We start from the raw sequence: 72,089 nt of genomic DNA, 5'->3' as shown, positions 1-72,089 counted from the left end.
GAAGGTCACCTCCACAAGGGAGGGAGCATTAACTGTGGGTGGAGTGGGGGTGGGGTGGGGTGGGGATGGAGTTTCAACAGCCCCCACAGACTCATAGGTACCCCTAATACATCTCCACCCTGTTTTGCAAACTGATCTACCCTTCTCAAGACAGGTTGGTCCCAGCAAACTTGTGTGTAATGGGAACTACTTAGGACTCTGCCTGTCTCCTGGAGGGTGGGGTGGGGTAGTGTTTGCAGGTATCCGGAAATTTGAGGTAGAACAGAGTAAGAGGCAGGTAGGAACTAGTTCACACAGAGGCTTAAAATGCAACACTGACTTGGAACTACCAAGTAAAATGCAACTACCACTTGGAAGCTCAGAGCTCCGTACTGTAGGAATCAGTTGTGCCAGCCACTGATGCTGATTCTTGTGACAACGGGGACAGGGACATGTTCAGCTTGACACTCCTTCACCTTCTCTTATAGCCCTGTTTGGATGAAGCGTCCTTTTCCTCTCTTCTACACTGATTTTGACTTGCCCGTCTCTTTACCGTTTACGATAGGATTCTTTAACTGATGACAGTGGGGTCCTGTAAACACCCCCTTGCTATAATTAAGGACATTTTTTTGAAGGTCTCTTTGGTCATGAAATTTTGCCCAAAGCTAAGCTAAGGAAGAGTGGGGTCTGATCCTGCAAGTAAGTCATTTCAAACCTCACAATACCCTGATGTGGGGTTATTTAAAAGCATCAGTGAGTGAAGTGCAAACCCTCTTAGAAGACTTCCATTTGACAAGATGACTTGTGTGTCTCCCACCCTGATGACTGTAAAGAACAATATGTTTAAAGGCTAATTTGGGTCTTTCTACCGGCTGGACAAGAGCGTTGGAGGCAGAAATTGGCTTTGGGATTCACTTTTGGTCTAAAAGGTGCCTTCTGGGTGCCTTTATAATAGCATGTCGCCATCTTTTGCATGGAGCACAACCTTTCTGTGAGAGAGAAAGAGAGCACAGAGAAGCTAACCTCCTCACACAGTACACATGTCCCTCAGACACGCTCAGTGGCCGGGCACTGAGAAACAGTGTGCAGACTCTGCTCAGGTAAGCCAGAGCGCGGCGACTGCTACCTGACGGTTCTTCTGTCCAACACCTGTGATGCCCACCTCCCATCACCCATGTGAGCCTTTGATGGGCATTCCTGGTTAGATGGAAACAGTGGGCTTGGGCACTGAAAGACTCAACTGTACTCTGGAAAAGACACTTGCTGTCTGAGTCCTCATTGGAAAGCGGAGAGACAGAGCCACAGAGTCGACCAGGAGTGGGAACAAAGTTGCAATTCAATTGCTTTTCTTTCTTTCTTTTTTTTTTTTACATGTTGTGAAATAATGGCAATAAATTAAATAATCAAAATATTTAACTGTATAAACTGGCTTCTGCCACTAGTGCAGCTTGCTTCTTTTCACAAGGAAGGGTGCTTTACATACCAATAGGTATTTTTAAAATTACCTCAATGTCTATTTAAACACACCACATCAGGAAGGTCTTCTAGGTGTTTTTTTTTTTTTGTTTTTTGTTTTTTTCAGTTAAAATTTTTATTTGCTAATAAAAGAACCATCGAGACTTTGAAGTAAACACTCGTTTATGTTCCCAAAAGAACAGTGCTTCGAGTTTTCATCGCTGCCGGCTGCCCCAGCTCATTTGTTATCCCACACACCTGCACTCAGAACATCAGGATGGGATGGAGAAGCTCCTGGGTTCAAGGATCCCAGAGGATTCACCTCACAACACAGTGTGCTGGACCAAAGCATAGACGGCGTGTGGTGTCAGCTGTGAGAGTGACTGCCAAAGGTGCCAATCTCACACCTACTAAATGTTTGTATCTATTTCAGGCATAAATGGATTTTGTGGCTTTAAAAAAAAAAAAAAGTCCTGTGAACGCAGTGGAGAAGGCAGCACTGAGATGGATCTGGGATTCTAGATCCATCTAGAATGGGGCTGATCTGGGCAGGTTGACGATCACCGTCCAAATCAAATATTGCCAAGAGGAGAATCAGCCAGGAGACACCTCTGGACTTCTCTCCAAAACAGCATTCAGCATTTTAGTTCCTACTGTAAGCTCTCCTCAGGCCTTTCTGCTGCCTTCGACTACCTCAAGAATGCCCATACAATAATAGAAAGAAAAGACATAGAGGGAGGGGGGAGGGGAGGGGGAGAGGGGGGAAAGAAGGAAGGAAAGAAGGAAGGAAGGAAGGAAGGAAGGAAGGAAGGAAGAAAGGAAGGAAGGAAGGAACCTGAGATTTGTGTGACATTTTTCAAGGATTACCAAGTCAATTCCTGAAACAGAAAAATGAAAAGGGAACAGTGGAACATCCTATGCTTGGGCACATTCAATTCAAACAGCTCCCGGGGAGTGCAGATTCTCTCTGCACAGTGAGCAGTGTGCACTCACATGTTGCTGTCTGGCCCACAGCAGTTTAAGGTAATATGGTTGGTCAGCAGGTGTAGACCCCAAACGAGCAGCGTTTTAAGACCGGGAAAGCAAGAGAAGGCCATGCTCTGAAATGAGAAAAGCCTTCTCAGGCTGTTGTTTAACATTCTACATACATGAGACACAGAATGAAGGAATGAGAATTATCGTAAAATCCTGCCAAGGCGAGGCCTGCTTTCTCGAGGCAATCTCAAGCTTTAGTAGTTCAGACAGATTCTCTCGCTGACAATTAATATTAATGGGTAGATTTCACAATGTGGCATTATCACACAGGAGATGGGTGGGCACACCATCTGGGTTTTGGCAGGTATTAGATGTAATCAAAGGGATTACTTGGCTCAGGGAGAAATAGAAACCTTGGGTTTGTTTAGTCTCTTGCCTCTTTTGTTTGGACGCGGCTCTAGGTGTGCCTAACATTTCTCCCTTGTTCCTTATTTGTGGTTGGGAACATCTGGGAAAGGGGACACACAGAGAAACAAAAACAGGACTGAGAGATAGCTTGTGTGTGGAATTGTGGTCCACTTCCCTTTCTCACTTGAAGCTCACCAAATACTTGTTGACTGTCTACTCTAGGCAAGGGGACACACCAGGATCAGTGGGCACAGAGTGCCTGCTATGGGCAAGGGGACACACCAGGGTCAATGGGCACAGATTTGTTTCTGGATACTTCCGTATAGGAGAAGGGCACACCGACTCCACAGGCCTTCTCCGTCATCCTGCAGCCTCCCTACCATTGACTGCCACCATTGTACAAAGGCCTACTTGCTGCTTAGTGGATCAGAATGAAGACTCTACCTTGAATTTCAGAAAATAATCTCATAATTGTATTGCTAATTGTGAGCATTCAAAACACTAGTCAGGGGTACCTACCAAAGACATACAGTTCATTTTCGTTAGAAATAGACAGAACTGTTGGCTGGTTCACATTTTTGGAGACAGGTGAGCAGTCAGCCCTTGAGGTACCTGAGCCCAGGTGATGGATCCCGCGGGCAACATTGAACGTTGCTCTGGCGTAAGTGTGAAGAGGCTTGCTACCACCCAACGCTTTTCCGAACAGGGATCCCCAACTTCTTCACCCAGAATCTACCCCCTGCACCCTAGCACAGGACATTTTGCAGAGGTGGGGGGGGGAGGGGAAGAGCTACAACCCCAGGAAGTAGGTCCTCCTCCTTCCTGACTCCTCACAACCGCACAGGGCTGCCTGTGCTCTGATAAGTCGTTCCTGGGTCTGATAATCTTGTCTCAAGAAACTGTGGTGGGGACAGGTATACTTAAGGCTTGATGACGGTGATCCCTCATCATCTTTAGAGAAGACTTCTCTAAAGATAGATCAATCTTGGGGTAGACCTGTTTGCAAGAACAGCAAGATTTGATAAGGACCTGCTTCCTTTCCACCTATTTTTCCACATGACTGAAGCCCAAGTCCCACATAGGCCGGCCTTTACTCCTTTCCCCAGATGAGCAATTCAGCTAACTTGTAGCACTACACTTCGAGGTGGAGTTTCTTTCTCCTCTCAGCAGCTTTTGTGTATATTTTCAGTAGTAACAGATGTGTTGCATGTTTTGTGTGAGCCTTTAATTTTTTTTTTTACTATTAATAACAAAACTACAAATTCATCTGCTTAGATCGACTTGAACCCATGAAATGGTATGGCCCCTGTAACGGTCACTAGCCTTTGTGATTACTTAAATTCTACTTTAGCTCTTTGGTCACAAGTGGCTAATACAGGACAATCCCATCATCACAGAAAGTTCTGTTGCACTGGCTGGCCGGCAGGTGTGAGAGGCAGAGAGAAGAGTTTTCCTGGGCCCTGCTGACCCTGCCTGCTCGGAGGATCCCGGCCCAGGTGCCCACTAGCTTGCCGGCTCTTGTGAGCAGGACACCTGGGTCCTCTGACCTTACAGTGAGGGATCAGAAAAACCTCCAACAGGGCAGACTTGTTACTGTTACTGTTACTGTTACTACTAAGTGATGACCTGGGAGGGCAGCCTCCCAAGCAGGCGTTTGGGAGCTGAGCCCACTCAGAAGCCAGCTCTCTGCCCTAGAAACTTGCAAGACTGGAATGAATCTTAAGTGCTTGCCCGGTTAAGCACCAACTGCATCCTGGGTTCTCTTGCCTGCCTCATCCTTTGCAGCAGGCCGAACCGCAGGACAAAGGCTCAGGCGGCAGCTACCCAGCTCAGCGCGTCAGGGCGACCACAGCCACCCGGGGCGCCTCCACCCCGGGCGCTGGATGCCGGGCACCCGCCTTTGTCTGCCCCGCTGCCATGGTCCGGGTCTGCATGAAGCGGGCTCCATCGTGTGGCCAGAGTCCGGTACTGCAGTGCCAGTGGCACGGCGGGACCACAAGGATGTTGGTATCATCGCGGTGGCCACTATATTGCCTGTAAAGATGCCTTCTATTATATGTGCGATGTATAGAGGTACTTCTAATAAAGGAAGCTGATCCAAGGCCAGAAGAAAGGGGAGGCGATGAACATACTTGTCTATGTATGGTGAAGAAAAGATATCTACACTCATGATTGAGAATACTTGCTAACTCCTCATGGGACACCTCTGGGACCTCACGAAAGAATAGAATTCCAGCACTGCCAGGTGACCTACAGACACTGTTTAGAACACAAGAGAAGGAGAGTGTTTTCTAATTGGTGCGACCATGGCCACATATACACTTTCCGAACTAAAGCATTTCATAGTTAAAATGAAAGATATATCTGAGGTGTATGTGATGTGAAAGTGTTGGGTCCCTGTCCTCTGGAGACAGAGACAGTCTGACAAGATTAAACCACATTTTAGGTGACAGTTCAGATTAGAGGTTTTTCTAGCTTGAATGACCCTGGGAAGCAGGCAAAGCTTTTGTAGCCTTAGTAAGGGTGGAAAATATGTTTGTGCCCCAATGCCTCCCCTCTGCCATGATTTTTATTTAAAAAGATACTCACCTGGGGAAGACCAAGAGAAAGGAGTGTTTTCTTAAGAAGGCAGGGGTAGAATTGGTTTGCTCAGAAATGATCCTTTTACTCCTCGAAACCCTTCTTTTCTAAAAGGCAACCCTGCCTTCCATCATGGGTGGACAGCACTCCAACAAATTCAGCCCAGAGTCCAGTTAGTAAGAATTGGTTATACTAAGCTATTGTCAGTCCTGAAAGTCTTGGGTCTGTGATATGCTTGCAGAACTGGGCATTTCAAGAGAGAGGACCTTCATGGCCCCCAGGCCTTTTATCTGGCAGAGGCACACATGCTGGCTCAGCACAAATCCTATAGGCAGAGGCCAAAGTGACATCTCTTTGTGGCTACCCTAGGGCAGGGAGGGCACCTAGCGCTGTGTTGGACTGAACCTAGAACCTACTCAGGGGCCATAGAAAATGCTGGGTCAAGAGCAGCTCCCCTGTCTTTGGGCTGCAAGGGATGTCCATGTGGACATCTTAGGAGCCGAATCTATCCTCATCCTAAAGAAGATGGGTGCTCATGCTGAGAGGAAACATCTGGGATCCTGAGAACAGAAGAACCGAAGGCTGGGTAACCTCACTCAGGAGAGAGAATCTGGCAGGACCATAGGCCACAGCCTTGGGTTAGAAAAGGAAGAGTTTATGGTTGCCCATGAACACTCCTGCTCTTCATAGTGACACTCGTTTAGAAGACCGTCCTCCTGCTCGGAGCACGGGGTCTCATTCGGGAAGCACGTGAATGAGGGCTGTTCTACTATGGCTTTGTCCCCAGGTGTGATTCCGGTTCTAGACCTCTGATGAGTCCCAGGAGTCGGGCAGGAGAGTCTGGGCAGAGCATCAGGAACATCCCTCCTCCCCTCGTCCTTGAGAGGGAAAGCCAGGTAGGCATAACCAGGAACCTCACCAGGCATGGAATGAATGAACTGGATTTCCTCTTCAGAACTCAGGGCAGCTGTAATTCTTCCGTGTCGCTGCTCTTCTTCCAAGATCTCGGCTTGAGCGTCTGTCCATGGTTGGGCTTCCAATGGAACACGAGAGGGAGTAATCACGGGAAGCAGTTCACGCCCAGGGAGAGTCTGCCCTGCTAACTGAAGTACACAACTGTCCCTGGAGGCAGGGGAAACAGCTCAGTCATCAGGAGTCCTCATCTAGAGGACTCAAGTTCAGTCTCTAGCGCCTACATTGGGCAGTTCACAATTGCAGGTAACTTCAGTTCCAGGGGAGCAGATGCCCTCTTCTGACCTATGTAAGCACCTACACAAGCATGCACAAACACCACACCCTTTCTATTAAAAACAAAACTTCAGGGAACCCCTGCTGTGTGTGTTGGCCTGCTTGACTTGGAACAACTAAGCCTCCTCCTATAGGAGGAAAACAATTTTGCCACATATATAGGAAGGAAACAAAATTGTCCCTCAAATTCACGAGCACAAAATTGTCCCTCAAATTCACGAGCAATTAATTCAAGAAACCCCTGAATGCCAGTATTCAAGGATGTTGAAGTCTCTTGTAGAAAACAGTATGTGTTTGCATGTGTCCTGTGCATATTCTCCCCAAAACTGTAACTCATGACTTTTAATATCCAAGACAACGCAAAGGCTTTGTACGTAATTATTATGTGGTGACATTTAGGAGAGGAGGACCAGGGGAAAGTCTGGCACAAACACAATTTTAAAACTGTTTTTTAACCCACAGTTGTTTGACTCCAAGGATACAGTGTTCCCTGACAGAGAGGGGCTACACTTGTCCTCTAAGTCACCTGTTTGAGAAAGGCAGCCGGCCCGACCTACAGCAGACCCTGACTTTGTGTCTGTTTTTCAAACGGGGCAGAGAATTCCTGTCACTTGTTTTGCTGGGACCCATGTAAGCTAACAGGGGTCAGTCTTTCTCCACCTTCACACAGCATGTCCACACCGCCGTGTTGGATGGCAACTGCTTGTTGGTCACCTCACCAGTCTTGGTCGTTGCTTCCTTTCCTACGGTTTGTCCAACATGTCAGGAGCCAGAGAGGTCTTCCGGCTCCTTCACTCCCCCCACGACTCCCCCTCTCTCCTAACACCAGCAAGGCCATGATGAAGACTTGTCACAGGCTCCTAGAGGACATCTTTGTCCTTCTTGCCTCATCTTTCCAGTGGGGAAGCCCTTTACACTCTCTATGGGGCAGCCATGACGTTTCCAAGCCTTGGGTTCCCCTTGGGCTGCTGGCTCGTGGGAGGCAGAGGTTGGTGAGAATTAATTGTGAAGAGCATTGAGAGGCACAAATGGAAACCAGTCCCGCGGCGGACAGATTATTACTGTTGGCAATTTGGGTTTTCTGAAATAGCTCTTAGGATCTGACGGTGGCAGCCCAAACCCCAGAGGTGAGCTCAAGGCTGATGGATTTTCAGAACGGCCCCATTTCACTTCAGCCTTCGACTTCCTCTCTCTCCAGGGCCTGAGGCCAGAAAGGCAGAGGGGGTCCTCGGGCTGGGGCGCACCATCTCCTCCAAAGGCTACAGAAGGAGGGCACCGAAGGCTGACCCCTCACGTTCTTGAGAGAGGGTCCCCAGACTTCTCGGAATGATTTCCTTCTCACTTCACTGTCCCCGTCCCTGTCTGAAATGGCAGGTGACTTAAGAGGGAGCGGTGTGCGAATTGATTTGGAGGCGATCAATGGCTCAGGGCGCGGCCTGGCTCGCTGCAGTGCCACTGATCTCCGAATCGATTCACACACCATTCCTCCTCTACACACCTGCCATGTCAGATGGAGAGGGACGCATGAAGTGAGAACAACATTCTGTGTTCATTAGGCCGCCGCCGCCGCCGCCCCCGCCCCCGCCCCCGCCCCCGCCCCCAATCTCCTCTTTCCAGCTCTCCACAAATGCTAGCCCACCATCCTGCCTTCCAAGTTGGGAAAGCCCTCATCGAGGTGGGAGGAATAAGGGTCTTGGAGGCATGGGAGCTGGCTAGGCCTTTGACCTAAGCCAAAGCTAACAACTTCACTTTCTCCAAAGCACGTGGCTTTGCAGGCACGCACCAAGCTCATTTCCTTTCCTCAGAGACCTTTGGGGACCAGCGTTATCATGGGCAAACTTAGTTGGTGGGCCCACCGGGCTAGCTTGGATCTTCTGAATCATGACAAGGGCAGTCCTCGTTTTGCACTCACAGGAGTGCCCACTAACCCAACACATGGAGTGAACGATTAAAGCCATGAGATGCCCCGACAACTTCGAAAAATAAACTCACTGCAGCCCTGACCATCCACTAACAACTTACTGCTGGGAACTCAGAGGTTTACACCAAATGCATCACCGAGCACAGCGCTTCACAGTGAGACTTGCTCACTGTGGTGAAAGACTTCTGGACCTGCATTCGGAGCAGGACCAGTTCAGTAGACAGTGTTCAGGTCCCCACACAACTTTCAGGAGTCGTGATTGGCTGAACATACCCAATGAGAAGGCCATCTCATTCCAATTCGCAGCCTCTGGACGCTGAGCGAGACAGACATGGTAGACAGCACTAAGGACTTGGGAATGGGGCAGTTGTCCTGGCCTGTTTGCCAACAATCACAAGAGTCCTTTCAAGAGAGAGGCAAGAGGAGTTCCTGTAGGCAGGCTCCAAAGGGCTGATGGGCGCTAAGTTCAGAGTGAGAGGCAGCTGAAGGCTGATGGAGCAGCTGGGAGTGAAGGGGCGTCGGCAGCCTCCGGAAGTCATCGGACCTGCCAGCACCTTGGCCAATCCCCTGGCCTCCGAAACTGAGGGATTTTATCACTGTCTGAAGCCACTAAGATGGTGGTAATATGTTGCAATAGCATTGGCAAACTGACATATGGTCTATAAAACATTTTAATCTCTTTCCAGAAGGAAAAAAATTAAATTCCATGTCAAAGAAAATGCTTAATAGATAATCTTAAGAGTTGTGGGATAAAACTTTTAACTTTTTGAGGGAGGAAGATGTACAGGAGGGCAGATGTGATAAGGATTCACAGAAGCCTGCATTGAGCATCTGTAATCTATTGCTTCCCCCCCACCCCCCCAGGGACTTTGGAAGGCACAGGACACATCTGAGTTGGAACTGGACTCTTACTCATTGGTCACCAATCTTGAAGCAGCCATTCCGTAAATCCAAAACCACAAAGCGAAACAAAAAACAGTCTTTGAATGATTTGGAAATGTGCAGGTTAAATTCACTTTCCAAAGTGCGTGCAAATGGCTTAATGCTCAGGGGGAGGGTGGGTCTGTGGCCTCCTGTCTCCAGACATGATCTCTTCCACATTTCGGCCTCTCTCTCTCTCTCAGTGAGGACTGCTTTCATCTGAAAAACTCTCTGGGAGCTGTCTAGATGGCTCTAAAACTAAATAAACTGCAAGGGTTTTTTTTTTTTTTGTAAGTTCTTTTCATCCAGCTTTTGCCTGCCCCCAAGCCACCAGAATCAAGATTCTCCCACAGGCAGAGGACCAAAGTGATTCCTCTCAGCAAGCTCTTTGACTTACAGTCCAGGTTCCGACACGTTCCTCTGCCAACAGCAAATAAGTGAGAACGCTTCCAGTGAGCAGCGGCTCTTCTCGTGTGTAGAGGGGAGTGTCAGCCTGAAAATAGTGGCCAACTGTTTTAACGTTATAAGCAAGAATTTCAGGCCAACGGCAGCCAAGTGGGCTATTCTTAGATGTGTATAGGAGGCTGAGAGGTCCCTGTGTGGGTTGTTGGGAAGGAGCTAGGGATTTAGGACTTTAAAGTGGCTCTTGAAAGTGTTGAGAGACGAACAAGCCCCTGCAGAATTCACCCATCACAGCACGCCGAGCCCACCCAACCTCTGTGAGCCCACCTGCCTCAGTAGCTCAGGGGTAGACATGAATTGATCCTTTCTACTCCTGATCTGTGGCTCCCGTTCTTAGCACCACGTTTGCTCCTGGGTGAGGTCCTAGGTGGTTCCTGTGTTACCTTTGGATCATCACTGGGGCACTCTTTATCCTTCTGAGCCCCAGAGGTCTATAGGGTGCCGGGCCTCTTCCTCCTGCCCCCTTTCTATTTTTACGTGTAGGGATGATCTGCCTGCATGTATGACTGCATACTACATACATGCAGTCCCCACAGAGGCCAGAAGAGGGAATCAGATGCCCCTGGAACTGGAGGAATGATGGTTGTGAGTGGCCATGTGGGTGCTGGGGTTCAAGCCCTGGTCCTTTGCAAGAGCTCTTAACTGCTGAGATGTCTCTCCAGCCGCAGCCTCCCTCTTCATAGACTTCTCATCGCTCTCGCCTGGTTTTATTCACACTCCACTGGCCTCTTTCCTTGTCCTTTACTCATCCGCCCTGCTCAGACAGACATCTAAATGTGGAAGTATGTCTGGGCTGTGTTTTGTTCTTCAGATGCTCTCCTCGTACCATCTTATGCAGCCCAGTGATGTTTAAGCCGTGACTGTACAATTACTCCCACATGTTCCTCTCAGCCTTGACTTTCCTCCTGAGTTCTGACCCACCTCCAAGCCACTCGCTCAGCAGCGCCTCACACACCCACGTTGTTTCAGATCCTTAACATGTTACCAGACTGAATTTCCCAGAAGCCCCTTCCTTGTGCCTTTCCTGTTGAGGTGGGAAACAACAGAGATCTTGGGGGAGATTCTGAAGTCTGAAAGGACAGTGGCAGCCACTTTGTACTCAGCTCTGTCGCTGAGCTGCTGGCTTCCCCTCGTTGGCAATGATGGGACACAACAATCTGTTTGGTCACCAGTCTTGAAGCAGCCCTCCTCCCCCTTGATCTTCCCTCAGTGCCTTAGAATCTGGACTCAGGAACACAAGTTCAGCTCCTTGGCAGAATCTGGGGCAGGGTCCCAAGCTGTTTGCTTCTCCCCTCAAACTCTGAGGGAAGTATGTCTGAAGGGCATCTTAGGCATCACGTGGCCTAAACAGAATTGATCCATGACTCTTCTCTCCAGTGCTGCCCATCTCAGCAAATGGCAGAGGAGAAATCACACGTGAATCCATTAGCTGAGCCTGTTAGCTGTTTCCAGCCTGCTCTGGGATCACACATTCCTTACCACCTCTACGGCTGAAGTCCTGGTCCCAGCCACCATGGCTGCTCTGTCTAGAGTAGTACATCTTGCACACAACGCTTGAGAGAACCTTCCTAGGGCTTGAGCAGAACCATTCCCCCTCTGCCTTTAAATCTTCAATAGCTCCATTATAATCAATGTATCACACCCAAAGCTTCAGGCCCTCCACATCTTGGCCCTTGGTACTCCCTGAACCTCATTCCCCCACAACCTCTTACTTGTCCGTGTTTAGGTACCTAACAGTCTCCAGCAAGCCTGTGCACAGCTAGAGCCTCGGTGCCCCTTGTCCTTCTCTTGGAAGGTGCTCTCTAGGGGATGCTACGCACTGCAAGCCTCTCTTCAGATGTCCACTCCACACGGGTACTCCCAGGGCCTCTCACCTATTACCCTAGGATCCAGTGCGTCTTTCTCCTAGGATCTCGCAGAACTTGAGCTTACCTGATCCACACAGGCTTCTTTTATTTATTTCTAGGATATTCCTTTTGCTCTTGAAGGAAGATTCTTTGGTTCATTGCCGAGTCCTCTTGCACAGTGGGCACATTGTAAAATTTTCTCCACCTCTCACATGCCTCAATGCTCAAACCTTCCACGGTATTCAAGACCCCAATCTATAACTGTGCACAATAAATACCACTGACTATTTCTGTTCTCTCCCCCCCCCACCTTTCCAATGGTCATCTATATGCCTTAGCAATCAAACCATCTTCAGAGTCCTGTCAGGGTTTCATACAAGGCTAGGAACATGAAGTTCATCAGAGGCAAGGTGACAACAGAAGTCACAGTCGATGGCCACCGTCACATGCACATAGTTCTTGGCTTTTTCTTTGCTTTTCCTCCTTGGCCTCTAGAGCGTCCTGAAGAACACTGTGCCAGACACACATCATTCTAGGCTGAGCTGTAGAACTGTGAACCAGGACCTGTTTTTTTTTATCTAGGTTTCTGAAAGGCTCAAATGGAAAAGGGCTTTTTAGGCCACGGATATACAAAAGGATTCCAGTCAGGACTGGTAAAGACCAGAGGATTCTAGGAACTGCCAATGTGCCCAGCTTCCTCCTTGTGACTTCTTGCATCCTCAAAAAGTGTAGAGCAATCAAGAAAGATGGTGGACATGAGCTTCAGGCCTCCACATGCTTGTGTTATATAAACACATGAGAACCTTAGTTCACATAAAACAAGCACGCATACACACAGTGACCACACATATAAACACACAGAAGAAGCTAAAGAGAAAACTGAAAGGAACACACACACACACACACACACACACACACACACACACACACACCTCAAAAGAAGACCAAAGAAGAATTTGTCTTCTAGCTCCAAGACAAGAATATGAAGTCACTGTTATGGCCAAAGCCCTTTAGAAGACCTTCTCTTTGTGAAATAAAGGCAGCAAATAAGTAGAAGGGTGTGGAGATGCCAGTCTTTTTAGAGACTCCTGTGTCCACAAAGCTAAGTCTTTGAGACAAATTGTGGCTCTGATGTCTTGCCTGTGACCCCTGAGCAGGGGCCATTGGAGAGCCACACTGAAGACCCCCTCGGAGAACCTTGGTGGTTTGGGGATGTGAAGTGTCTTTTCACAGAAGATACTTCTGTCTGCCCGAGGCTCGAGATGCCTTCAGGGGCATCATGCCTTCCCAAAGTGTCCACAGACACTTTCTGGAACCATCGGTAACAAAGCATCCAAAATAACAGACATAAGTGGATAACGTAACACACAGCCTCGTGCTGCTGTCCCAGCCACGTTACCGATGGTCTTCATCTAAACACAGCATCTCTTGGGTGTGGCAAGGCAGTGGTTATACCCCTTTTGCAACAGGGGTACCTCCGAAATGACATCATTCCCTTAGCAGTTGGCAGATTAAGTGACACCATCCCTTCTACTCTGTGTCTACAGGGTCACAGGACAGGGGATGAGCTCGTGGGGCTGAGTCTTAGCATTCATCGAGGGGGTCAGCTGCTTAGAAAATCTTTATCTTTTCTTTAACTGCTCAGACATGTACTTGAAGGGCGAATAGGTCACCTGAAAAGTAGAGCCCAAAGTGGTTGATGGGAAAAAAAACAGAATCTGAATGTATATGGGGGACCACAAAAGTCAACATTCTCTGTATTTCTTTATCAGGATTAAAGGACATGGGAGCTCACAATAGACATTAGAGTTGACGTCATGGGTTGAATAATGACCCCTGGTTAATTTCAAGTTCTAATCTCTAATCCATCAGAGTGTGATCCTGTTTTTACATAGGCTTGTTGCTGATGTAATTAGATAAATTCTTTTTTAAAAGAGAGAGATTTATTTGCTCTGTGTGTAGGAGTATTTGCCTGCATGTGTGTATGTCCACCGGATGAATGCCTGGTGCTTTTGAAGGCCGGAGGGAGGGCGTTGCAGATCCTAGAATTGGAATCACAGAATATCGTGAGTCGCCATGTGGGTGTTGGGAACTTAATGTGGATCCTTCGCAAGAGCAACCAGTGCTCTTAATGACTGAGCCAGCTCCCAGACTCTTATTCTCTCTTCTACCAGTTGAGATGGCCTCTCAACTTTATACATCTGCCGTTAGTCTGTGCTGCGAGATTGTTGAGGCCGGAAAGCCTCTTGTATTTAACTTAGCCACCCTAACACTCAGCATGACATGGGGGTCAGTGGTGAGCATTTGTTGAATGAGAGTCCAGATGTTAAATGTTTCCAGAATTTCTATCAGATCTTTTGTTCGATTAAAAGTGTTACTGTTAATCTAGTTGTCCTCCCAAAGGGAAGCGCGTAACAAAGTAACAAATGGAACTCTGGTAAAGAGAGAACAGGAGAAGCAGAAAGATGAGAGAGAAAAGAGTTACATTCCTCAGCTCGAAATTCTAGAGTTGTTAAAAGTAAGTAAATGTAACTTCGTATTCATTTACTCTGTTACTCTCGTGTTGAAAACATGAGAAGTGCACCGGTCATCTGAACATTCCAGGGGGCACTTGCAATTATAAAGCATACAAAAACATCTTCCACTACTACAGAAATTCCACAGACTTGAGGCTTCATCTATTTGGCCAATGACTGCCTCGCCATTTCCTGTGGGACCTTGGACAGTTTCCTTCTCACATCTGGAGTTAGGGACTCCCCCGATGAGTGAAGCGACAAGTGAAGCGGTTGGACTGTGTGTTTTCCAAGTACTACTTTGTGTCTTCAATGCTCTGAGCCCCGAGACGAACTGAGACATCCTGCTGATTTAAACCCACAGCAGATCTGGGTTCAAGTCTCAGTGCTGCTTCTCAATCAGTAAGTTACTCTGCTCTGTAACCTCTGGGTTCTCAAATGTAAAGGGTGGTAGAAATCGAGACTAAAGGACAGAGTGTTTCCGCCCTCCACAATAAAAACAGACCTAAGAGCCAGTCATGACCAACATGCCAACTATACCATGGGGAAATACAGAAGGAAAGCCAAGGCACTGGATCAGCTTCCCAGAAATTCCTCTTCTGGTTGGGGTTAACTATCAGGTTAACACTTGTCTAATCTCACTTAAATATAAACAGGGAACATTTCATTAGAGTGGCATTTTCCATAATGTTTTGAGACTCAGCTCATTTTACGTCTCGACATAGCACTGGCTCTCCAGGCCATAAGATCTGGGGAAAGTTGACTTTTTAAACTCACTTTGTCGGCCCTGAAATTTGATTCTTCCCCTTCATTCCTGGATTTTCTCTTTTCTTCTCAAACATGGGCCTCCTCTGGCTTTGACCAACCCAAGCCCTTCATCTTTCCCGAATTTCTCATCGAAATCGCTTCTAACGCTTCCTCTTTTCCAACATAAATAGTTCTTGCTCCCTCATTGTCCCACCCTACCTCACCTCTGGCTCCAATTAGAGTAATATTTATTTCTTGCTTTTATAAGAATCTCTGTAGCTTCTACTCTTCAGAAATGAGGCAACCCAGACCGTGCTGAAAGCCCTTTATTACAGGAAATCTGCTCTGACAAGATCTAGCTTGACAAGCTTGTGTCCTGGAGATCCTCCGTTCATTTGCGCTGCCACCTCACCTTCTAAGTTACCTCATTGCCTAGCATCTACGGTGTTGTCTGTTGTTATGTATTTGAAAGGGATGAAGGAGTGGGATGTGGGGTGAGTGTCTGTGGCACTGGAATGTAGCGTAGTCTCTTCTAATCTCAACAAAGGATGCTCTGCAATTGCTGGAGAAGAGAAATGAATACACCTGCTTCCCCAGACAATCGTTGATTTCTATATTCTGCTATTGTTTTGTTTTTTACTTCTCTGCGACAGCCAAGAGCAGCCCAAGGACAATCATGGAGACAGATTTGCTAACGGTAGAGGACAGAAACCTTCAGAAAAGCAAATGTGAATCATCCCTGAGATCTTCCAGAATACAGACAGCATTGAAGTCTGGGGTCAAGAGAATGTTCTTAGAAAGGAGCCAGATAACATGGACAGTGTACCTCAGGACGGGCTTCATACCTGTGCCTCCCTTAGTCTAGACAGTCATCACCTTGGGATGACATTTATTTGCCAAATGATTCTAGTGACCATCATGTCATGAAAGTGTGACAAGAGCTACCACAAACATTCCACAGCCACACTAAAACCCAAGTGCCTTCCTTTCTTTTTAATATTTTTGATATTAAAATGTAAGTACATCTTTTCCTTCCTCCAGCTCTTTGTACAAGTCTATCTCTCTCTGTCTCTGTCTCTCTCTCAAGTTCACAGACTCTATTTCTTTCATTGTTATTATATAGATATATATGCATGTGAATTACTAAATATACAAACATAGCCTTCTAGGTCTGTATAATGTAACTTGTATGTATGTTTTCAAGGATGACTACTTAGTAATGGATAACTAATTGGGGGGCTCCTCCCCGGGGAAGACTTTTTCCTCAGAATTCCTTAATTGCCTACAGTTCTTTGTCTAAGGTTGGGGTCTCGTGAGATTTCCCCTTCCATTTTAGCATATCTGTTAATATTGTCCTTGCTCAGGTCTTATTTAGGAAGCCATGTTAATGTGAATTCTGGAATTTCTAGGAGATGGGATCTCACAGCAGACCTCCTGCTCCTCTGGTTCTTATAGCCTTTCTGCCTCCTCTCCAGCTATGACCCCAAATCCCTGGTCCCTGAGATGTTTCTTAGATGAGTGGGTCTGAGTTCTGTTCTCACCATATGCACCTTCAACAAGGAAGTAAAAGGTCTAGAGTTAGGACATGAACTCAGGCAGCCTGGCCCTGAGGCTAAGCTCTTTGATAATAAGCTGGTGTTTCACGAAGGATCACCATGGCTACTACAAGAATACATGTTAGTAACAGGCTCTGGGCCTGGAACACTGTAGTGCCAAATGAATAGTCCCCTTTCTTGTGACAATGGCTAGATATTTATGTTTAAATTAGTGACATTGTTTGGGGGTAATGTATTATGAATCCCTTTAGTTAACACACATTTCAAAATGTTACATACGATGAAATTATTTTTTCCCTTCAACAGCCTATAATAGATGCCAACTTCTGGGTCCTTGCAGTGAACAGGATTCCAAGAAAACAAAGCCCATTGGGTATTGGGGTGGAGGCCTCAGTTGCAGAGAAGACGAGCAAGGAGACATCAGCACACACAGTGGCGTGGACTAGCAATGGGACAGACTCACGTCGTGGGAGAAACGCACAAGAGGTGGTTGTTCTTCGCCGTACACAGCACAGGGAAAGAAGCAAGAGAGACTGTGCTCCTTTTGGCAGAAGCAGAAACTGCCCCAAGGAGATGAGAGAGCTCAGGGCCTGTCTTTCTAGTTGAGCAGTCTGAGGAAGGAAGAAAGAAGAGGTGTCTTAATGCCTGGAATTCATTCATCCATTCATTTATTGGATATGGCTTCAAAGCAGCTTGCTGCTTACAGGTAACTCTGCCACTCCAGCTTGAAATTCGCATGCCCTGTCCCTTTTATGCTCCCCCAGACTATGGCTCTATGCCTATGGCTCTCCCAAGAAGCAGGGGAAGTTCTAGTGGAAGAATGACCATTGGGAAGATGCCCTCAAAAGAGATTTGGGGAGTCTAGCCCTTTCTTCTTGCTCTCCTTTTGTTTCCCAGGGTCTATAAGGCAAACAGCCTTCTCTGCCATGGGTCTCTACCATGATACATTGTTTTGTTCCAGACTCCAGGCAACAGGAAGCTGTCCATAGGTTGAAATTCCCAAAACATGGGACAAAATAAACCTTCCCTCTTTTCAAGTTGATTCTCAGGTATTTTGTTACAGCACTAGAAAACTGACTAATAGATACTGATAAGCTCATTTTCTATCAGAGTATATGCTCCATCAGCTATGGATCAGGGCCAGATTCTCAAATGGACTGAGTCTTACAACAAAACATTTGATCTCCAGTGGTTAAACGGTGTAGATCAGTTAGACACTGGTTCTCTCTCCTTCCTTCCTCCCTCCCTCCTTCCCTTCTTCTTTCCTTCTTCCCTTCCTTCCTTACTACAAAAGAAGAATCTTCCCACTGCCTCTGTCCTAACTTCTGGCCACCACTGGCAATCCTTGGCAATTCTTGGCAATCCTTGGCAATCCTTGGCAATCCTTGGCTTGTACCACCAGATCACCTGTCTCTGCATCCATTGCTCCAGTATCTGCATCCATTGCTCTGTTCTAGGAGGCTTTCCCTGTGATCATTTGTCTCCTAAACTTCCTCTGTGTTTTGTGAACCTGCACCCAAAATTTCCTGATTCTTGCAAGAACACAAATCCTGTTGGACACAGGTCCCACCCAACTTACTATACTCTTGTCTTGAGTAACTACATCTGCAAAACTCTGCTTCCAGACAAACTCATGCTCAGAGGTTCCAGATGGGCATGACATAATTTGGGGGTAGGAGAGGGGCATGGGGGATCATGTATCCCAGTTCAGCAGGCGATACAGGCATACGCTCCGTCCTGTTTGGTTATAAAAGCAGCTGATAGGACCTGCTCACTTTGATGATATTGTCGTCCCATAGAAATTCAGGTGAGTACCACATACACACACACACACACACACACACACACACACACACACACACACACACACATACACACACGTACACACATAGGACTTTTAGAAAAATCATTAAAAAATAAAAACAGGCACCGAACAAGCAACTAACTAATAGAGCACATGCTTAGCATGTGCAAGGCCTTAGCTTCAAGCCCACCACCAAAAACTATGTACATATCACCAGCTATGAGAAGCTTATGAGCTATCATATAACTCTTTTTTTTCAACAGCAATGGCTCGAATGAAGAATAAACTGTAATCGCGCTGAAAAAAAAAAAAAAAGAAATCCAGGTGAGGGGCTGGAGAGATGGCTCAGTGGTTAGGAGCACAGACTGCTCTTCCAGAGGTCTTGAGTTCAAATCCCAGCAACCACATGGTGGCTCACAACCATCTGTAATGAGATCTGATGCCCTTTCCTGATGTGTCTTAAGACAGCTACAGTGTACTCATATAATAAATAAATCTTAAAAAAAAAAAGAAATCCAGATGAAAACAACCCAGTGAGTCTATGCCATCTTTAAAAGGTTTATTTTTATTTTATACACATGGGGTTTTTGCTACATGTACATATGCACACCATGTGCATGCAGCATGCAGTGCCCTCAATCCAGATGAAGACATCGGATTTCCTAGAACTGGAATTACAGAGTTCTGAACCACCATGCGTGAGTGCATGCGTGCGTGCGTGTGTGCTGGGACACAAACTCAGGTCCTCTGCAGGTACAGTAAGTGCCCTATCTCTGAGGCATCTCTCCAGCCCCCATGGATTTTGTTTTAAAGCCTGATTGAGAAGAAAAAAACACAACTAGTGCACATTATTCCTTTTTTGTTTCTTCTTTATAAAAACTTCAATTTTTAGCCACGAACATTAAAAACTTTACAAAGCTATTTTGTTTTTAAACCGTGAACAAGCACATGCTAGACGGGTCCTAACTGTGTAAAGAGTACATACAGAGATGCCCACAGGAATCAGGTAGTGGTAACAGTGATAAACAAAGGTCGAGCTGATACTAGGGAAGGCCCTGTTCTCAGAGCTTCTGCTGTTTTGATCCTCACTTCAGCCCTACAGTGGTCTTATTTTCCCTAATATTACTACTTCCAACAGAGTTGGCTGGTCTGCTACATCTTTATTTAGTGTGGCAATAGTGTCTTCACAAATCAGGGGAAAGGAGCTTCATGTGAATTTTTAATATAACAGTATACTTAATAATATTTAATATAACAAAGTACAAACAAAAGCATACATATACATTTTAAATAAACTATGGGTTTTTTGTGTTATTGCAATTTGGTTTTTGACCAGATCGAGAACTTGACTAAATATAAACTATTTTCTTCGAGAAGGTTCTCAAAGGGGCTGTAGAGATGGCTCAACAGTTAAGATGGCTGGTTGTTCTCCCAGAGGATATGGGTTCGATTCCCAGCACCAATATTCACAATCATCCGTAACTCTGCCCCAGAAGATCCCACACCTTCTTCTACCCTCTAAGGTACCAGGTACAAATGTGTTGTATATTCAGGCAACATGCACACACTTAAAATAAATAATTTCCTGTTAGAAAGGAGGAGGAGGAGAAGGAAGAGAAGGAGGAGGAGGAAGAGAAGGAGGAGGAGGAAGAGAAGGAAGAAGAGGAGGAAGAGAAGGAGGAAGAGGAGGAGGAAGAGAAGGGGAGGAGGAGGAGGAAGAGAAGGAGGAGGAAGAAGAAGAGGAGGAAGAGGAGGAGAAGAGGAGGAGGTGACAACTCTCTGGTCTTGAGGTCATATTTCTGTCCTTTGATTCTTTCAGGTTTCCTCATTTTGTATTCAAGTTGTTGTAGGTAAAAGGTTCAGAGACACTCAGCTCTTCCTGGGGAGTAGGGAACATCACTTCCAAGAGCTGCAGCATGCTTCCCGCTCCCCTCAGTCCCCTCACTGGAGGCAAATAGAAAACAGGAGATTTAGGTGAACATTATCCCAACGAGAACTGTTTAGAATAGAGTGAAAACAACTGAGAGCGAATAACGAGTGGCTGAAATGTTTGAAGAGATTAAATGTGATTTATCACTGAGCAGGTACGTGCAGCCATGGGCTTGTGGCTGCAGATGTGCCCTTCACATCTGTATGGCCTTTGCAGCGACAGAAGACCATTCCCTAGCAGTTGTGGTTGGAGATGGCCCTGACCATGTTTCATACCCTCAAGTAGGCTTTTAATTTTCGTTATTTCAGATTATGATCCATCTTCTTGGGTATTTCTTAAGAGCCGAAGCAAGCCCTGGAGACAAGACGAAATCTATGCATTGTGAAGTCAATCTGGGTTTTCATTTATGGGGACGTGAGAGATTGCGTCACGTGAGATGCTTTTTTCTCCTTGATCTATTGGCTAAGAAGCCCAAGGAACAAAAGGAATATACTCCCATCACCTCAGTTATCAGGGTTAGTTTTAAGTTTCTGTCTTTGCAGCATTTTCTTCTCGTATAGCTGATTTTCTCACCACTCTGCTACAGAATATGAGACAGACACCGGGCAAAAGAGATAAAGCTTCCATAAGAGCCTACTGCTCTCTGGTGTGGAAATTTGGGGTTTATGCTTCTTTGAGTTTTGTTTTCGCACGTCCGTGTCTCTTTCTTTCTTCTACTTTTAACTTAGCAGCCAAGAATTCAAGAGTTAAGGCTGATAAACCCGTGCTAAGATTATCTCACCTACCCAAGTGTGGGAGAAAACCTGAGTCCAGGATAAATTGCTTTTCTCAAAATGGACGTTTCTGGCTTGATTTGGCCCCGGGGAACAAAACTAAAAGGTAGGCGGGGCTTCCCATTCTAACATCTGTATCTTGATCCCCTGGGAGCTCAGATACTTGGGAATCCCCCTAGCACCTTTATTCATGAAGTGAGGACTTTGGCTCCCCCAAAAGCAGAAGGCAAGAGTCAGGCACCAGCATAGACTGCTGGAGAAACTCCAGATGGGCATTTTATGCAAACTACGCCACTCGAAACCTTGCACCTCAACCCTGGAGGGTGAGCGGCCAATTAATACCCGAGGAGTTAAAATCTAATGCATGTACCTTGAATGTTTTAAAAGCGTCATAATTTCCACAGGTAAAGATGTTTTGCTTGTAAAAAAAATGTAAATCTCAACAAGTGTGCTAAGTGTGCAAACTATACATGGTTGTTAGTATGTGAGTCTTGCTGGTTGCAATGCTGTCCGTGGGTGAGCTGGTACACGCAGAATGCACAGTCCTCCACCGGGTTCTAAGATGGTGTTAAGGAGGTCCATGGAATACCGCACGCATGGACGCACACACATGCACACACACACACAGGAACACACGCACGCACAAACACATGCACACGTACACACACACACACGCGCGCACACACACACTCACTCACTCACTGTATCTTCTTGGATTCTTTTGATCCAACCTAACAGCCTATGCTCCCTGAGTCAGAAAGTCTTCCAGTTCCTTTTACTCCCTGAGCTCTTTGGTGTCCCCGCCCCCCATCTTCACAAATCAGGCCTAATAACCAGAAGCCAGTTCTGAAATATTGTTTGTTTAAAATTTTAAATTGCAATTTAACTGCATACGCCATGGGATCGTGGACCCAAAGCCCAAATGGAGAATAATAATTTTTTTTAACACAGAGCGCTGGGTAAGAATGACCTTGTGAAAATGTATTTTGCACATGTTCCATTGCTGGGTTACTGCTGCTATTCTCCCCCCACACTCCTCTCTCTCTTTTATGGAAGCCATCATTTTAGGAGGTGATACAGTAACCCCAGTTAATTCATATGCCACTGCTCAACCGGAGACTGAAAGCTGAAGGCCACGGGGTTGTGTTATAATGGATAAAAGCTTTTTAACAGAAAAGCCGGAAGACCTTGCTTCTAATATGAACTACACCCAGCGCCTCTGTGAGACAGTGAGCAAGTCATTTAACCTGCTTGGGTCTCAGTCCCCTCATCTCTAAAATGGACACAGTGGTGCCACCCAAACAAGTATTCTTACAGAGATAAAGGGCAGGGGTGCAAATAACTCATGGTGGGACCGGATCGTAGGATATTTGCTCTTGTCCATGTTCTAACCACTGCACCATTCTACCCATACATCCCTCAGATGCTGGGCGGACAGGTGTGGTTCAGAGGAGCCCAGTGCAAGGCTTGCATTTATGTCCCGACTCTGCCATTTGTACACTGAGTGACCTCGGGCCAGTGGCACGGGGTCTGGCTCTCACTGACATCTGCAGCGTGGATCTACCACGCACGTCTCTTGGAGGCATAATTCATAAATTAGTTAAGGGGGGCTAAACATGCTTTACAACTTCGTCAGTGCTTCTTGGGGCTAGGTGTTTAATGAGGTCCACGGCCACTGTCTTAGTCCACTTGTGTGGCCATGGTAGACTGACGGTTGGTCATCACCTGAAGTGTATTGCTGAAGTGTATGGGTGTTGGAGGCTAGAAAGTCCGAGGCTGGGGGGTGGGGGGGTCAGCATCTGGGTTTCCAGAGAAACTGCACTGTCCCATGGGGAAAGGGCAAAATATCAGACACAGAAGGCCAGAGAGGAACTCATAACCCCAGTCATTAATCCATTCACGAGTGTGGTACCCACAAATCTCCATGCCTCACAGCACAGCTGCTGCGGGGGGATAAAGGGAGCCCTGAACGAATGTGTATTTTGACATGGGCGTGGCCTGTTGAGGATTCTGAGGCCAACTGACTCATGGGTAATTAGCAAAGCGATCACCAGTGTGGCCAGGTTCAGGGGGAATGGTGCAGCTTTCCATGGGAGTTTGAGTAAGCGAGGCTAAGTTTGCAGCATGCACGAAGGTAAGCATCTGGAGCTTTCTCCTTTTGGGTGTTGAAGTGGAAACTTCTGGTTTCTTTGGAGACTTGGTTGTGTCACATGATGTTTTCCTGGAAACTGTCTTATGAGAGGATGTTTTACTGAGAACGGCTGCTTTGGAAGTTACCTTGTGAAAGGGCCTGTGACGTTTTGCTGGAGTAGACAAGAGGGAGCATGGTCTTTGGAAAGAGTGAAAGCATAACCCAGCAGACAGTGGATGGCACTCTGGCATTGGTTCACCTTGGCACTCTTTTTGCTGGTCTTTGCTGGTCTTTGCTGACCATGCTCTGGCATTGGTTCACCTTGCTTTTACACTGATCACTACTTGTTGTGAGCTCGTAGAGAAGATGCACCAAAAACCTGCTTCTGACTACTTCCACAGACTCGTGCAGGTCGACTGTGCTAACAGGTTTAAATGTGCAGGTCATACGTTGTATGAGTCATATCTGTTCTTCTAAAAGAAAAAAAAAACACCCATGTCATCCAATTAGAACAGATTTTGTTCTTGTTCACTGTAAGGGATACAAAAAAGTTCCTAGTGACATCAGAGGTTCCAGTAGAGGGACAAAGGGAAAGGCCAGAAGCTAGAGTGACAAATGAGTTGGGAAGCAAAGAAATGTCGTGACAGCAATTCCCAGTGAGTACACACTGCCATGGAGAAGATTCTCTAACAAGACTGCCCAGAGATAGACGGCAGTATCTGGAAAGGATGTGTGGACATGGAGAGCTACTTCTAAAGGAGAGTTCTGAGCACTTACAATAGAATTGTAATTGACAAGAAAGGAGCCAGTCAGTCAGACGCAATGGCTTGTGTTATATGAAAGTGAGGCAGAGTTGACCAAGCCAGACTCGGAAGGCAAGCCTATGTGAGCTGCTGCAATAAGACACCAATAACCAGGTGACATCAGGGCTTATTTCTCAAAGTTCTAGAATCTGGAAACCCAAAATGAAGGCCTATAACCTGGGTGCTCTGTGAGGCTCAGAGCCATGGTTCTCGAGGTTTGCCGCCTTCTCTTTGTGTGGTGAGAAGGCACTACTCAAGTTGTTCAGCCCCCAAACTGGGCTTCCTCTTGCTTCCTCCCTGGCTGGGCTTACAAGAGTGGTTCACTTACCCATCTAAACCCGCTGTGAGTTACCTCGATTCTTTGCTTCCTGCCCGTTCCCCAGTCTATCATGTAGCTCCCTCTCCCAGCACTACACAGAATCTACCAAAGGTACCATGATACCTGTGAAGCTCCCATAATGATCAGGGGTCAGTGCGCTTCTTACTGGACTACTCCTGAGTTACAACTCACACACCACACAAGACACCCGTTAAATTACACAAGTAGTACATTCACAGCTTAGCATATTCTCTGTGCAGCCACTTTACCAGGAATATCCTTCCCGTCCCCCTCTGTCCAGCGACCTTACCCACCAAGCATGTCTAATATCATCTCAAAACCTACACGATTCTCTTTCCCATGATTCTTTGCAAATACATCCCTTACATCCCTCTCTCCCCGGACCTTTAACAAACCAATTAAAGCAGACACAGTGCCCATACTTAGTAGCTCCTTTATAAATATTTATTGAGTTACAAGAAGCGTATGATAGAATTTAAGGAAATAGGACTTTGAGGACCCTGCTCACTACATGGCAATAACAGATGAGCCTCTGAATTCTGTGCCCCCCTGAAATAATATCCTCTTCTTAGTGCCTATAGTAAAGTATTTATTATGTCAAAATGTACACAATATTTTCAAACCATTTAAACATATACAATTCAATGTCATGACACACATTTGCAGGGCTGTGTACTCCTCAGCCCCATCTATATCCAAGACTTCCATCATCCCAGCTTACCTAAAAACTAAACAATACCTCCTTTCTTCCCAACCTCACTCTAGACCTTGGTAACCTTGGCCCTACTTTTTGTGTCTTCAAATCTTTTTTTCTAGTCAACTCCTGTAAGTGGGCTCATTTGGTATTGGTCCGTTTGTGTCTGCCTTGCTTTACTAGGTATAATATTTTCAGGTCTGTAGCATTTATCACAATTATGTTCTTTTTGTGCCTTGATAGTGCTACTGTATGCATTCGTCACACGTTGTGTGTTCATGCTTTGGTGGGCAGTTGGGACCCTTTAACTGCCTTTCAGTTACTGTAAATAATGTATTATTATTATCAGTGATACAGAAATAGCCATCTGAGTATCTACTTCCCACCATCTTGTCTTACTTGTGTCTAGGAATGGAATTTGTGTCTAGGAATGGGTTTAGTAAGGTTCCAACTTTCCAATTCAACAGTTATCATCTCCCTCTAAAATATTATAGACATCATAGTGGTTAGAGTTTTGGCAGTTCTCTGTTGGCCAGCGATGGTGAAGATCTTTTGGTGGACTTTTGTGTCTCTTCTTCAAAAACTAACCTGTCAATGTCTTCGTCCATTTTGGAATTGGTTTGCCCCTTTTCTAATTTTTAAGTGTAGTGTAGCTTTCTTTTCAAACAAGTATCAAGGAAGCACACGAACAGTCTACCTGACGTTGTTAAGAACCAGAGACCCAGTCTGAAAGTTTCTGTACGATTTTACACCACTCTCTCTACGACACTTTTATATATGTAGTGTTGGAATTTTCTAAGGTCACAATGAATTCCCTCATTAGCATAGTTGGACTTTTGGGGTGTCCCAGAGTGCCCCCCCAGAACAATCTGTGGTTCTTGATTACCCACCAGAAATCTATGGTAAGACCCTCTTGCTGAAGACACCTCATGTATGGGTCAATGGACGTGAAAAAAAATATAGCTGACATTAACCTGGAAGCTTCCTTCCTGCTGGCTGGATCTCACACTTTCAAAAGTCATCACGAGTGAGACACAGCAATGTCTGGCACAGCATGACATGACCACCCGTGCAATAGTGTCATAACAGTTACAAAAGTAACCAATCACTTCCTGGCCACATTTCAGGTCTACTCCACAGAAGAAACAAATGCCTGATACTGTCAGTCCTGCTGGGGAGTGCACAGGCTAAAGGGGTCGACCTAATGTCATTTTACTAAAGGACATGGCATCAAACTGCCCTCTAAATTTGTATCTCTATACCCATAGATTAGGGCAGCACTCAGACCTTATCAGAGAAGTTTCTTCATATATGGGATTATAGTTACTGTAAAAGCTCACAACTGGCCAGGTTCAGAGAATACGTGTCTATGAGACATCTACAGCATAACCTTTCCTAATGAGGCTCAGGGACTGTCATAGAAGAATGACTTGAAAGATTATAAGAGCCAGGTGTTGGAGTTGTCTGAGATGAAAGTGTCTTCTGGACACGACAGGTCCACTACTCTTACGCAATTACAGCTGTGTATGCACAAGATAAGAGCAGTCAATTACCCAGCATGGATGGGTGAGGGGGTCACAAGTCCCCACTCTTAGTTGGGAAGCTGTTCTCTATGTGAAGCATGAGAAAAATCTAAGAATAATTAAGAAATAGGTCATCAATTCACTTAAGAGTCACTATAACTTGTGACAATAGAAATTAGTCCTTACTGTGGGTTGGATTCCACCCCTTCATCCTTACCCCACATTGATGGCTGCTGAGGGAAAGCCAAGGGTGTGGTCCCTGGTTGGTCAACTGTACCTCAGTGCATGCCCCACATCTACGAATATATGGGCAGCACAAATTAGACTTGATGGGTTAGTTAGTTAAAAATATTCAGGAGTACATGAAGTTTGGAGGGAGTGGTGCAGTAGACCTTGAAGGATTTGGAGGGAAATGAGGGATACATACATTGTATGTATGTATGTATGTATGTATGTATGTATGTAGTTTTCAAAGAATTAATGAAAATATTATATTTTAAAAAATTGGTTGGACCTAGGGCCAGCAAAGTCACTCAATAGGTAAAGATACTGGACCCATGTCTGAGGACCTGAATCATAACATGAAAGGAGAGGGGGTTGGGGATTTAGCTCAGCGGTAGAGCGCTTGCCTAGCGAGCGCAAGGCCCTGGGTTCGGTCCCCAGCTCCAAAAAAAAAAAAAAAAAGAAAAAGAAAAAAGAAAGGAGAGAGCCAACTTCTGACTTCTGTAAGTTGTCCTCTGGCCTCCACACACAGGCTGGGACACACACACACACACACACACCACATGCAATGGATAAATGTAAACACTTATTTAAAAGTTGGGGCATACTTCAGGCAACAGCATGGGGTACTAAACTGTGTGTGGTATTAGGATATCCTAGACTAATCAAGAAGTAGATGAACTCTGAGTTCTCTCAGGATTCAATATAACTTGAAACAATAGAAATTGCTCTGTACCATCTCTTGTCCCCACCCTACGCATTGGTGTATAGTCCTAATTCCCAGGATCTTAGATGGCAATAGGATATCCTCCTTTCTTTAGACGATCTAATATAAACGGGTTCTTGGGGCACCGTCCACAACACAATGAGTATCCTTATCCAAAAGGAGAGATTTGAACATGAATGTGGAAGGAAATGCCCGCGGAAAGAAAAAGGCAGTGCACATCACCATGTCCTGCATGGCTTGGTTCTGGAAAAATGACTGGGATGATAAAAAAAAAAAGGACAGATGGACAGATGGACAGACATATGCACAGAAAAGCTAGTGAGAGGTGGGCTGCATTCAGTCTGATGGGAAAAACCAACTACGAAACCTGGAAGCTCAGCATGTTTCTTGCAAATATCCAAATTGAGGAGAAGGTTTATTGTATAGACGGAACAAGAAGGCAGGTTCTGGTAATGAGGTCTCTGTAAGGAGGCCTTCTCAAGTTTCAGTCATCTGGAGAAAGCTGTGGGGCAGGGGTGGGTCCCTGTTTCTTTGCACACTGGTCAATCATCCATAAACCCTTTTACTTGGACCGGAGGAAAGCTTTGGTCTTCCCATGAATGAGGCATCAGGGTCCTTGACATGGCTGTACCCAAGTTGACAATATCCATTCATCAGGACTCCATCTGTACCTTACACATTCACCTGGGGGTGTTTTCTGCTTCCTCACAGTGTAGAGAGCTGCTGCTGTCTTCACACTGTGCACACCCACAGAGACGCCCATCCTAACATCCACCAGCTAAATGTGACGGTCTATGAAAGTCTACCACTACAGGGTGCGGTGGCACAGGGCTCCTACCAGGTGCAAATGCTACACTCACTGTGCCTCAGTTGGACGCACTGTAGTGCTTCCTCAGAAAGGGCTCTGGATCTGGAAATCACTGAGAGAAGACTGAGAAGAAGACAGGATGAGAAGGATAGAAAATATCCTTCAGGGTTTCTTTTCTTCCTTTCTCCTTTCCTTTCTTTCTTTCTTTCTTCCTTTCTTTCTTTCTTCCCTTTCCTTTCTTTCTTTCTTTCTTTCTCTCTTTCTTTCCTTTCTTTCTTCCTTTCTCTCTTTCTTTCTTTCTTTCTCTTTCTTCCCTTCCCTTTCTTTCTTTCTTTCTTTCCTTTCTTTCTTCCTTTCACCCTTTCTTTCTTTCTTTCTTTCTTTCTTTCTTTCCTTTTTGTGTTTATTCATTGATTCAGGATTTACCTAAGTAGCTCAGGCTGTTTGAAACTCACTTTGTAGGCCAAGCTAGTCTTGAACTCACGAATATCCACCTGCTTCTATCTACTGATTGCTGGGATTAAAGGTGTGGGCCACCACACCAGGCTGTATTTCTTTCAAGAATTGATACTCTTGGGCTAGAGAGATGACTCAGTGGTTAAGAGCACTGACTGCTCTTCCATAGGTCCTGAGTTCAAATCCCAGCAACCCATGGTGGCTCACAACCATCTATAACAGGGTCTGATGCTCTCTGAAGATACACTAATATATATAAAATAAATAAGTAAATAAAAAAAAGAATTGATACTCCCCAGGAAGAAAAGTGGCCTGTGATGATCATTTGTATTACTAGAACAATTAGTATTTTCCATATTCTGTTAAATTAGTTTAAAGGTGAGTGAAGTTCTTGGAGTCCTTTAACTCAGTTCTGTAATTGCTCAGAGATGTCAAAAGCAATATACCTTTAACAAAACAAACCAGATGTGGGCACGAAGACCTGGAGGGGGTCAAGCTGTGGAGACAGCCTGATTCCTCTTAGGTCTGTCATTTCAGTACCATCTCTTAGCTCCTCCTCAGCTTGCTTGCTGGCTTCTACCCCTCTATTTTCCCATTCTCTGTGTCATGGCAAAATGCTTACACAGGGTCAAATTCCACCCAGCATGGGTCCCACAGCCATATGAACCACCATCTGCAGCAACTACAAGAAGTAGGTGAAGTTATAGGATGCTTTCTTCCAAGGGAGCTGCGGAGAGGGAATACGTCACAAGCGTCCCGAAGACCCACACTTGATCAACACTTGACCAGAGTGAAGCCGTGAGTCCTGGGGCTGTGCCTTTAGTCAAAGGCAGCCATTATCCTGGGATGATTAACTCTAGTGTCGTCACCGAGAACAGGTTCTTCTCTGTGTGTTAGATAGAAAAAGAAAGAAAGAAAGAAGGAAGGAAGGAAGGAAGGAAGGAAGGAAAGAAAGAAAGAAAGGAAGGAAGAAAGAAAGAGGAGGGGAGGGGGGAAGTCAGGGGGAGGGAAGGGAAGGGAAAGGAAAGGAAGGAAAGGAAGGAAGGAAGGGAAGAAAGAAAGAAAGAAAGAAAGAAAGAAAGAAAGAAAGAAAGAAAGAAAATAAAACCTGCCTCCTGAACATGCAATTTGTCAGTCCTTTAACCTCACAGGATGATTCTCTTCTCTGCACTGAGTCGGGGCCTCACGGGGTAGGGTTTAGTTAGAAGAAGTGTCTCCTGAGAACCTACATGGTTTCCACACACAGGCGGGGCTCGTGATCTGAAAAGCTTTTCAATGAGAGCAGCTTCACCATGACTTCTCTGTAGGTGGATTTCTCTTGTCCTTCTGCTGAATAAATTTATCATGAATGGCCTTTACCAAAGCATAATGCATAATGCTGGCTGTGCCTGTACTCCGTGTGTGTGTGGGGTGTGTGTGTGTGTGTGTGTGTGTGTGTGTGTGTGTGGTGTGTGTGTGTGTGGTGTGTGTGTGTGTGGTGTGTGTGTGTGTGTGTGTGTGTGGTGTGTGTGTGTGTGTGTGTGTGTGTGTGTGTGTGTGTGTGTGTGTAATGTAAGGTACACTTATGGCCATAGAGCATTTGTGGAGGAAAAAAGACAAGTTTATGGAGTCCATCCCGTTCTTTGGGCTGCCACATTTGCATGCCAAGCGCCTTTGCCCACTGACCCATCTCACCAGCCTACACTTGCAGTTTTCAGAAAGCTACACACCCATTCCTCTCGAGAAGATCCAAGCAGTGTTTAAAAGGCAAAGTTCTATAATCGCACAATGATGGTATAGATGGGGCTTGGGCAAACGTGTGCCAGGTATATTCAGTGATGCCTGATCTTCTCCGGTCCTATCCAGACGGCAGGTGCTGAAAGCACGTCCCAGTCAGGTTACTCTCAGGGCTCATCTGCCGGAGACTCCTTTGGCTTGGCAAAGTGGTTGATGGGCTCCCCACATTAGCCTGACTTCTTGTCCTCTCCTTGCCAGAGCAGTCACAGGAGAGGCTTCCTATCCTAAAGAAACCTCAACTTCATTGGGAGAGGAACAGAGGCAGGAAGGGAAAGAAAGAGTAAAAGAGAAACGGGCAAGAAAGGGGTCTTGAGTGGGCTAACCTTTGAAGGGAAACAGAAGCATTTACTACATCAAGTTTTCATATCACCATCAAAAGGAGGGCACAAGTGGACTCCCTCCCCGAAGGTCAACCTCACTTTCCCCTTGTCAGGATCTTTCTCCTCATGGTCCCGAGAAGCATCTGAGCACTGGAAGCCGCCATGACTGAAGAGTGAGGCAGAGAGATCTGCTAATACACGAGGAAGGTGGGGAGGCATCAAATCCAGTCAGGTTCACTTCTCAAAGACCTAACATTTTGCTTGTTATTCTTGGAAGGCCCCCATTACAAGAGCAACTCATTTTTGTTAGATGAAGAGAAGGCACGAAGTCAGGAAAACATGGTCTCACCACTGAGGCAACCACTGTCAACACTTTTATTGGGGTAGATTACTCCCCTCACACTAAGAGCACATACACCTGTTTCACTTTATGGACGTGGGATTATACTTCTCTTCTTGTGCCGACACCTGTTTTTTTTTTTTTTCCCCTATGTGGGAAGATACGATTTATATTTTAGACACATTAACAAAAATAGCTCTGATGTGTGGACTTTTCTAAGTCTGTCTATGTTAATTACTCCCGGTGACCCACCTCGTAGAACAAAATAAGTCGATTTCCGTGGATGACATGCTCTGCCATCACATCCGGGGAGCTTTGTTGAGAAAAGAAGAAAAGACATTGGATATGGAAATGTGTTTACTCTTCCTAGTAGTGTCTCAAGACTCCTGGACCCTATTACAGCTGATATTGGGACCTAAGAGCAGGAAGAAAAGATATTTATGTTTAGTGAGCACCATTTCCCCAACCCCTGGAAAAAAGCAGGTATGCTCACCATAAAGGAGTTGCAGCTCACTGAAGAGTGTATCCCACCTTTTGGAGTTAGGAATAAGGAATGGCATTTTCACAGGCCAGGAGTTTTTACTGGAAAAATATATATATATATATATATCCAGGTTTTCAATAGTAAAAATGCTTCAATCTTTGAGTAGCAAAAAATACAGGTACCCTAAACTTTTTCTGCAACTGACACCTGCTTAGCACGTATGACAGTCAAGAGCTCTCCATTAGAGACATCTGACTGGAGTTCCAAGGAACTTGGAGACTTTTTTAGATAGGCCTGGAGCAGGCCCACCGTTGCATCTGAGCTCCTACTTGGGAAAGGAGACTCACAGCGACCCGGTGCCTCCCTTTGTGTATGGATCCGTCATTACGGCTCTTGAGATAACTGCCTCATTAGTAGGAATTAGAAGCAACAGTCTTTGTGGAGTAGCAGTAGCCTACTCCAGACCCAGCGGCGGCCTCTGTAATCTGCGTGAAGGTGTGGGTGGGAAGGGACACAAGTCAGGGTATTGTCTATACACATTGGGTTGAAGACGGCTCTGGTCTGATGTATCAGTGTGGAATCAGTTGTGTTTTCAACGCTGTCTTTTAAATCTTATAGAAATGGAATCCTCTGGGCTGGGGTTTTCTTTCCCTCTGCTACTTAAATTAGATAATTTCTCTATCCATATCCTTTTACAACTACTTGGTGGGAGTTCAACTTCATGCCTTCATTTCGTGATCTTCTTCTGCCTCTGAGAACAGAAGTCACGGGGTACAGCACAGTGTTGCTGTGTTCTGGGAACCGAGGCCCAGAACGGACTTGAAACACCTCTTATGCTTGCTATTGAAAAGTCGTTGACCCTGGGAACTCTCCCTCCCCATGCTCAACGGAGCAAGGGCAAGTCCTTCCACCCAGGCCATCTTTGGGAACATCTGCTGTGATCTAGAAACGGAAACAACTCAGGTCACAAGGACAGACCAGATTTAGCAAACCAGCCCTTGCCTTTCATCAGCACAAGCAGAAGCCAAGCCTGTGCCTCATTCCGGAAAAAGACGCATCTCTGGCCACCTCCTGGATGCCTGCTGATCCTGTGGACGGCAGTGGAGATTGCCAACCTGTCTTCCGTCATCCCACAGCGCTCCTAGGGCAGATGCCATGCAGGTTCTTCCCTTAAGTATTTTCACTATAAATCAAATACTTAACATGAGTCGTTTGCCCAGAGTCCTAGTAGCATTAGCTATTATTGTTCAATGGAGGAAAATTAGGTTTAATTAGAATAGATGAAGAAGTACGCACAGTGGTCATTTTACCAACAAGCTCCGCACGGATTCAGTTTCTGTTAGTGGCCATAATCCAAGCCACTCCCTGGTGTGAAGTGTGGCCTTTCCCCAGCATTTGTACAGCAGGCTTCACTGCCCTCATTCAGTCCGTAAATACACATTGAGCGTTGATCACATACGGGACCCTATGTCACATGTGGAGGACATACCCTGGAAACATCAGCAGACCCTGATCCCTAGAAGGGTTTGTGCAATGGACCGTGAAAATTATTGACTACGGGTAAGGGGGAAGAGGAACAGATTCCTCACTGTCTTCCCATTTAAAAATGTCTTCTGGTGCTGGCCATGGTTCAGCAGGCAGAGGCACCGCCACCAAACCAAGTGACCTAAGTTCAATCCTCGGGCTCCACAGATGGGAGAGAATGAACTTTCTCCCACATGGTGTCCTCTGCACATGAGAGCATGCATGAGCGAGCTATCTGTCTCTCTCTCTCTCTCTCTCTCTCTCTCTCTCTCTCTCTCTCTCACACACACACACACACACACACACACACACACACACACACACAGAGTAAGTAAATAAGTACATAAAATCATAAATAAATGTAATGTTTAAAAGCTAAAGGCAAACTGGCCATCTTACCAGGTATGGTGGCATTACTGGACTCCCAGTACTTGTAAGATCAAGGCCAGAAAGCATGCATCACACATGTATGAACACGGCTCAGCGCTAGGCTCTCTAGTTAATAACATGTGCATATCATCTCTTGGCAGGACCTTGGTACACACCAGACATACAGGAACTGCAGCCCCCAAACCCATGCTGACTGTAGGATTAGGTTTTGAGGCACACTTCCCGTATAACTCCTTTGGCAGATAGAGGTCGAAGGTTGGTTTTCCTTAAGAGCTGATACTCTGAAAGACGTTGCTGGGAGGAGCTGTACAGCGACCAGTTTAAGATACTGCCATGTGTTAGAAGGGACTGCATTGTGTGAACAAAGAAAGAGATAGACTTCTTAACAATGGTGTAATTGGCAGGAGCCACTCTTCTGGTTGGCTATGAAAGGCAGTAAAATGTGGGTTGCTACCAAGAGGCAGACGCATTCTCCCACGTGGAGACAACGCCACCCCAAGAAGTTTGCAAGGAAGCTCACTCTGGGGACTTTGGTCTCTCTCTAGTTGCCATGACATCCATTAAAATTAGAACTTACACTTTGGGTTGTTGAGCGGCACCGCTTGAAGATATCAGAATTATAAGGGTCGCACCCACAGAGGTCAGTCCCTTCAGACTGGAATGTGTAAGGCAGTCGGTCTGTTAAGGCAAGGCCTCCTCCCTCAAGCCCTCACGACCCCAGGAGCTTCCCTCTGTGAGAGCACTCGAATCTGGACCACCACTGGATCACCTCTGTTTCTGAAGCTGAACCTTTTAGGAAGAGCCTCTGGCCTACTGTGCCCTGTGGTAAAGCACATGCTGTGACTACACCCTGAATAAGACACTTCCAGTGTGTCATGGGAGCAGAAGAGCTCCAAATCTCTGAGCAGGCGGGGCAAAAGCAGAAATAGGAAACGGACTATTTATTGTTCGGAGGCTCTCTTCTTTCCTTTAAAGTGAGAACATTGTTCCAGTGCTCAGAACCATTTGTGAGAGCAACATGACGTCTTTTAAATTAGGTATTAAAAAAACATAGATGGTAAGGAATTATTTTTGTGAGTGTGGTAGAAAACTATTTAAATGTTTCCGTGTACTGAGTGAGGCAAGAGTAGAGTGAGGGGTTAGAGAAACGGATCGGGAGTTAAGAGCGCATTTTGCTCTTGCCAAAGACATGGGTTTGGTTGCCAGCACCTATGTGACCATCCATAAATTCAGGGGATCCCACCCCCTTTTCTGACCTCTGAGGACACCAAGAATTCTCGGGCACACGTGTGGGCAAAACACTCCTTAAATAGATGAACCTGACTTGCTTTAAGAATAGGATGATTCAAAAGGAGATGAGGTGAAAGGTCAAGTGGAAGCTCCCAGGTCACCTAAATGAGGCCTGAGAAAGACAAGGGGCACCACCACTGCAGTTTCCCAGGATAGAACCCCCCACTCCCACCCCCCGAGAGTACTCACGGGACTGAACCAATCCAGATGAGAGGAAGCGAGGTTGATGTACTCACCAAATCCTGTCTGACTCTTCATTCCACGACCCTTAGTATCAGCCCTCTTATTTCAACCTGGGTTCCCATAATCCTGTGAGCATGATGACCACAGTCTTAGGTAAGTGCCAGCCAAACTCTCACTATGATTCGTAGCAAGATTTGAGGGCTACTATGGGAGCGGGAGCAAGTGTTCTGTCTGCTCTTCCGACTCTCGACTCTCGTTAAAGACTGTGAGTTAAACAATACCCAGCTGAGTTACTAGTTCCCTTGAAACCAACACTACACCCCTCCAGGCTTTCCAGCTGCAAACACCTTCAGGAATAGCTTAGAGAGGGGAGAGAGGGTCACAATCTTTGAGGTGCTCCCAATAAATGAAGAGAGGCAGAGGGGAAGAAAGCCAAGCTGTTTTGAATAGACCTAGCACTTCCCACTAAGCCACAAAACTTCCCACCATTAATCTCAAAATAAGTGCTCCCTGCCCTTAGGTGTGTGAGGGAGCTGTACACAGAGAAACCACAGCTACCGCTGTTCTTCTATCAAAGTATCAAAGTGAAAATGAATTTTGAAACAATGTCCCAAGCGAATTAGGCCTTCAGCTACTTAACAAGATGCTTTGCAAGGACTCCCACTTATTACTTTTATAATTCAGTCGGGTCCTGGTGATACAGAGCTACCCTGGTCATATCTTCATTGTTCTAAAGGGTGAACATGCCATGGCTAATGCATTCCTATTGTAGTTTGAGCCTGGTGTTGTGAGAGATTTTCCTGTGCAGAAAGGGTGGCCAACCCATTGTTGGGCAACGTAGCAGAGTAAAAATAAGTAAGATTACATCTCGACACCATTTCTTTTCCAGATCAGGCTAAATGACCAAAACACTAAAAGGCCCCCTATCTGGTGTAAACTGAGTGCCCCTGCCTGCCAATTCTGATCGTTCTAGCTGTAAGTCACACTCTGAAGTGCTTTTGATAAATGTCTAGGTATAGCCACATCTCATGTGTCTGCTAAGAACAGACATGTTTTCATACTGGAGAGGCCCCATGCCTCTTTAAAGTGACTTTCTTCTTTCAGGGCTGTTTTAGAGGCAAAATCGAGAGCTTGAAACTAAACTGTACATTTTTAATCTCAATATTAGTACCCAGATTTGGGGAAGTGCGTGTTGGAGGGCAAGTCGGAGCACTTCAAAGTGCGCCCCCAGGAAGCTACCTGTTCATCTACCTGTAAACAGAGAAAGCCCATTTCACAGCTGAAATTAAAAAGAAAAGAAAACCAACAAAGTAGGAAAGTCAAAGCCACCTTGTCTGCTCGTTTCTGTGTACTGGGCTATGGCGACGGCCCTGCGGACTTGGGGGAAAGCCCCTCTAGCCATAGAGAATTCCGTCCACCGGCTGATGCTCGATTCTCCTATTAGGACATAATCCCTTTAGTTTCAGCTTTGATCCCTGTTAAAATGTAAATACCTCTGGGTGGTTCGATACATAAACTGTTATCAGCCCTTCGCAGTCCGCAGTCCGGAGGAGCAGCGAGTAGCCCAGCCTACTGCACTGCTGGGTGAGAGGGTAACCCTGGGAACCCAGGAAGGATGAAGGGTGAAGGGCGGGCAGGGAAGGAGGAGCCAAGGACCGGAAGCCAAGGTCTTCTTCTGAATGCCACGCGGCAGCAGGACCTGAAACCAAGAGCCATACACTGAAGCACAGATGTATGTAGAAATTCGCCCACCAGAAGGAAGCACTTGTGAACAATGGACAAGCTACCATTCTACTGAGGGACGAGAACTCGGATGTGGAGGGAAGCCCGCTCAGCAGTAAAATATAATGGGTAATCCTCGGGGCTCGGCGTTTCTGCTCTAACTTTAACTAAGGGGAAAAGTTTAGCCTTGTTAAAGCTATTATCTGCTCCTAAATTGCACAGTATATAAAATGTAGATGTGATCACACCACTCTAAAATTACTATAACAATACGCCATTCTGTTTTCTTCCCCTTGACATTTACGAAATTCATTTGGAAGAGAGGGCCCTACCTCACAGAGATTAGTGATAAATCATGTATTTTTAATGAATATCAATAGGAGAAACCCCATGACATAGCCCACCATCTAATTTGATTAAACTGTGCTTAAGGCAACACCACCTCTCCGGCTGGGGAATCGCTCCGTAATGACTTTGCGAGCATTATTGTAGGCTGTTTTAATGATTTAATGAACTGCCTCTATATTTAGTTCAATAGCCTTAAAATGATTAGTGTTTAAGAAAAATTAGCTCACTTTGATTTGATTCTATTTGATGGTAAGTTTAAATAACCTAACCCTTCAAAACACAGTGGAAAGAAAAAAAAAAAAAAAACTAGAATCCCAGCCAGCTAACTGCTAGAAAACATTATGACCACCATTAATAACCATTCATTTACGTTTAGCCGCAGTATCTGGGCCCGGCGTGCTCATCCCCGGATCTGAGCTGAAGGAACGAGGGCGGAGGCTGCATTCCATCCCCCCTCTCCACGACAGGAGAGGGACATGGGAGAGACAAAGCAAGAGTCTTCAGTTTTGTACGTTGGGCTATAAGGAATTTTCACTAGCCCAACTCCAGAGCAAGTATCTATCTACGTTTGGGAGAACGTCTAGGTTTCTAAGGGAGGAGGGGGAGAAATTGGTGTGGGGTTTTGTGCCAAGCTGCCCCGCTGTGATGTGGGCAGCCAGCATGGTGAGGGGAGAGTGGGGTGGTCAGGATGCTCCCAAAGACATCCGTGATGAGAGACGTGGAGGACGGAGGCGAGAGAGCGGAGGCAGATGGCATTTTTAACAAGGGTAAGTGATCTGAGAGTTGGTGTGACACAGCAGGGACCTCGGCCGACTCCTAACACAAAACAAAAAATGTTAGCAGGAAAACACATGTCGATTCTGCCGTATCCCTGAGGTGACCACTGAATACCCACACCCAGAAACACAGAGAGTAACTGTAGCATCAAGAAACTTGATACCAAGCTTCACCTAAAACCGTCATGGCCTTTCAGGTGGCTGTGTTAAGCCATCCTGGCCTTTCAGGTGTTAAGGATCCAGCATTAGGAAGCCAGGGGCACGCACGTGTGACTCCAGCACTGAGGGTCAGTCATGGACGACAGAAACGTCAAGGCCAGCCTGGGATGTAGAGCGAGACTCTGTCTTTAAGAAAAGAAAGGGTCGGGCAGGGATAAGGATGAAAGGTAGAAAGGAGGCAGTTAGGCAGAGAGAGAGAACGGAAGAGAGGGAGGGAAGGAGGGAGGGAGGGGGAAATGAAGGGGAAAGGGAAGAAACTATGATTATAGGAAAACTACAAATTGGAGGCTCTGACCTTGAACTTTGGGATACTACACAGCACCCTATCAACTGCAGGCACTGGTCATCCTCATTTTCACCAGAGACCCATTTGGAACTGGATCTGTTCGGCATTTGCTTGTCCGGCTCTGCTACATGAGCTCGGCCTCCCATCTGTGCCACGTGACGTACCAGGCATATTCTGGAGGGGAATTAGGGCCATGCAAATGGAGGACAGACAAGATTGTTGAGTATCCGCTACTCTCCTAATGGTGGCTCCCCCAGCCTTCATTACTCAGAGCTGCTGCACTGGACGCCCCAGCCTTGAGGGCAAGAACTACCCATCACCACTCCATGACTTTGAGAAGAGCAGGGACCGTTGTCCGCTGCTGACAAAGCCCTGTGTTTCTTAGTGAGTTTGCTGAAGACACTTTCTCTCTTTTCTCAAGCTGTCTGTCTTCATCTACCCTTCATCGACTCCTCTATGCCCCTCCCTACACCTGAATCTGTACATGCAGACACAGCCTACGGATGTGTGTGTGTGTGTGTGTGTGTGTGTGTGTGTGTGTGTCTGTGTGTGTGATGCACACCTGTACAGCATACACACGAGTCACCTTTCATGGCCATTTATGAGCTGTGTGTGAACCAGGTTCTGTGCCACCATGAGGAACACAGGAAAGAACGAAATGGACACCTATGTACTGGAGGGAGTTCAGTGTCCTCAGGGGAAGAAACTGCCCCAAATAATCACACATGACATCACAGACTCCAATTCCCAGTGTCTTGGCGTGAATCTTTACAAACTAACATTTTTTTTTCAGAGTTCTCACTGTAAAGTGTCAACCTCTCCTCTGTGTCATCATCCACAGCACAGAGCCATGCCTTCGAGGCCCCACCAGGCCACACCAGGCCACACCAGGCCACACCAGGCTCTACCAGACCCCACCAGGCCACACCACACATACCCATTCTAACCCTTTAACATTAGGGCATGACATTACCATCCTCAAAGTTCACACTGAGAGCCATGCAGTTGAGCTATGGAAACATCTCATGATGTTTTAAATAACTCTAGATCCTTGTAGTGGGCCACTTTCACAGCTACACTGGTCCACATGAGATCCACAGGCTGCCGTTTGGACGTGCCTGCTAGGCCTTTCCTTCTTTCCAGTCACCATAGTGAACACAGTAAACACACCAGAGCCAGTTCCAACAGATTCATTTGTGACTTAATGCCAAGAAATAAAGGTAACACCCACTCCCCCCAAGACCCCACGGACACTGGAGCCTCCACCCCTTCCCATTGGGACAGCACACTTCTTGGTGGCAGGGTGGTAGAGACTTCCGTGTGGAAGGAGTGAAGGATGCTATCTGGAAGATGGCAAGCTAACGGGGCATAGCCCGTGTCAAAGACTTAGTGCAGCTCAGATCCATCCACCGTCACCCATGGTCACCGAGCGATGCAGCTGGAGCGTCCTTGTTCTTGTGGAAAACAGTGCTGATTTTTTTATACAGAGCCGTCTGAAGTTTAAAAGTTAAAAAAAAAAAGCAAAACAAACAAACAAAACAACGACCGCTTGCAGGCTAACCCAAACACAGTCCACGGTAGTAATCAGTGCCCCAGACATCACTCACAGCCCTGGTGGACTGGGCCAGGCACCCCTCCAAATGGAAGGTCAATGGTGGCATTGAACCTCAGGGTCAATCTCCTCAGGCACTGGCCAGTGCTGCTCTGGTCACTAAAGTAAGCATAGTGCGTCACCAAGGCAAACCTAGACGACTAATGACTTTCGACTAATAACTTTCTGTAACCCAGTCATATCTCTAACTCGATTGGAAAAAAAAATGAAGAAAAAGAAAAGCCCCCCGGCTGTACTCAGGCAATATCCAGCTGGAATTAAAAATCACTTGACCCACATTTGGCTCCTCTGACTCTATTTTTTGAGCACCGTGTTCTTGAACCAGCTGCCGCTGCCTGAGAATTCTGACCCCACTTGGTATCTGCTTCTGCCCTGCCTCCGGGAGCTTCCTGTAATCCACAAGTCCAGTTGGTCGCCTTAGTGGGAAGTGGGAAGTTTTTTTAGCAGAAGACAGCCCTTGAGATTTAGAGCTTCTATGGGAAAGCGACAGACCACGGTTTTCTTAGGGCGAGGGATCCCACGAATTTTCCACTTTAAATTCCATCCTTCCCTGGCAAGTGGAAAACCCGAAAACTGGGGTAAAAGGATAGATCATCGGTTTTTGGACCCAAAAGGGAAAAAAAAAATCTCAACAGGTTTTTGTATGTGCAAAGCCACTTGAAATTGAGTATGTGTCAACACAGATTTAATTAACTCCCAGCCAAGACCTATTGGAAATGATCCCAGAAAGTTGGGACAAAGAAGAAGGTGTTAATTTCTCGGCAGGAGAGAAAGTGCCTTTTAACCGCACTGGATTACAGTTAGGGCCTGGTGATGGGGCTGTGCCCCTGCAGATGATCTGCTTCAGGTGGGCTGAAAACAGCTAGCTATAGAAATCAATAAGTCAGTCCCCACTAGTGAGGGGGGAAAGATGCAGGATGCTGTCCCCACAGTGGCTACCACAAACACTCTCCATTTATGACTACACAGGATATCCCTGAATCCAGGATTCCAAATAGGACAGTGCTAAGGCGTCCTCGAAGCTTGACATTCCGGTTAAACCCCAGTTGCAAAAATGTAAGATCACACATTGATATGGTTGCCTTTCTATGAGACAAGGCCAGGGGGTTGTCAGGATATCGGGAACCCCCAAATCCAACTCTCAGTGGCAAACCCTGAATCAGGGGGCATCCCTTGGAGAGCCACACAGACATACAAAGACTAAATACCAAATATAAGCCCAAGCCCTCAGCACAAATTTGAAATCGCCTCTAAATACTGGTAGATACTTGAATGGATAGGCAGCTAGACAGACAAGCACCATCTGAAACAATTTAAATGATCTATAAATTTTCAAGAAGTAGGATTGAGTAACTATAAGCCAATTATAAAATGCTTTATTAGGCAAAAGCACGGAACATAGATGGGAAGTCTGAAGAGTGGGACATTCCCTTTATTTATTGGTGTTCAAGTTGGAGAATTGCTGAAGTCTGGGACTGTGACCTTCTGTTTGCCAGAGAAGAGAGCAGGGTGACTCACAAAGCTGTGTGGTAGACAAGATTAAGTATGCTTTTAACAGTTCACTTCTCCATGCTGAGTTCCAGGCTCATCAAACAACCTTCTTGGGACAATCCTGGCTCTCCAGTCTCCCCGGGATTGACTGGACAGCAAGCAGAAGCACCTCGGTGATCAGAACACATAGAAAGGATGACAGTGCCTTCGTGAGTAAGCCACCATTTGCTTGCTAATAACTCTGATCCTATTACCCTCGGTTCTGATAGTTAAATGCTTCCCACGTGCCAACCTCTGTTCTCAGTCTTTGGAGATATTAAAACACGCCCCGTGTCTTTTTATTTTTGGTTCTTTTTTTCGGAGCTGGGGACCGAACCCAGGGCCTTGCGCTTCCTAGGTAAGCGCTCTACCACTGAGCTAAATCCCCAGCCTCCCCCCCCCCCCGTGTCTTTTTAAGACCTGCCAATCCACTTGGTAAAATAGAACTCGATACACAAGCAATTAGAAAAATAACATACGATAAATAATAATTGAGAATCTGATGGGGGAGAAATGGAGAGCACCTGCTCCGGAGCTGAGTGAGAAGCGTGTCCCTTGGGCACCAGGGCCGTGCCCCCCGTAGCGGTGCTGTTTAACTTTACCCCTACTTCAACATCAATAAAGCAATCATGGGGGTTTGATCTAATTTAACTCCGCCCATAGCCAGCTGAAGCAGGAGCAACCACCCGCTCCTGATGAATGGGGGGAGGCTTCTTAGAGTCTTACAGCCAGGTCTCTGGTTCTGAGGGCAAAGGTGCTTCTAGAATATCCAGCTGAGGAAGAGAGAGTGAGTGGGAAAACATTGAGACCCTTCACTGAGGAGACGGGGTGAGCTGCTCTCTGGTGCTAGGGGAAGCTCTGTGGAAGTGACAGAACACATTAATCCTTCAGGCTGTCGGAAGAAGGTAAAGAGAAGGGGTTACATAAGCACACGTCACACCCTCTGCCCAGAGGTTTCTGGGACGTCTTGAGTGAGACTCAAGTATTAGTTTCTACCAGAAATGGGTCTGAATGCCCTTGGATAGGTCTCTAGAAACCTTTATTACCACAGGAACCCATCGGTCCTTCATCTATCATAAGTGCCAACCCCATTTGGAATGCATGTGTTCATCAGCACTGTGGGCGGGGGCGCCTTCTCAAGAATGGATGTTGGAAAGGCTTTTCTGTGCTGACCAGGATTACATTCAACGACCAAAGCAGAGGCAAGGGTGCTTGATCTTCCCTCAGATCACCCGCTGTGCATCGGTTTAAAGCACGTCCCACAGCACCTGCACACTTGGCCGAGTTACTCGACAGCTCCTTGACCAAGCTTCCTCATGCAGAAAACCAGGACAACGACAGCACCTGCTTGATAGAGCTGTCTCGAGCATTGAGTTCACTGAAGCTGTAAAGGGTTTAGAACACGCTCAGCATCTTGTCAGTAGCACTGCTTCTGGAGTGAGCCAAAGTCAACTTTGCTGTGACAGGAACGGGGCTGGGTGTGGGAGGCTGAGGAGATGGCTGCCGACACATCCACTGGAGCTGGAGAGGATCTGCGGAAAGGCCTCCTTTGAAACCTAAACTCCGTTCCGTGTGCTTTTGTAATGGCGTTCTTCAACGGAAGGAGGGACAGAGTTATTTTTGGTGCGCCTAGAGACACATCCAAAGGCCCGAAAACACTACGATTTTTTCCAAAGTGTTCCAGGGTCAACCGCTGTGTATTTACAAGGACTCCAAGGGGGTACAATGCACACTTAGTTGAAACTAACTTTCTGGAGGCCGAGGAAGTTGTCCAGAACTTGACAGATGCATTGTTTTAAACTAGTGACAGTAAACAGTGTACTCCCCTCGCCCTCCAAGGGTCCACCTCGCTGCCAGCCCCTGGGGATGGCTGGGTCCTGAGGTAACTTCAGGGAAGGATGAGAGAGACTATATCTTTAAGTAGAAAAGCAAAGAAAGAAAATCATCCCTTTCCAAGAGCCCTCGACTTTTTATGTGACTCCTCCCTTGTCAAATCCTGTTCCTCATCTAGTAGCACGAGGGGGATGTGTTCCCTCACAGCGTGTAGGTCTCAAAGGCCTTCCTCACTCTGTCTTTCTGTCCCAGGCCCTGGCTCACAGATGTCTATCCAGTGAGGGACAGAGCTAAGTGTGGAAGACTTGAAACTCCAAGAAGTCTCAGACTCCTTCTAGAAACAGCACTTCCCCCTGCTAAGGAGGCCGAAGCAGACAGAGGGGCAGGAACTCGCACACGATGAGGTAGTGAATGCTTCCACTGAAGAAATTAAGGTAGACACTCGTGTACACACCCATTCTTCACTGAGGGGGATCCACAAAGGTCCTGAATAACCATGCCAACCTCACCCCACAGAGTTTTTACTTGTTCAGGGGTGTGGGTAGCAAATGGATGGTTTCCACACCGAGGTAAAGACCTGAGCTCTTTCACCTTGCCCACAGCTGGGACAGTCATGTGACTGACACTGCATGGGTGTAGAAGGTGAAAGGCACAACCTGTCTTACACGCGGGACAAGAGTAGCGAAAAGCCACATTATTCCACCTGATGTCAAAGACAGAAATGAAAGTTCACAGCAACAAATGTTGATTCAAATCAAACTGCATAGCGGCTCCCTCTTCCTATATAAAGAAAGCTCACGCATGCACTCAGGAACCAGAAGGCTCTAGACTTGAACTTCTGGCTGATGCTGTCTAAGGGACTTTGCCTCTCTGGGCTTCCATTTCCTGAGTATAAAAAGGTAGATATAAGACTGGTTCTTAAAGGTTAAGTGAGGGTATGAATTAATGAGCACAACCCATTCTCTGCAGCTCCCCGCCTGTGATTCTCAAAACACCTGCAGCCATTTCTTCCCCGCAGCCATCACAGGTGGCTCAGTGGTCCGCACCTGGACATAATCTGAGGAAGACCCCAGTGAGAACGCAGCGCAGCGTAGGGAGGTCACAGTTGAACCCTCCAGCCACTTGTCTTGCATTTCCTGGGATCCCCCCCTCACCCCACCCCCCTACCCCCAGGATGCTAATCCCTTTACACCTACTAATTAACATCAGAGCTCGCCCCCTGGTGGTGATGGCACACAGCACTAGCATGTGCTAATGACAATGCTACTTCCAAAGCCATCTCTCTCTCTCTCTCTCTCTCTCTCTCTCTCTCTCTCTCTCTCTCTCTCTCTCTCTGCATTTGATTAACCTGCAGCAGTGCCTCTTGGCACCAGGTTTTTATCTCGATAGAAAAATTAATCAGAAGCAACTATGATTGAAGTTAATAAGTAGGATTGTTCAACATAGAGGTCACTCTTGGCTGCACATTAAAATCACACTCTCTCGCACACAATCACACACATACAGGCACACTCTTACACACATTCACACACATACACACACATTCACACACACTCACACACTCATGGACACTCACACACATTCACTCACACCACACACATACAATATTCTCTCATACACACATCCACTCACACCACACACACGCACACACACACACTCATGGACACTCTCACACACATTCACTCATACTCACACACATACAATACTCTCTCACACACATATACTCTCTCATACACACATCCACTCACACCACACACATATACACACACACATACACACTTACACACACTCACACACTCATGGACACTCTCACACACACATTCATTCACACTCATACACATACGATACTCTCTCATACACACATCCACTCACACCATACACACACACTCACACACTCATGGACACTCTCACACACACATTCACTCATACTCACACACATACAATTCTCTCACACACATATACTCTCTCATACACACATCCACTCACACCACACACACACACACACACACACACACACACAGGGTCCACCAAAAGCCAGTAGAACCTTAGTCTTAGCCTCAGGGGAGAGGCTTGAACATGAAGAACTTTGCTTGGTCCGCAGAGGTTATGATGAGTGGCCAGGACTCTGATCAGAACTTTTAAACATTTGAGCTGAACCAGCGCAGACACTGACTATCTCTTGAAGGTGTCTCTCCCAGAACATCCTCTCTCCACACAGATATGTCCTTCATCAGAGTGGTTTGATCGTCTTAGCGAATTACCTTCAGACACATGGCGTGAGTTTTGGAATGCTCAACACTAGCAAATTCTTGTCTTTTTGACAGTGTGTTTGAGTTTGAACAAAAATCCTAAAGTAATTTCCAAATCCAGCTAGCTGAATGTTAGGCCATTTTGCAGGATATGCTGGGTAAGACCATTTTTGGTCATAAGCAACATATGGCCGAAGGGATGAATCTGTCTCGTGCGCCTCATAATTGACACGAAAGGCAATTCCAAAAGAGGGCCACAAACATTTTTATTAGTAACAGCTGTATTGGAGCCTGTGTGCTGCTCCCCAAAGTACCGTCTCTAAAAGACAATGTACATCTGGACTTGGGAGGGCTGGTGGGAATATAAAAAAAAACCTGCCTCGTTACTTGAGGGTCAAACCTGCGTTTAGACAAGATGGGGGAAGCTGGTGGGAAGGGTGAGAGGCAGCCAGCCCTGAGTTTTATGGAGTTTCCTCTGTTGATCGTCCTGCACGGTCAGATCCAATTTGTTGCATCTAGGAGAGGGGGCAGAGTGACAGCCAGCCAAGGAATGTGGAACATCACTGTTAAAGCCACCAACATTTTCTACTCTGGAAACGTTGGAGTTTGATGATATGATTATAACGTTCTTATTTTTGTTTGCCCTCTGAACCCTTGTAAGAAATCCTCTCCTCCTATAGGATAGAAATTCTACCTGGTGAAGACAGCAGACCCTGTGAAGCACAAACATTAACTCATAAATCAATTGGACTTTATCTCCAACTCCAACCTTCAGCAATTATTTCCCTTTCCAGAGACTTAGTTTCTCTCCCTCACCCCCCTCAATCTCGTGTGAGCATTGCCCACTGTGACCCTCGCCTCTTGTGGAGCCCCTGTCTCTGGGGAGGTATTTCTCAGTGTGTTATTGTGTGCTCCAAGGAACACCAGTCTCACGGTTCTGTGTGTTCACTAACCAGTGGTTACTTAGTGAGCCCCTGTCATGTCTCAAACCCAGCTTTTCTGGGGCTAGAAGCTTGCACTGATCATGAAGAGCCTCCTCAAGGCAAAACCTGCCACAACTGTGGGCACAAAGTTCCGTAGAGGCTTCGGGGGGTCCTGGCAAGCTTCACCTCCATCACTCCACATGCTCCCTCTCCTCTGCTGGCCGGCACTGTCTGGGAGCTGTCGGTTATGAGTGAGAGGGGGAAGGGTTAGGGTTGGAGTTGCAGAACAGCAGAACAAATAGTCTTTGCAGGAAGCAGTTCAGCAGTCATCCCTTTGAGAACTAAGGGGCTAAATGAAGAGTTTTCTTTAATTTAGGAGTTCTCGGAGATGTTTAAATGCTTGTCGGAGATGCCCTTGACTCTCCAACCAGAAAATCGTGTTACACCCTTTCCAGGCTTCTGTCATCGTTTTTTCTTCGTGGACGGAAGTGTAAGGCCATTTCGGGAAGCCCCACTCTGTCAGGACGGCCCTCCTGACACATATTTACGTGTCATCATCTGCTATGTCACAGGTCATAAAGCCAGGTCCCCTTCTCGCTCAGGAAAGCGTTTGGCTTCCGTGCTAAAGAAATCGCTTAACTCATCCCTCATTATGATACTCTACTAACTCCCCCTTCAGCTGCTTCGGGCGCTTCGAACACTTACCTCATCCCCTCCAACATCTCAGGCCGTGTCTCTCAAAATACATGCTTCGAAAGACTTCCAATTAGGCCTCGGGTTTCGCATCACCTAAGTAACAAGAATTCACCTCACGAAGGATCCCCAGATTTAGAAATCCTAAATGCCAGTGTACCTTGCGGCTCCGAACCCATCCGCTATTCTCGGGGACCTCAGAGGAGTCGGCATTTGGGGTCCTAAATCAGCCTTCACACCTCCCCGTAACCCCTCCACCCGGGTGAGAAGGAGCTCGTGTAGAGCCTGGCTTTCCAGGGGTAAGAATTATATTTGTCTCGGGTGCTGGCTCCCAAGACATCTGTGATGGCAGCTCTGTCTCGGGAGCTAACTTTAGCAGCCAAGTCTGCATCTGCTGGTGGAGTTTGACACAGCATATGCTTTCCAAAGCAGCCCTTCCAATAGCTGACTCTCGTCTCGTGTGAGGACATTTAATATATCCTGAGAACTAACTAATCATCCCCCTCCCCTCCCCAAACATTTAAGCTATTTTTAATTTCATCAGATGTAACAAGCAGTCCTGTCTGCGGTTCATCTCTTGATTTCGAAATAAATATAAAAGGTTGTTTTTTTTTTTTTGTTTTTTTTTGTTTTTTTTTTTTTTTGTGACTCAGAATGGATTTCACCTCTGGGCTACACGGTAAATTTATCCACACCTTTCTGTCATATGTTTCCGGGAGCTCTTGTTAACCCTTTCATTTATTTGAAGTACGAATGGCCCACCAATACATCAGCCTCAAAAGACATCCACAGCGGCCTTGACAGTTCTGCATTCTTAAAGTGCAGATGGATTCCCCTCCTCTTGTATGTGGGTCGGGTTTTGTATTGCCCTTCCGACACAGAACACAGAGGCTTCTGTCCCTTGGTTGGGAAAGGACGTCTTCTTCTGGGGAAAGCTGGTTGCCACATCATAAAAACACTTGGGTAGGTCCATCGAAAGAGCCGTGTGCAAAGGAATTGAGGCCTCCCGACACAGCGAAGAACTGACGACTGGGTTCATAGCCATTGGTGTGCCATTTTGGAAATGGAACCTTAGCTCCCGGCAAGCCTTCAGACAGGGGTACCCTCACTTTGACCTCTCAAGAGACTCTGAGACAGAATCACCTGCTCTGAAATTCCTACTCAACCAGGTGACACAAGTATTTATATTGTCCTAAGCCACTAAGGGCTGGGGTGATTTGCTGTACAGCCATGGGTAACAGCCATTCTCTGGAATCTTATGTGGTAGCCCAACTGTACTCCCTGACATTCTTGGCTTCTCTGTCTTCAATACTTAAAGCAATTGTCCAGGAATTAAATCATTTAAACGACATGACGGATACCCATGGAATTGATTCTGTGAGTAGAAACAAGGTTGTTACTATAGGGACAATAGCTTCTATTAGCCTATGGCCTCCTTTCTTAACCCCATGCAGTGGGAAGCACCCACAGCACACGAAGTTCAAATCGTTGTGTTTCCCACATGCCAGGCAACTTTCCCTGTTCACCACCCGGGCTCCTCTTTCCACGTCTTCAGAACACCACCCAAGCTGCCCTAGCTGAGCAAACACGGCCACTGAGACATGGTCTCCAAGTTCTGTCATCATCTCTGTTTACTAGATTCATTCACAGCCACACTCCCTGATCTTGTATTTCCTATAAGAGTCTGTGGGCACCTTCAGGGCTTACACTCAGCCTTCCTTTTATAGGGAGGGTTGTTGTATTAAATATTTAATCTCAATCAGGGGTTTCTACCCTGTCTTTGATCGTTCAGTTCCCAGATAAAAGATACACACAACCTTTATATTTATGATGAGCCTTTAAAGCACTAGAGCTGGGCAGAAATCTACCCTCTACAATATTATGTCTACTTCCCTGCCAATAATCCTCAGTTACAATTTGCCATATTCCATCTAGGCAGCTCTTAACACCAATTAGCCAGCCTCATGGCCAGGTTTTTATGACTCACCTACTCCATGGTATCTTTTCTGTCCCTCTTTTTCTTTTTCTTCTTCTTCTTCTTCTTCTTCTTCTTCTTCTTCTTCTTCTTCTTCTTCTTCTTCTTCTCCTCCTCCTCCTCCTCCTCCTCCTCCTCCTCCTTCTTCTTCTTCCTCTTCTTCTCCCTCCTCCTCTTCCTTCTCCTCCTCTTCTTCTTTTTCTTCCTCTTTTCCTCTTCCTCCTACTCTTCCTCCTCCTCCTTCCTCCTCCTCCTCCTCCTTCCCCTCCTTCTTGTCCTCCCCCATCACGGTCCTCCAAGCCCCAGAAACCAAAACTCCACTTACCTGTCTTCTGCCCAGCTATAGGCTGTAGGCATCTTTAGTCAACTGATAGTTTTAAATTAAGAATCGAAGTTACACAGCATCACTTGGTGTACATGAGGATCTCTTCATTCCTGGAACCACCAGACCTTGAGAGGCCAGCATTTAGCATTACAGTGAATAGCAACTGATCAAATCTCAACAGAGGGTGCTGACACTAGGGTTGTGCATTCAAGTAACAGCCAGCACGCCAGAGAAGAACCAATGCCTTTCTTATTCTTTGCTGCCATTGTGTCTGTGAAGGAGATGGCTTAAAGAAGGAAGGGCTTATTCGTATTTGTTTATTCTTAAGATTTTTATTTTATGTGTTTCAGTGTTTGCATGTGCACTGTATGTTTTCAGTGCCCTCAGAGGCAAGAAGAGGGTGTCAGATCTGCTGGGACTGGAGTCAGTTGTGAGCTACCATGTGGGTACTAGAAGTCGAACCTGGGACCTCTGGAAAAGCTGAGTCACAGACTCCAATGATCTTAACCACTGAGCCAGCTTTCCAGACCCAGGAAGGAGTTATTTTGTCTCACAGTTTCAGTGATTTTGGCCCATGGCCACTGACTCCATGGCTGTGGACCTGGAGTAACACTGACAGGATGTGGCAAGAAGGCTTGGGTTGAGCAAAGCTGCACCTGGTAAGAGGCAGGTAGCAGAAAGAGAGGAGCGTCAGGGTACACTGACATGTCTCCTTCAAAGCTACAGCCACCTCCTGCCTTTCATCGCCCACTGAGATTAGAGCTCTCCTGATGCTATCTATCTCTTTTCCACAGGCATCAACTGACATCCGATCCTTTAGCACATGGACTTTGGGGGACCATTTTATATCCCAATCGTAAAATGTTGCTTTGTTTTTTTAAGTGCTGGTGATCAAACCAATGCCGGCACTCTACAGTAAGCTACATTCCCACAGCATGGCTTCTCTGGCCAAGCCCAAGTCTCTGTTGTAGAATCTGACCAGTCACACTGGACTCTTTTGCTCGCTTCAGTAGATTCTCTCCCAGACCTATCAGTTCCCCCTTGATTTTCAGAACTCTCACCAGCAACGAGCACAAACCAGTCCATGAAAATGTTCATGCAGAAGGGTAAGTCTCAGTCATTTATCCTATCTAGTTTTCTAAAAGGCCGTTGGTTCCCATAACTCGCTCTATACAGAAACTCTCAAGCATTAATTTTGATAGCTCTGGCTTTTTTAAAAAATTCATATCAAAGACAAGTATTTCTGTGTGTATATTTGTTGGGAGTTGCTAAGCAGTGTCTCTTGCTAGTTTCTTTTCGGAAGGAACAATGGCTATATTTATAAATCACAAAATCTTCACCTTTCAAAGTCCTTCCCAGTACAATGAGCAGCACCCAAGCCCTGCAGGACCCTGAGGGGTGTTGCGGGACCCGTTGGTCATCTCTGGAAAATGCCAGCGTTTGATGTCTCTGTACTGTGACCTCTCCAGGCTATTCGCATACTGATGCTCATTCTGTGGCACCAACATAAGGAGACACACCATTTCCCAAGTGTCACGTTCAAAAGAAACTCCAGACAAATGGCTATCTGTGGTCTCTTTTAGTATACCAAAATGCAGGCAGGCCTCCAGGCTCTCTCAGCATCGCTAAATGCCTGTTGTGGAGTCTGAGGTGGCATACAGGCTCCTCTCAGCCCCTCCCACCCCACCCCTAACACTAAACTTCTCCAGGTCGGGTGGTGCCCCTTCCCTTAGCTTCTCATTCCTATACAACTCTACCATTTTAGTCATATGTGCATGCATCTCTCTCTCTCTCCTCTCTCTCTCTCTCTCTCTCTCTCTCTCTCTCTCTCTCTCTCTCGTCTCTTTTGTCTTCCTCTCTTGGTCCTTTCTCTCTTAATCACTTTATTCTCTTCTCTCATGGTCTGGTCCAGTCAGCAGCCATGTCCAGCTCCATGCCTTCTCCCATGGCTCTGGGCTCTTCCAGATGCCTGGGCTGTACGCTGTTTCTCATCTGCAGTAGAAAACCTTCCTCTTGACCGACCGTATCTTGGAGCAGTCATGCCCTTCGTTTACACATCAAGCTCTCTCATCTGAAGCGTCCCATGGCCCACTGTTGCACAGGACACTTGTAAAACACTGGGTAGGACCCGTCCCAGAGAAAGAAGGATGTAGCAGAATGACTTTGATCCACTCCCCCTAACCTAGCACATTCCGATTTAATTTGCTCTCAAGTCTTAAAAATGTCCCTGGAAATTGTTACTTACAGACATAGGTCTGGGATCCAAAGAACCTTTAAAGCAAACTAAACCTTTTCACTTATTTTCTCTGCAAGGAAAAAGAGAATGAATATTCAGTGGATGTGTTGTGGGTAAGTACAAGCCAAACCTACTCTTGGGCATTAAACTAATACTAAATCCCCCAAGCTCGGAACTGAGAGCCTGTTTTGTTTTGTTTTGATTTGATTTGTTCTGTTTTTTTGGCAGGGAATTGTGGCAGTCAAGGCTTATACTCCATCCCCCCTTTAAAAAAAAAATAAAAAACTACGTAAAGGCCTGGAATGAAGGAAGGTGGGAAGCAAGGAGGGGGGAGGGAGAAAAACTTTATTCTTTCAACATTGACCCATTTTGTTCAGGTCTAACAACTCAAGAGCAGCAGAGTCATTGAAACAGGACTGTAAAACTATAACACTCCTCAATTACTTCTTGTTGGCCAGACAAGCAAACCTATTATTTGACAATGCATCATGGTCCAAGATAGTAAACTTTATCATACAGAGGTCATGAGAAAAAGACCACAGGTACAGTTTGCTAACCTCCACTAGATAATTTTTCACAGTTATCATCCAAGCACTGTAAAAGCACAAAAGATACGTTATCTTCAGGCTCAGTTTATTATAACGTGTGGGTGAAACGCCCCATAAAACCACTTACTAGGTAACTGTTGAGCGTTCCTCTGTGCAGAAAGTCAAATCAGTAAAACATCTTTTTGACAGTGTCTCTAAGTGTCAGAAATAAAAGGACGTGCTCTTAAAGGAGAGATGGCCCGTTATTTATCATCCCCTTCACTTTCCCACACGCACACACGCAGATCCCCATCGCCTCTGTGCATGCTGGAGACACTCAAAGAATCCTTCTTAGGCTTCTTGTTTCTTTTACAGCCGAGTATTTCACGGCAGAATTGTTACTAGAGAGGACCTGCAAGCAGCATTAACTCGGGGCACTACAGGTGCCTGTATTTCAAGTACCACCGTCACAGGGTTCCCCTTGGGGTCGTAATATTGAGTAAGACCCAAGAAATACAAAATAAAAAGATGATGGATTCCCGCAGCAAATGTTCTCAAGAGTCACCGATTTAATATTAGAGCCTAGGAGAGGTCGACAGAGTGTAGCTCAGACCTTGGGTTTTTTTTTCTATGAGCCCACCTCTTTCCCACACAGTAATGTCTTCATGGGCCACAGGGCAGTTCAGGGGAAGCAAAGTCTTGCATGATTAAGTTGCAGCATGAATAATGACGTCCCAGGAAACTCAGGGTTCACAAGCCAATCCCCAAAGGGAAAGGTGGGTTAAAAAGAATCTCAGACAGTCGGTCCTTCCCAGAATGCAATTCTCTTTAGAATTCTTCCAACGGTTCAACAAGTCTCAGCCCCTCACCCATGGATGTTAAGGAATCATTTTCTAGAGTTATTTTAAAAAGAAGCCCACAGTAGCTTGGGGTTTAGTTGTCTCCTCTGCAAACCTGCTGAATATTTAGGGTGCTGGTGTTCCCCAAATAAAATACAGGGCTACAGTAGGATCAAACGCAACAGAACACACAATTGTTAAAAAGTGGCAACTATGGTTAATAATAAGTATTCTTCTTGAGAATCGACGAGAGAATGGATTACAAATGATACATATGTGAAGTAATACGTATGTTAGTCTGCTCAGTGTAACCATCCCATGATATATCCACACAGTCCTTCATACACCAGGCTCTGCATTAGACAAACCAACCAACCAGAGTAAATGTACTAGAGATGTGTGTGTGATGGAGACGTGTGTGTATTCACTGAAGGCACAATGGCTTTTGTCACTATTTCCTAACTAATACAGTGTAAAGCTATTCACATAGCATTCACATTGGACTGACTATTTGAAGCCCTCTAAAGAGCATGTAAATAAAGGAGAATATATGTGTAGATCTTATGCAAATATATATCATTTAGGTAAGCCCTGGGGCATCTGTAGAATCTGGTATTTAAAGGGGGTTAAGAATTACTACCCAGGGACACCAAGCAATAATTGTATTTCAAAACATCATATAGAGAACGAGTAATACAATTTTTACTTATCCATTCAAAATAGCTGTTATCCAGCTATAATTAAGCACTACTAGGTATAGGTTTGAATTTAGGATAAGTGGAGTATAGGGCAGAAGCCAGATCTGAGAGAACAGGATACCCATCCTGAAGATAGATCGTTGAGGAGGCCAACAGGTTGGCCGGGTTGATTTTGTGCTATTCTGTAGAGTACTAGTTTCTAGATTTTAGTCTGTATCAGAATCACAAAAACAGTAGATAAATACAATGTAAGCTGTCCTTATGCTGCAGGCTTATAACTGGGTTGAATGGATACAACTTCTATACCATGAAAAAAGAGCCATCAGAATACCAATGCAAAGGTCTTCCCTCCTTTTCCTGAGCTCTTCCACATCTATCTATCTATCCATCCATCCATCCATCCATCAACTATCTCTCATCTATCTATCTATCTATCTATCTATCTATCCATCCATCTATCTAACTATCTATCTATCATCCATCCATCCATCTATCCATCCATCCATCATCTATCATCTATCATCTGTCTATCTATCCACCCATCTATCTATCCATCCATCCATCCATCCATCCATCATCTATCCACCCATCTATCATCTATCTATCCACCCATCTATCATCTATCTATCCATCCATCCATCAACTATCTCTCATCTATCTATCTATCTATCCATCCACCCATCCATCCATCAACTATCTCTCATCTATCTATCTATCTATCCATCCACCCATCCATCCATCAACTATCTCTTATCTATCTATCTATCTATCTATCTATCTATCTATCTATCTATCATTAACTTATACACATCCATGCATGTGCCATGGCATACACCAAGGTCAAGCGACAACTTGCAGAAGTCAGTTCTCTATTTCCAGGTTGTTTTGGCTTTTCTGTTTGTTTGCCTTCACTGTACTTTATTTTAGACAGGATCTCACTGTCTGACCTGCGAGCCCAGGCTGGCCTGAAACGTCCATCTTCTTGCCTCAGCCTCTGAAGTGCCTGGATGAATGATGGGTGACTGGTGGATGCCCCATCACTCAAGGCAAAGGGGATAAGCAGTTAAGACATCTTTACTACTAAAAGTCAGTTGGGGCCCAACAAAGGATCCAGACAGTAGTCACTCTTTGACCGAAGTTTTACTTCACTAATTTTGTGTTCGCATGAATGTAAGAATGTAAGTGTATCCATTGCATGCACTGTGTGTCCATGTGTGTGTGCTACACGTATGTGTACTCCCTGCCCATGTGAGAGAAGAGATGAATGAAAACCAGGTCTCTTCTGTCACCCTCCACCTATTTTTGGAGATGGAGTTTCTCATTGGACCTGAGGGTCATCGCTTGGCTCTATTGATTGTCTAGAGAGCTCCAGGGAACATCCTCTCCCTGCCCTGGAGGACATAAATACATGCCACCATCCCCAGCTTTTACAGGGACGCCAAGGACCCAAACGCAAGTCCCCATGTTTGCATGGCAAGCACCTTACTAAGCCACTGGGTCATCTCCTTGGTCCTGATTTCCCACAGTTTTTCTTTCTTCTCAGTACTGTTTACAAAAAGTATAATTTGATACAGTAAAGTATTTCGAGACACCGCACATAGCGTTTATTGTAGTATAATAAAATTTCATTTTGTTTTTGTTGAGCTCTTATCTAGTTTTTTTTTTTACAAATTAAACTTTATCACAGATAGGCATGTGCCCAAAAACAGCATACTATGTATAGGGTTGGTATGTATAGTGTTGGATGCTAGCCATAGTTTTAGGCCTAACCATAAAGGTGAGGTCTTAGGTGTGCTCCCTGCCTATCAGGGAGTACCAGCATATACAGAATTTTACCTAGAGTCAAGCTTATCAACTCAAGGAAGCTGAAATATAAACAAACCAAAAAAAAAAAAAAAACCCATCCTTTTATAGTCAAATAAAGCCTCATTCCTAAAACTTTTCTAATCATGTCAAAAAGACCTTTGAGGTCTTTCTTGGGTTATCCCCACAGACAGGTCAGCATGAACTCACAGGTTAGACAGTGAGATCCTGTCCAAAAATCCAACAAATGTGGGCTGGGTATGCAGAAAACAGGAGTATGTGACAAAATGCCACAGAGCACTGTGGCCCCCTTCTCTGCAGCCTTACTGGGGTGCTGGTTGAGGCTGAGCTCTCCTCCACAGTGGCCTTCACAAGGCTAGGCCCCAGGTGTTTGTAATTTCTGGGCGCTCAGCTGGGTTTCAGAGATGGGCCTCTCCTCTTCTTTCCATACGGGTATCTTGGTGTGTCTGGGCTTCCTCGAAACATGGCAGCTGCCTGCCAAAGTCAGCTACTGTAAGAGAAAGAAGTGGGCAGAAGGCACACATCTTCTCTGGCCCCTCTCTCTCTGGAAGTTACAGAGCATTAGTCTTACCATGCCATTAATGAATGTGCTCACAAGGCCAAGAAGATTAGGCACAGGCTGTTCTCCCACGGCCCCTCTCTCTCTGAGACAGAGTCTCTGTGCAGTCTAGCTTGACTTCGAACTCCCAATGCTTCCTGCAGGTTTGCAGGCAGGTGTCACGGCGAGCTCTGCAGCACTCATATGAAAATGGTGAGGTTCTATGAGGTCACGTGGGAGAAGGAATGATCAGTGTGGCCTGTAATAGGTTGGGCTGTGTCCAGAATTACTCAAACTTCAGAATGTGATCTTGGTTAGAAAAAGAAAAGGTCTTCATAGGTACAAGTAAGTAAAGATGAGGTCATGCCAGCATAGATGTCATCCTAAACCCAATGACTTATTTTAACGAAGGGTTTGACACATGAACTCAGGGAAACAGAGCGACTAGAGTGACAGGGAAACACAGCAACCAGAGGGACACTGGCATAAGCTAAGGAGGGTCAAAAGCCACCTAGGAGCTGAGAGAGACCTCAAAGTCTTTCCCCTTGAGCTTCAGAGGGAGCCTGGCTGGATCCACGGTGATGCTGACCCCCAGGGCTATGAAAATACGTTCAACATTTTAGGCTGTGGGTCTCGGTTGGCATGGCAGCCCTCAGACCTCCCACGGAGTGTGCCAACGGCCACGTGAGGATTGAAGGGACCGTCTAGCAGAGCCAGTTCAGGAGATGTGTTTTGATTCCAGGGCGCTCTCTACAGCACTGCAGCTGACAGAGAAGCAGTTTTAAAAGCCCAGCCACTAGCGAGAAGTTGGCACCGGCTCTGCACTACTGATCCCCCCCCCCCACACACACACAGACCGCGCTCTCCTTGGAGGGGGGGGTGCTGCATCAGGCAACCCGTGTTTCTGTGCTTTAATTATTTATAGCGTGCAGTCTAAAGTGGTGCTCAACTGGCCTAATGATTCGGGTGACTGAATCGAAGGAGAGAGATCTGAGCTTATGTGGAGGGCTTCTAATAGACTTCTCTGGAGTTTACAGCTGAAGGGAAGACCTCCTCCCCGCCACCAAACCCGTACTTTCTAATAGACTAAGAAACCTCTCTAAATCTCCTTCCGAGACCCCCCAAAGTACCCGACAGTGGAGTTTTCTTTCAAGAGCCAGAATGAGTACACGTTTTGTGGCTGGCACAGATGAAATCAGCTTGGTGTTCTATGCACTGGCCGCTCTCTCATGGTTGCGTGCAGAGAGGTTCCTGACCAAGCTAAGGCAACAGAAAGAGGTCCTCTCATCTTACTCATCCCAATATTTCTGCTTGGCTCAAGCTGGACTCCAAACGGTCCTGGGGATTTCAAGGATGTTTTATGTCATTTTTCCTAGCTGGATGGTCTTTTAGATTCTCCAGTTAAGACTCTAAGCCGTCCCTGTAAAACTCAAAAGGAATTATATCTCCGTTTGGCTGGTCTCTCTGCCTTCCCTCCACACCCCATGGTAGGGCACTCATTAATTTAGATTTCCTGGGAACTCCAGTCCCTCCTGGCCAAGGCTGGTAAAGAAATTTCATTAAAGAGAATGATTTTTTCCCCTAAACTTTTTGGGCTGATAGTTTTGTTGAAGGTGCAGAGGGACAGAATCTCTCTGCATGCACTAAGCCGGGACCATTGCGGGATGAGCCCCAGGAGAAGGGAGTGGTGGAGGGAGGGAGGCAACAAAGGACTCCCTGGAGAGGAGAAAAAGATCCAAGGAGAAGGGAGAGAAAAATGGTGAGGGGAAAGGAAAAGACAAAGATCCCTCACTACCATGAGTCACAGAATTTTCTAGAAGAGCGTCATAGGTTCTGAGGGCAGGCAAGCCAAGAAGGAGAACAAAGGGAGGTGCTTGGGCTGGGAATGGGGTCTTGAAGTCCAGAAATGTGGAAGGAAGCAGGCTATGGGTCCACCACAGGGCATGCTACAGATCCCAGAAAACTCCTGTCTTCATCTTTAGCCTATCACAAAATCTTAGACTACAGGAAAAAGGGGGTGTTGGAGTGTACACCCTCCAATACTAATCTCTAAATAAAGATATTTTTGGTGGTGATGAAAGGTGAAGTAATTTTTCCAGATGTGCTTATAATAGAAATGTGAGCACATCCTTTTTTTCAACTTATAGAGGAAAAGAAAGTTAGTAACACAACTAATGTTTAGTGTTTCGTGTATACCAAGGGTCATGATAAGGATTTTATGCACCTTAGGTCTTAGTTTATTGAAGTCTCACAAAAACCTTTATGAGGGCCTTTCTATTATCACCACATCCATTTTTAGGTTTAAAGACAAAGACAAAAACTTGCCCATGGTGACCCTGGGCCAGGATTCGAACTCTGAACACTTGCCCACTGCCCGCTGCCTCGTTATCTCAGACATGGCCGCAGGAGAATGAAGCAGCTGGCACATTCCATCTGCAGTCAGGAGAAGCTGATATGTGAAGACCATGGAGAGGTAAAGGCCACCAGGAGAGCAAGACCCACAGGACCAACAAAGCAGGGCTCACAGGGTCTCGCAGAGACTGAAGCAGCAACCATGGAGCCCACCTGGTCTGCTCTAGGTCCTTTCTCCGTATGTCATGGTTGTGTAGTATAAGGCTTTTGTGGGACTCCTAACAGTGGAAGCGGGACCTGGCCTTGACTCTTGGGACCCTTTCCCTCCTGCTGGGTTGCCTTATCCAGCCGTGACATGAGGATTTGTTCCTAGTCGTTTGTATCTTGGTATGCCACGTTCAGTGGGTTTCTCTGGGAGGCCTGCTCTTTTCTGAAGAGAAATGGAGGAGGCGTGGATCTGAGGGAAGGGGAGTGGGAGGGTCTGGTACCCAGATGGACTTTACTCTGCAACTGTGAACCAAAGTACACCCCTCCTTCCTCAAGTTGCTCTTGTTGGATACTTTGTCATAGCAACAAGACAGTAAGGAACACATTTGCTGAGGTTATGTAAGTACTGGGATGAGGCTGAATTAGAACCAGAACCTCTCAAAGCCTGGCTTGCTGCAAAGCTGACTAATACATCAGCATTGCTCATCTCCCCAAATTAACTATGTCAACCCAAAAGATCTGTCCAGGAGCACCTGCCAGTGTGATCCCCTGGGAGAGGGTCCTTAAGGACACGCTGGTCACAGGGACCAGAAGTGCAGCTGGGAGGAGGGACAGCTTTTTGATTAATGTATTTATTTTGCTTTACTCTTACCGTTAATGCATGCAGACTCCAGGTCTGCACTTGCTGAGAACACAAAGGGAAGGAACTGTGGATCTGCCGACCCTCCAGGGGCCGCAAAGTTTACCTGAACAAACGGTAGAGGAACTGAAGCTGAAAGGGAGTTGAGCATCGAAATGACTTCTTACCTGTGTTAACAAAATAACCAAGCCTTTCCTTGGGTCCCTTTATGGCAGATTGAGAAGGCTTTGGGGGACCCCGACATACCTGTCACTAACATTTGCATATTTGCGTCTCTCACCACAGAAACCCTTTAGATTAACGACCTCCCTGCCTGCGCGATATTCTTGTCTTAATCGTCGACTCGTATGTATTGCCAATCCCGCTAAGATTAAAGAGGGAAGAATTTCTGGTACGAAATTTTGCTAATGACTGACAAAGACATAAAACCGTGGTGCAATAAATTAATGCGTGTCTCCTAATATGGACCCACTGATTTACTTGAGGTAAAATGGCCCTGAAACCACACACCTGGGCATCGTCAGACCCTCCTCTGAAGTAGTGTGTTTTATATTTATGCTAGCTGCAGTGAACCCTGAGGACAGCCATCTGGCACTGCAAGTACCAATTGCCCAGAAGTGGAAAGTGGTGCTTCTGTAATGCTGCCATCAGTAGTCCTGGAGGCGGCGTGCAGAAGACAAGGCCCCTCCTAGGGCCCATCACTACCACCCCGGCAGCCCCGTGGTCCCCTTCCCAGCTTTTGTGAATTCTTTTTACCTAGTTTGTGGATATTGCTTGCCTTGAAAAAGAGTGTGGAGCCCTCTGAAGATGGCAGCCCAGCATGACAAGGGACAAGAATAGCTAGGCCCCATCCTGACTCCTCGTCCCACCCAAACTCTAGCTCTGTCATTTGTTGTACCCGTGACAGACTCTCCATACCGTCACCTTTCCACCCGTTAGCACAAAACCAAAAACCTCTCTCCAAACAGGAGAGGCAGGCATCAGAAGGACGATGGGGCCCTGGACCTCTCTTCCCTCTAGGTTTTCAGCACAGACCTCAGTGCAAAGAGCTGCCCTTCAGTGTGCGTCTTCGCGGGCAACCCTGCAGCGTGTGACCTTGGCAAGCTGCTACTCTCCTGAGTCGCGTGTTTGAATCTGACTAATCAAGAACTGAGAGTGCTTAGTCTCTGTCCGGCCAGTATCTCCTTTCTTCCATGGTTACAGTTCTCAAGCCAGGATCGACTTAAGTCCCTTATAGACTCTGGTGTCCCGGAGACTTTCTGTTCTGTGGGTCCCACCAAGACTTTCTCGATAGTGAAAACCCGTCTCTTACCCATTTGAGCCAGCAAGTGAGGCAGACCTCTGGTAGGAGCTGTACAGGCTCGGACCTCAGAGGCGCTGAACTCCAGCTCAGAGCTCTTCATTCTAGCTTTCTTTCATCCACCGTAGCCAGGCTTCCTGTTTTCCTCTCTATGCAACCCTCTCAGGGGAGATTCCGGTGACTCATAATCTCTTCTAGATCGAGAAGACCTAGCACCCTCTGATTACCTTTGTCTTTATTTTACTTCTGGGGAACGGTGATGTTCTCGGCAAAAGAACCTTTAGCACCTTCAGGTTTGTAAGATAACCATGTGGCCTACATAAGGCAAAGGGGGACACCTTTGTGACAATGAGGAGCCGCACTGACCAGCCACAGGCCTCTCTGTTGAATAGAAGGTGACAGGACATGTCTGAGATAGGGCTTGCCTTATGAGGTACCTTTAACAATATGTCTTAAATACCTGTCTATTAAAAGTGGTTGTGGGCATTCAGGTGGACTCATGTATACCTCTCCTTATACACATGTAAATACACTCGTGCACCTTACCACCCACGTACATGGAGGAGAAAAAAAAAAAACAAGTTGACAAGACAACTAGCAAATTAAGTCTCTTATCCCCCAAGGTCTGACAACCTGATTTTTATTTCTGAAACTCACATGGTGGAAAGAGAGAACTGATTCTTACAGAATGTGTTCTGGTGTGAAGGTTCCACCATGATGCCTCTGACTGATGGCTAGATTGACCTTTTGCCCATATATGGAGCCTCCACCATCCCACCCACTGCCGTACACATAACACCCCTAGACACCCAAACTTTCCCATTGTGGCCTTCCTCAGCTAGGAGCACATCTCTGAAGACCTATTAGAGAATGAACAACTGCTGTAACCGGGGCTCTGGTGGAAAGAACAGGAATGCATGCAGTGCTGCCCCTCCTACATTGCTCTCCCAAGTGGGACTTTTTTAACCAAGGAGCTGGCCACACTCATCCTCCTGCTGATCAAAGGTGTGCCATTGTTAGAACCAGAACATCACCCATGTGTGAATTCTGGTTTATGAACCCATTTTAAGGCCACAGGGAAAACATGGTTTTGCTTATCTCGTTGTGGTAGGCAGACCCCCTAAGTCATCTGGAATTGCTAAGGGTGGCAAACGTGCCCTGTGCATCTTGCTGCCAGTGCAGCAAGACCCTGTGAATGTGGTAGACAGGACTTCGCTTCTCTGCTTAGAGTCTGTAGCATGAGGGATCTTGCAGATGTAATTAGGTCACTCATCAGTTGGGTTTGAGTTCGTCAAAAGGGAGAATGTCTCAAGTGGGCCCAGCCTAATCACAAAAAAGATCTTAAAGGGGGTGGAGGTTGGGGGCGGCGGCAGCAGATGCTTGTCATGCTGACCTGGTATAGAGCAAAGGGCCTTAATGTGAGCTGCCTCTGGACGACTACGTACAGCTAAAGGCCTGAGAGAGGCCGTGGGCACTGATGGTGACTTCTGCACACCATCGGGAATTAAGGGCTCACCCCTACAACCACAAGGACCCACATTTTGGATGTAAGCAAAGCCCTGCTCACAACTAGATTCCAAGTATCTGAGGCCCAGATTATTATTATTATTATTATCATTATCATTATTATTATTATTAAATATCAGATTTCCAACTCACAGAAGAGTCATGACATGGGGACAGGACCACACATGACAGGACATGTGAGTTCAGATATTTTTCTTCTTGCATGGCAACTAATGCCATTATGGTAATGGCTTTATCTAATCCTGTTTACCTCCCAAAGGCCTTCCCTCCAAATATTAGCAACCTAGAACTTGGAGACGGGGACTAAGTTTACAACCCAAGCATTCATCATGTTACCTCCCAAACCATCTCACCCATCTGTAGCTTCACTGCGAAACAGCAATTTCTTTCTTAATTAATTAGTTAACTTCACATTCCAATCGCAGCTTCCCCTCTCTCCTCTTCTCCCAGGCCCTCCCTCTCACCTCTCCTCCCTCTCTCCTCAGAAATGGGGAGGCCTCCCATGGATATCGGGCAGCCTTGGCGATGTCAGGTTGTAGCAGGTCTAGGCACACCTCCTCTTAGTGTGGCCAGACAAGGCAGCCCAGTTAGGGAAAAGGGATCCACAGGCAGGCAACAGGGTCAGAGACAGCCCTGCTCCTGCTGTTAGGGGACGTGAAGACGGAGATGCACAACTGAACCACCAAGCAGAGAGCATGCATGACGGACCTAGGACTTCCGCACATACGCAAAACAGCAATCTTAAGGCGGGCCTGTTTCTGTTTAGCTTGGTCATCTTTAGTGATTTCTTCTGAATTAGTTTTCACACATATTTAACCAATATGCTCATTATCGTGCTCTGGACCAACTGGGAAGCCACCCCTGGGGGAGCCTCAGTCTCGTGCACCTCTGCGCATGCTCTCTGTCTGACAGCACAGCAGCTAAGCCTCATCCGGCTCTGTTTCCTCCGGGTCTGTATCTAGACCGCATCCTTCAAAGAGTGCCCTCAAGGAGTTTCCCCATGTGAAGATTGGGGGGGGGGTTTGCTCCAATGTCCTGTGAACACAGATATCAGGAAGCTGGCACAGCTTACGGTAGGACAGGATCCATGAGAGAAATCTTGGCGTATTCAATTAGAGTTGCATATTTGAATGAACGACACCCGTCAGAGTACAAAGTCCTTAATGAGCCAGTGAGGTGTTATGTAAACAAGGTTTCACCACACGATTTTGGGGGAATAGCACGATTTTTAAAAATGAATGAATTAAAAATATCACTCAAGTACCAGTAGAGTAAGGAAGGGTTAAGAATAGTGGAATCTACCCAAGCATGGCAATGTGTGACTCTAATCCCAGTGTTTAGGATCTGAGATAGGAAGATTATGAGTTTTGAGGCAAACCTGAGCAACATAGTGAATCTCAAAAAAGAATATGGCACTAAATTAAACAGCAGTATTTATAGTTTCTTACCTTACCTCCCGATGAACTCCTGTGTCAACCTTTTATATATAATTGTCAGTGCTATCAGCTGTGGCTGTATTTTAAATGACATTTAATTACTAGGAAGGATCTGATAACTTTCCTCTCTAGGTGCCCATAAGGAGAATGGCCGGGTAAGCGTCACAAGGTCACATTTAAGTCCTTGGAGCCGAAAGACAAACCCCAAAGAGGCCAAAGTACCTTAGAGAAAATAATTGGTTGTTGGGATACTCTCCTTACGAAATCCCAGCTCACAAAGTGGTAACGTTCAACTTGAAATTCCCATGTAAAAATTTTATTATTCTCAAAAAATTAAAAACTCTATAACTGTGTCAATGCAGGAATAGTTAAAACAAGTATATTCAGACAAGTAGTGTGTGCTCCTTAAGCATGGTGGTGAACGTCCATGTTTATTAAACATGACGGCAAACATCTATGTTTATTGACATGGAGTGATTCCATGATATATTGTTAAGAGGAAAACAGGGTAGAAAGTAGCATTTACAGAGTGTTATGTGAGAGACCACACCAGAAGACCATACAACACAACATCCCCTAAAGCTCCTCTGGGGTGTAGACCACACGCCCTACCTGGTTGAGGGTAATTGGATTTTAAATAACTCTGGTTCACTCTCAAACAGGCATGCACTCCCTGACACTCAAAGGCACTGTTGAGTAGGTGTGGTCATGTGTGCCTGTACTCCTTAGGTTAGTGCCCAGGAGCTGAGGCAAGAGAGTCCTTCCTGCCTTAAAGACCAGTCTAGGCTGCATAGCAAGACCCTATCTCAAAAATAAGGGTTTTATTATAAATTATATGATTACCATAGAAATTAATAGCTTTTCCTCCTTGTGGATTTTTTTAAGCAAGTCTTAACAATTTAAAAAAAAAGTGCTATTTTAATGGGAGGAAAATATTTCGTAATTCTTATTCCTTAGCCATTTAAACCGGCTGTCTCCAGGTTAATGTGAAGTCTCGGCTTTGGCTCAGGTCAGTAGTCAGGTGTCGAAGTAGTCACCATTTTCACAGCCCTCAGCTAAACACCCATTGCCCCATGCCGAACTAACCTTTTGTCTATTACTATACATACATCCGGGAGGCGACAGGCTCATCCACCTCCATTTACCTGAAGACATGCTACCCAAGGTCACCCACCTAGACTGAGACCAAGCCCTCTGCTCCAGGACCCATGCCCTCAGCGACCTGGTCAGCAAATGAGCGAATAACAGACATTCAGAACAACAGGAGGAAAGTCAGTGATGAAAGGGTTAAAATTTCAAGGTGAGAACAACCCTGGGCCAGTCATTGTTCCCAGGATGGGAGAAGAGGAAGGACAGTGAAGGTGTGAAGCCACAGAGGGAGTGGCCTGTAAAGCTACAAAGTGCCGAAGGGAAGGGGAAGGAGGCCAGGCTGCCCCCGGCTGAGGTGCCTGCCAGGAAGCAAGCAAAGGGCCCTCCTAGAGATGGTGCTGGAGGCACCGAGGAGAGTGAACTGGGAGGCTGAGGGCCCACAGAGCCTTGAGCATGGTAGGAGGGCTTCCCTGCAGAGCCTGTGTGGGGTCCGCCACCAGCAGAGGCCCCTGTTAAGCCTCTTTTTAATTTTGTTTCCATAATTGCATGGTCGTCCTCCCCAAAGTTTTTGAAGCTTCAGGCCCCTCTAAACCTGCATCTGCCCGTTAAACTTACTGCATTCTTGGTGCCAGTTTCCAGTCTCAACACTGGATCAAAATTTATCCTTTTTAAATTCCTCTTTGGACTTCAGTTTCGCTTCCTCTTCTTCTTCTTCTTCTTTTTTTTTTTTTAAGAAATACCTTGTTTCCTTAATATCAGACTCTTGCTTTCATCTTGCAACCCAGTTGTGTTTGTTACTGTCGAGCTTCCCCTGGGCTTCTCCCCTCTCCATCTCTTCTGCAGGACTTCAAAGCATAAGCAACAATTTCATCTGAAGAAATGGAGATACAATTCTGTCCAGGCTCCTCCAGCAGGCAGCAGTTGGCAATGTGTCCTGCCCACCGTTAGGTCCCTTGTCCCTGAGCCTCTGACCAGCCTCCTGGGTCTGGGGTTCCTTTTTACCCCTCTTACCTCCTATCCTCACATTTCTGGCCAATTTCTCTTCCTTCCTACTCTTTGTTCTTACCCTCTGCCAGGCCTAATGTCACTACTCAAGTGCATGGTTCCTTCAAGGTCAAGCTTTGTCTTCTGTCCCCTATGGTTCCATTATGCACTGTGGGTCATACTTTGGGTTGGCACATGCAGTGTCTAATACATACGACCCTTGAAGGATATCTTGGGATGGGTGTTGAAGAAGTAAGAAGATACAGTCAACATGCACATGCAAACCAGTATGTACACCTTACTGTGTACGTCTGCTGCTCACTCTTGTTCCAGGGATTCATCTGTGTCATTATCTATAACCCCCACCCTCTCCAGGCCCATGCCTTCCCTGGAGGCACCAGGACCTAAGCCACTGGCACCAACTAAGCCCGCGTTTCAGACTACGGCCTCCCAAGAGCTGTGCTTAGTCTGCCTTGTTCTCTTGTGCTGTCCTTCTGGAACTTATATTCGTTATATAAATGACAACTGCCAAGGAGACAGCAAGGCTTCCATATGTGCCTTTTGTCTTGCCCGCTCACCTGTCACCTGCCACCCACTTCCTGGCTAGGTCCCCTCCCCTCCACCGTAGGCCATGGAGAACGTGACTTTCTGTGGTGGCTGGGAAAGCAGGTCAAAGAGCAGAAGAGACACACGATTTCCCTAGTAACAAGTTTTAGGCCGGTGACTCTCCCCAGTAGGGCCAAGCATTTCCATGTCTGAGTGTATTTTTTCACCCTTCTAAGCCCAAGCAGCCACATAAATGATCATCAGCCCACACCGAGAATGTCAGCTCCGTCAGTAGTAATTAGGGCATTGCTGGCGAAAGAGGTGCTTGCCCATGGAGGTGGCAGATTCTGGCCCAAATCACTGAAGATCAATATCTGCACGTGTTCCAGATGCCGCACTGGTTTAGTTACAAAGATATGTGAGTGAAAGGTCAGAGTGCTGTCCAGAAGGAGTCAGTGGCTGAGCCTTCAAGAGACCCAAGGACCGGAAGCCACCTTGATGCATAGATCACTGTCCAGCAGGGGACCCTCAGCTCAGAAATTGAAAATGGATTTGAATCAACAACTCAAAAACCTTTCAGTGATAGGCAACCTCACTGGAGACTGGAATACAAGCCAGAGTCCCCATTTGGTTTTTGTACGCTTTCGCTTTCCAGAAGCCAGAAAGTTCTCGTTTGTCAGCTAAGTAGCACCTTTCCCTGAGTCACGCTGAATCAAGGAGTCCCTTGGCCAGATGGAAACAGAGCCCAGGGGCGTGAAAGGCTTGGAGAAGAAAATGCCTCAATCCACCTTTTTCTTTCGTTATCTCTTCTCCCACCCCTCACCTTACATTTAATGGACATAAATGGCACCCCCAACTCTTTCTCTTCCAACTGCCTCATCGAGACAACCCATACACAACGTACTTTGCCCAGTTACAGTGTCCAGTTCAGGGCTTCTCAATCTATTTACAGACTCGTCCAACGATCACCACAAAGAATGTCAGAATGTTTTCATCGCCTCTGAGGAAAACCGTTAGCGCCTCCTGCACCCCTCTGACAGGCCTAACCAACCTTCTGACTCTGTCTGCAAGCCTACTTGAGATCAGGCAGCCTGTGGTCTGTGGCCAGCTTCTTTCTCCTAACACACGTGTAAGGGTCATCTGCACTGTGGCGGGATCAGGGCTTCACCCCTTCTGTGACCGGAATAATACTTCACTGCATAGAGAGACTACATTCTGTCCGTCCATTTGTCCGCTGGTAGACACTTTCGGTTGTCTCTTCTGGGGATTTTGGACACTGTGCTTGTGCTGCTATGAATACTCGTGCATATGTTTGGGGCGAGCATGTATTTTCATTCCTCTTGAGTTTATGCCCAGGAGGAAGATGGCTGCATCGGATGGAAGTCTGATATTTAACTGCTTTCCAAGGTGATTCCACCATCTTGCATTTCTGCCAGCTGCGGATGAAGGCTCTGATTCTCCCACATCTTTGTCAACCCTGTTTATCAACCGACTTTCTGGTCGTAGTTACTGTCTTAGTTAACTCTCCTATCCCCGTAACAAGATCCCCGACAAAAGCAATTTCAGAGAGAAAGGGTTTGTTTGGCTCCAGCTCAAGGGTGGTGGGAAAGCACAATGGTGGGAGCTGAAGCTGGTTCATTTCCATCTGCTGCAGGGAGCAGAGATATGGAAGTTGGTGCCTGGCTCTTGTCATTCAATCTGGCAGTTAGAGTGGGTCCCCTACGCAATTTTCCTAGGTAACTCTAGGCAATGCCTAAGGCGCGCACACAGGCTTACGGTCTAGGTAACTCTAGATAATGCTTAAGCACTAAGGGACACACACCGGATCGCCACCTCGGTGATTCTACATCGTGCCAACTTGATATCGCTAACCGTCACGGTAGCTGATGGGGCAGGAAGAGGTAGCTCAGAGTTTTGACTTTCATTTCTCTGACACCGAGCAACTTCTGGTGTGGTCATTGGCTATTTCTTTCTGTCTCTTTGGGTCCCTTTCCAGAGCTAATTTGCCTCTTTGTTGCTGCACAAATGGACACTATGTTGCTTACTACCTCATAAGAGCGGCTGAAAAAGAACAAAAGCCAGAGTCCTGGGCGTGCTCATGCAGTATGGATGAGGTGCTGCACTCTGTCTCCAGCAGCACAAAGTCATCAATTAATCAATTGATTTATTTAAAAAGCCAGGGTCCCATAAGAATCTCCTTAATGCAGCAGTAAAACATAGGACTTTTATTGTCTAAAGCCTTGGGTTTCTGTTCTACGAGATGAAACGGGTAGTGTGCCCCGGCACACCTGCCTCATTCTCCGAGGAGAGCCCTAAGTAAATGCAGCCTGTGCCTGCCAACCCGCCAGAACCACGGACCTTCTCACCGAGTGCCATTTCTCTCAAAAGGGAGGGGTACAGTCATTCTTCAGCCCTAGATGGGAGATGGCCACTCTCTCCAAGTCCATCTTATCAAGCAAAATAATTGACAATATTATTGCCAACGATAAAATTCAAGCGTTCAGATGAAAGTTCAGAAGTTTTGGAACTTGGTAGCAGCTACAGTGAACTTGACAGCTTCCTAGTGTCTTCTTAGCGCCTTTCAAGTGGGAGCAGTTGTGCAGCTTGTTGGCAAACATGACCCGGGGTATTACACACGCCGTGTCACCGTGGGGTTGAAGTCATGCGTCAGTAATGGGAAGGTCAGCATAATGGTGTATTTTCCAAACGATGAGCACACAACCTGAGAAGCATGAGAGTGGTTCTATCTAGAGTGCAAGGCAGACGGGTGGACTTTAGAGTGGTGGGGTCTGGAAAGACGGCCGATATCATCTTATTCCTATACTTTGTTGGAGTTCAGTATAGCATCAAAGAATATCTTATGTGGAAATTTTTCTTCATCTTCCTATCTCTATAAGGATGGGTTTTCTTCAGCTGTCTTAGCAAAACAATAGATTATAACAGTATGAACATAGAAGCAGACATGAGAAACCACACATGGTCCGCAGAACCGGACCTTAAAGATGGCTGCAAAATTCAAAGCGGCTATCCTTCTCAGTCATTGCTGTTCAATTTTGAAAGAAATGAAACCACTCAATTTTGGAGAAAGTCAATTCCTTGCATTAACATGTTTATAGTTACTAGTTCATTAGTTTATATATAGGTACTTTGAACCTTTTTACATACATGACAAATAGAATAGCATAACTCGAAGAAAAGCCCCCACAGAGTCACCTGTACGCTTTCAAAGGCTGGTGGGTTTGAGCTTTTGAGACAGGGTCTCTCCACATAATCCTGGCTGTCTTGAAGCTAGGCTCCAGTCAGGCCTTGAATTCTCAGAGATCCTCCTGCCTCTGCCTCTAGAGTGCTAGTGATTAAAAGTGTGTCCACCACATCCAGCTAAATTGTCAATAAGCTTTAAGAGTCCAAAAAATAAGACAGTTTGAGAGCACTCCATGTAGCTGAACATTTTCCAACCAGAAGCTATTGCTTGCTTTGGGGAGGGGAACAAAAAAGATTCTATAGCCAAAATGTATGACGGCCTGGGGATGGAGCTCATCCGGTAGAATGCTTGCCTAGTATGCACGGCGCTCTGGGGTCAGCAGCAAATACACGGAGGGCGGCAATGCATCCTGTGAATCCCAGCACTCAAGAGCTGGAGGCAGCAGGACTGGGAGCTCAAGGGCACCCTCTACTACATGGCAAGTTTGAGGCCACCCCAGCTCACAAGAGACCCTGTCTCAAAGTATATTAATAAATAAAGGTAACAATAGAAGGAAGTAAGAAAGAGTAGAGTTAAAAATAAGCTTGAAAACTCCTGCATTTAGAAATGTCATATACCCAGGAGAGATACGGCTGGGTCAGACAGCCCTTCTATTTTTAGTTTTTTGAGAAATCTCCATGCTGATTTCCATAGTGGCCACACTAGTTTGCACTCTCACCAGCAATGAATGAGGAGCCCTTCACAGAGATACACGCACATCTATGTCAATTGGCTACAGTATTCACAGTAGCCAAGAAGTGGAGCCAGCCCATACGTCCATCAACAGACAATGAACAAGGAGAACTCGGGGCATATATACATAGTGGAATTCTATTCAGCTGTAAGAAAAAAATGAAATCATGACATTTACAGGAAAATAGACGGAGCTGGAAATTATATTAAGTAGAACAACCTAAACTCAGAAAGACAAACACTCTCTCAGAACCAGAGCCTAGATATTAATTCAGATAGAGATAGATGCAGATCTACAGATAGATACAGGTATGTGTGTGTGTGTGTGAGTGTGCGTGTATGAGTGTGTGTATGTGTGTGCATGTGTATGTATGTGTGTGTGAGCGTGTGTATATGTATGTGTGTGAGCATGTGTATATGTATGTGTGTGTGAGTGTGTGTGTATGTGTGTGTGTATGTGTGTGTGAGTGTGTGTATATGTGTGTATGTGTGTGTATGAGTGTGTGTATGTGTGTGCATGTGTATGTATGTGTGTGAGCGTGTGTATATGTATGTGTGTGTGAGCATGTGTATATGTATGTGTGTGTGAGTGTGTGTGTATGTGTGTGAGTGTGTATATGTGTGTATGTGTGTGTATGTGTATGAGTGTGTATATGTGTGTGCATGTGTATATATGTGTGTGAATGTGTGTGTATGTGTGTGTGAGTGTGTGTGTATGTGTGTGAGTATGTGTATATGTGTGTATGTGTATGTGTGTGTATGTGTGTGTATGAGAGTGCATAAGTGTTTATGTGTGTGTGTATACATGTGTGTGAATGTGTGTGTATGTGTGTGTGAGAGTGTGTGTATATGAGTGTGTGTATGTGTGTATGTGTGTGTGTCAGAGTGTGTGAGTGTGTCAGAGTGTGTGATTGTGTATGTGTGTGTGTGAGTGTGTGTGTATGTGTGTATAAGTGTGTTTGTGAGTGTGTGTATATGTGTGTATGTGTATGTGTGTATGAGTGTGTATAAGTGTGTGTGTGAGTGTGTGTGTATGTATGTATGTGTGTGAATGTGTGTGTATGTGTGTGTGAGAGTGTGTGTGTATGAGTGTGTGTATGTGTGTGTATGTGTGTGAATGTGTGTGTATGTGTGTGTGAGTGTGTATGAGTGTGTGTATATGTATGTGTGTGAGTGTGTGTGAGTGTCAGAGTGTGTGTCAATGTGTGTCAGTATGTCAGAGTATGAGTGTATGTGTGTATAAGTGTGTGTGTGTGTGTGTGTGTGTGAGAGAGAGAGAGAGAGAGAGAGAGAGAGAGAGAGAGAGAGAGAGAGAGAGGGAGGGAGAGAGAGAGAGAGAGAATGAAAGGAGACCATGAAAACAAAGAGGCCAACTGGTTTGAGGAAATGGACCAGCTGGAGGGTGAGGAGGAAGAGGACCAACAGGAGCAAGTTGTTTAAGATGTCAGAAGACCCATGTATGCTAACTAAAAAAAGAATTTAAAAGTTACAAAAAAATAATAAATAAAGTGTTATAAACATTTCATTGACACACATGCATATATGCACACGCATGCACACACATTCATACACAAAGGGCACACATATGTGCATGCACATACATACAGTTTATATTCAGCAGAACTCTTAAGCCGAAGTCACACCAACGGGGATCACAATGCTCTAGAAGGAGATACAGAGATTTCCCCAGATTTTCTAGAGCTCCGAATCTCTGGTAAAGTATTAGTAGTGTGAAGAGCCGGGTTTCCTTGGACTATGTTTGGAAAACTAACACAGGAGAGAACATAGGTA

Source organism: Rattus norvegicus, chromosome 14 (assembly GCF_036323735.1).
Source record: "Rattus norvegicus strain BN/NHsdMcwi chromosome 14, GRCr8, whole genome shotgun sequence".
Classification (NCBI taxonomy): domain Eukaryota; kingdom Metazoa; phylum Chordata; class Mammalia; order Rodentia; family Muridae; genus Rattus; species Rattus norvegicus.
Note: the sequence above shows the minus strand (reverse complement) of the source record.